This window comes from Vanellus vanellus (genome assembly GCF_965231255.1).
Source record: "Vanellus vanellus genome assembly, chromosome: 3".
Classification (NCBI taxonomy): Eukaryota; Metazoa; Chordata; class Aves; order Charadriiformes; family Charadriidae; genus Vanellus; species Vanellus vanellus.
In genome coordinates, this window is record NC_138907.1 from 29,528,965 (window position 1) to 29,601,053 (window position 72,089).

General features: G+C 40.2%; 2 long non-coding RNA genes across 2 annotated transcripts; both read left to right on the forward strand.

Moving 5' to 3' along the window:
- Window positions 1-9,523: 9,523 nt before the first annotated feature.
- LOC309670515 lies at window positions 9,524-23,599 on the forward strand. Its single transcript, XR_014269014.1, has 4 exons — window positions 9,524-9,600; window positions 9,709-9,793; window positions 19,104-19,142; window positions 23,519-23,599. It is a non-coding gene; the product is annotated as an uncharacterized lncRNA (long non-coding RNA).
- Window positions 23,600-24,535: 936 nt separating this feature from the next.
- LOC309670043 lies at window positions 24,536-43,387 on the forward strand. Its single transcript, XR_014268961.1, has 3 exons — window positions 24,536-24,732; window positions 26,390-26,540; window positions 43,269-43,387. It is a non-coding gene; the product is annotated as an uncharacterized lncRNA (long non-coding RNA).
- The last annotated feature ends 28,702 nt before the right edge of the window (window positions 43,388-72,089 follow it).

Below are 72,089 nucleotides of genomic sequence, written 5' to 3' on the forward strand. Positions count from 1 at the left end.
AGAGACATTTTGTAGTGATTTAAAAGAAATATAAGCCAATGGGAGTTTGTACCGAATCATCTTCAAATCAAAAAAAAAAAAAAAAGAGCTGTCTGGGGGTATTATCTGACATGCAGCCAAGGTGCCTGTCTGGGGAGATTTGTGTGCAGAGGAGCTATAGGTGAATGGGATGGCGACACAAGGAGAGCTTTAAAATTCATATTTAAAATTCAGATTCTCTCTCCCACTTTGCGTATCAGGTTTGGGATGAGTACTATTCCTGTTTCTCAGCAGCGAGAGCAGGTCCCCTCTGTGAGAAGCTTTGCAATCTCTGCTGGGGTACCACAGGTGTGCCTGCAGGATCCGGGCAGGAGAAGCGTATTGCCGTTCCTAACCTAAAGCTTATAAACTTGTTCCGACAGGTGCGTGGAGACTGGCCCCCTCCCTCTTTTTTTCTTTTTTTTTTTTTTTTTTTTTTTTTCCCAGAAGGAACTACTGTTTGTTTCCCGCGCAGCTGGCCGAGCCCTGCCTGACCCCAGCCCCGGGTAGCCTGGTGCCCCCAACGCGAGGGAGCGGCGATGCACTGCAGCCTGCTTACGTGCCCCAAGCGGCGCCTGTTTGCGTAACGCCGCCGCTTTCGTCTGGGGCAAAAGGGATGGAAGAAGGACTCTCGTTCCTCGTTCAACTGCTGTAGGGCATATGTCACGGGTAGCACATCTCAAGCCCTTCCGTCAGCGCCGAAGAGAGGAGTTACGTCATTCCCAGCGTGGGGTTGGGTTTGGTGCGTGCCCCTCTCGGGAGGCCACCTCTCCAGGTGGGAAGCCATGGTGTGGCAGATAGCAGCCAAGCTGCTCCACCTTCGGTACCTCGCCACAGACCTCCTGGAGCACGGTGAATCCCACCGGTTTGGTCGCGTAGTAGAACCAGAGATATTGCGACCTCTTTATTTATTTCATTATCGTCTTCATTGCACAAGTGTAATTCCATTAGAGCTGATGTAATGGAGAATCAGGCCCTTGGGCTAATGGGCTAAACTATGCCCTGGCTGTGTAAGCTGAAGACTTGCAGAGGAAGCCTCAATGCTCTCATTTTCTAGTTGTCCTTAGCAAAGCAAATGAAAATATATCATTGTTCTCAAGATTGCTGGATGAAGCAAATCCTTTTTTTAATTTTATTTCCATAACCATGAATAGTAAATTTCATCCATTCATGACCGGGTCATAAAAGAGTTTGCTAGCTAACCAGATCTGGAGAACTTTCTTTCTCAGCAAGTATTGCAATAAGAGAATTGTTTGTGTTTTTATTACTTTCTCAATATTTTTTTATTCTTTCCCAAGACACGACTAGGTTTTCCAGTCTTCTAGACATCAAAGATTTTGGAGAAGAGATTGTATAAACTGGATAGGTAACAGCTGTTACCAGATGGATTTACTGGTGGAAAGGGGAGAGGGCTAATTTGTTTTATGTGTTTCCTCCCACTGCTGGCACCTTTCACTGTGGCACACTGTTCCTGTCCTGTGACAGGGAATCTCTTTGCACAGAGGGAGCCCTTGTCCACAGGATTATACCTACCTTTGGGTTTTGCTGTTGTTTATAAGTAACTTTTCCAAATGCTTTCATTGTAGCTCTTTTAACTGGTATTCCAGTAGTTTATTAGAGAGAAAAGAATGGGAGAGCAGCTCTAACTGTGTTAATTAATAGCACTGACTGATAGATTCTCATTTCTGACCTTTTCAAGTCAGAAGTTTTGTTTGCTTCACTTCTGAATATGGCAGGGCTCTTTAATTTGGATTTATTTCTGTAAAACAAAAACTCGCACAGTGAATTCCCCAAGAAAGGTCACAGAGGACTGAGGCAGAGTTTCAGCTTGAATAAAAAGTGCAGTCTCTCTGCTGCATCCTCCCATTTAACGTGGGAATGAACATTTGCGAGAGTCCTCTTTATTTCCTCATCTGGTGTAAAATTCCCTGTGCTCGTCTTTTAAATTACTCACTGTTTAGGAAAGATCTTGGAGGGGAAATGGTGATTTGTAGTATTGCAAAGTACTAGCTGGTAAAACAGATTGCGTGCGTGTATAACATGATTTTTGCATATCACTATGCCAACAGTATCTGATACCATTCAGATAACAGTAAAGCGACCTACAAGTTTGACCAGATTCAAAGAAAGTTGCACTGCTTCTTTTCTTTCAAATTTTAGGCTTGATCTACTTGCTTTCACATTTGCATGTTGTGTTTTTAAGTATTCACATTCTTCAAGCTTCAGCAAAAGACAGCACTTGCAATATATATACTCTGCAAAAAGTATCCGATGGCCTATGACCATTGTAAGACATCCAGTATGACTTAAAAATTTAAGAAGGACTGGCATCTTCTCAATCTAGTCTCCTTCTTCCTGAGGTAGCCTACTTTTAATCCTTTCCTGCTCTGAGCAACATCTGAATCCATTGCCGTTGCTGGAGAGGGCAGTCTGGCTTCACCCAGTCTGTGAGGATCCTCAGACCTTTGCAAAAACGCTCAGATTTTTACAGAGTTTGAGGCTTTTCTGAAAGCTGGCCTGGGGGCACTGGGCACCTCATCTGGGAGAACACCACTGAAGCAGGTAGTCCGTGTCAGTGGCCACTGGGCTGCTGTTGGGAGAATGAATCCTGGCTAGAGCAGGACAGGACAGAAGCCAGGTCCAAAAAAACATCTCTAACGTGATTTTGTTGTTTTGTTTCGGGTTTTTTTTTTTTTTATTATGCTTTCAGCCTTAATTAATTTCAAACTTTTTTCTTCCATCTCCTTCATTTGTTCCCTGACTACTGCTCCATATATTTAAAGCAAATGACCACAAAAAGAGAGGAAGTCCTTTTAAAACAGCTACTGAGCTTTTGTTCTAAGCCCAGAATGTTTGGGTAGGGTTGGTTTCTTTTTTGGCACGACCAGTGGAGAAATGAGAATAGCTGTGCCAGCTCCAAGATGAAATTCTCCATCTTTAGTGAGAGTTTAGACTGCAATACAGGGGAACCTTCAAAGCCAAAGGCAAAACTACAGAGGAGGCTCCCAGGCTAAGGTGGGCAGTTTGCTGCAGGAGCAGGGAAGTAAGCCTCATCCATCGCTCCTCTTGTAGTGGGAATCTGCTATTCGGCTGGCTCCGTAAACCCAGGAAAGAGGTTTTATCACAAAGAAGTAGTCTGGAAAAGGGTCAGTTTGCAAAACTGAAGGGGCTGGGAGGATTTAAATTCCAGAAACAAAAGTGCAATAATAATCGTTTTCCCTTTTCTTCATTTTGTTTGATTAGAGTCCAGAGCCAAAACTGTTTCAGTAGCTGGCAAAGCCGGAAGCTAACCAGGTTATCACAGAGGGATGGCAAGAAATATGCTTTTCTTCTTTAGGATGTTGTTAATAGTTTTGTATTGCTTGCCATCTTATTAAAACTTTGATTTGATTTGATTTGAGCGGAGGTGGCTAATTGAGGAAGATCCTTGCTTTTCCTTTAAAGAAAACAAGTTTGTTGTGTACAATTCATACAGATAGTGAGAGAAAGAGGTGTTTGACTAATAATGAAAGGTATGGTGAAATGTAAATTGCAGTCCCTGTTTTGCACATAGCCCTTTCCATATGCCAAGTTAGGACCCATGCGGGCGACCCTAACAGCCAACTTACTCTGAAAAATTACTCCTGTTATCTCGGGTTCCCCAGGTCCTGTACTGGCACACACAGAATTAAGCACACTTAGCCCTTGTATGTCAGCAGAGATTGGTGTAGATCACAACCTTTTAATGATACATTAAATAGGACAGTCTCTCGCATCCAGAAGAGGAGATCTTGTTGATAAGCCTAAGAATCAGCAGGAGCTTGTACGAGTGGTCATACCAAATAATTGCCAACCTATGGAAGCAATAGAAAATTCAGGCGAGAAAATTGAGATTTTTGAGAAAAGCGAGATTTTTGAGCTTGTGCTCAGGCTTGTACAGGCAATGCATGTCAAGGTAAAGCTACGTGAAATATTTTTTTCGCTTCACGCTACGAGCTGTTCGCACAGGAGTTACAGACCTAAGTTATCAATGCAATATTGATAGGCATTGCAATCATTATTTTTACTACTTGTGTATCATTTATTTGGAGCTCTGCAGGGACAGTAATAAAAATTTGTTAAAAAACATTAGCTTGAGTAAGTATTTGCCCCAAAGGAATGCTTATTCATGGTGACTTCAAAATTTCACAGCAATGCTCTGAAGCGGTACAGAAACTGTGAAGTTTAATGTATGGAGCCAACAGGGGTTTAAAGCTCTGCGTCTCTGGAACTCCAGTATGAACACATAACAATATTTTTATTCTGACATAGTTGCGTCTTCATAAAATCTATTAAACTGCAGCTTGCAGAGGAAGTCTAAAGTAGAGGGCAAATTAAAGTACAGCAACTCTGAAAGGGCAAATTAATCTAACCAGAGCTGTATTACTTACAGGAAAAAGAATTGAGATTACTGATGCCTCGCTGCACAGGAACAGCATTTAATATGATGGAAAAGTGTATACCGTGGATTAGCTCTGTCAGTTTTGCACCGGCCTGTTTCTCATTTTACATCGCCAACACTTTGATCCGTGTTATAATGTAGGCACATACAATCCTGGGAAACTTGCTGCCACAAACCAAAGATGAAATAATTTAGTCGTAGGTACTTGGACAGGCATTTTTCAGACCAATTTAATTATGTTTCATTATTTACAGCCTGTGTACTCTTTCTATGAGTATTACATCTAGAGATAATTTGAGGGCACAACCTGCTTGTAGGCTTAGGTGCGGGGGATGTTTGAAAGAAAATGGAAAATTGGTTAGTTGTTACAGTTTATAACTCCAGAACATTCACGCTTGAGTACCTTTGCGTTTTCTTTTTCCGTTAAGGAACTTATTCTTTTTATGAATTTCTGTCTCTAATTTGTCATTCCTGTGACTGTAAATACATATATTATCCTGTAGTTTAGGAATGAATAATATCGCTACAGTGATTTCAGACAGATTTTGACCTCTGTTGTATTCCTATAATATCTCAGAAGTGTTGTTCCAGATTTACAGTTGTATAACACCAGCAGAATTTTATCCCTTTATATTTGCATTCAGAGCTAATGCTTTAGTCATCCAGATCCCTAAACTGGTTATCCAGTCAAGTTCTTCAGTGCTGTTTTAACTGTTGCACTCTTAACTCTTAGGAATCTCACATAACATTAGATGATGGTAAATAGGTATAAAATGAGCTTTTCAAGATGGAAACGGCTGATATTTTTTACTAATTTCTAGAACTATTATGTCGCTAGTACACTTCGGGAAAGTTCTGATTTATAAAATATGATCTCATAGTGTGTTTTATCTTGTTGGCTTCTTGCCATATTGCCAGAACGCAGTGTATTCAGGCAGAGGCAACCAAAATGCATGCTTCAGCAGCCTATGCATGCAGAGGAAGAGGGCAAAGCTGGTTTTCATTTTCTAGAAACAGATCTTAGTTACAGTATACCTCCAACTGAATGGCTTTTTATTATTGGTTCTGTGGTTTTGATTTTGATTGGGTTCTTTGGTTTTATGTTTTTGAGGCATGTGTATCATATGCTCACAAGAAAAGTCCAAGTTTCAGAAGTTTTCTTAGAGTGAATTGCATGCTTTTGAAAGCTTCACTGGAAAACATCATTCTCTTCCTGCTCACAAATACAGCACCTACAACTCTTTCTGCACTACTCAGGAAAGATCCCTTAGAAAATACGACCTATCTTTCCAGCCTTGCTCCGAAAGTGTTATTCTAGAAAAGACAAGACGGCCTGTTTGGTCCTATGCTAAGTTTCTAAGACTACCAAAAAACAAAATTTATTTAAGAAAGGTCAATGTAAGAAATAATATCTTGAAGAAGATATTAACCTAAGAAATAGTATCTTCTCACTAACCGCTGTGAAGAACTTTTGGTTTTCAAACATCTACATAGTTCAGCTGAGCTGTCAATTCCCCTCCCGTAGTAATTTAAACCCCATATTTTCCATAGAACTGTTCAGCAGTATGCAAAATGTTATTAACAGAAGGGAGGGGGAGGGGGAGGGGGAAAGAGATTCTGATTAGAAATCAGAACTGCCTCAGTAAAACCCTGGTTAAAACATGCACTGAATGGAGGTTAAGTTGCCAGTTTCATTTGTGGGCAGTTCAGGTGAGATCACTTACAATGATCTGAGCCTTCACGAAAAGCTGTGAAGATCAGCCCCTCAGCAATGTCTGTTCTTACCTTGAACGCTAATATATTTTTCTCCTTGTCATCTTTTACTCTTTTTTCATCTAGCTATATGTATAAAATTATAGACTAGCCATAGATAGATGTATATGCAATCATTTCCCTTTGTTGCAGTCCTTGGTATTTTTTGCTCTCTTTCCCTCCCTGGGCTTATTTGATTTATATTTTACCTCTGTTGAAGGAATGCAAATGCCATTATACTCACTTCTCAGATGATTTTTCAAACCAACTGTATTTTAATGGCTAGAATTTTTTTAAAAAATTGTTTTTTGTTAATCCTCTGGTGGTGTGCGCTCTTGTTTATTTGCATTTAGGATCCTGTGATAATATTCCGGTAAGATCTGAGATAGGATTTTCGTTTCGAAGAACTAAGCTAATGTGTGAAACTGGAGGTGGAATACTCAGTATGACTTCTCAGGTGATAAGACAGCACTTGGTGAAACAGCAAGGAGCATTTAACAGCTTTGCAGAAAGGATTATTTTTCTGAGAGAGTTGAACCCCGATAGAACAAGGAAGTTTAGAAATTGTGCAGAAAGTCGTGCCCTCCTGAAATCTGGTCACTGTCTAGGTCAAGAGTTAGAAGAGGTTTAGACAAAGTTCACATCCTGACGCTTTGCCGTCCATAGGTGAAGAAGCTGATATGAATTTGATCGGCTGATATGCAGCTGGTACACAGTTCATCTGTTCTTAAAATTGTTAAACGCTGCATTTTAAAAATCTTCATCTTTTTCAGCCTGAATGGTACTTCTCTGGCACCGCTTTTTATGGGGCCTTAGAGCTGTGCCCAGCAACTAGTTTTGTTCTTGTTTCTGTAGCATTTTTTGCGGTTTCTGCAGCATTTTTGTGGTTTCTGCCAGGGTATTGACATATGTGAAGAACTGTGCATTTGTTGAACTCTAGGGTTATTTCAATTTTGTAGGCTTTAGTCAATAATCATCAATTACCTAGCAAAAGTATGAGAAGTGATATTCACTGGCAGAAGCGCAGTCTTTTACAAGTGCATCTGAAGCTGAAAAGATGGTACGCAGAAATACTATACCCTTGGGAAGTTTAGTAATGTGAATTTTGGAGTTCCTTCACATACTTGCATAGGAGATGGATTACTTTATGGAACAGGTTCAATCCTCAGTCTGACCCAGGTAAATCTGGAGTGATTCTCCTGAGCACAGCTGACTCCACGGTCTGCCTCTCTGTTAATTTGCTTACAGCGCTGGGGTTATTATGCATGCTAGCCTGTGGCTTTTCATTGCAATTGCACCACATCAGCAAAGTTGTATCTGGGCCTAACATGAAGCTTGGCAGGAAGAGACTGAATTTGGCAACTTGATTTGTGTCCATCCCTCTCACTTTCGCTTAGAAAACCATTTGAAAAAAACATATCATGTCAGTTCCTATCAGTTTTGATAATGATGGTTAACCTCCTAAACAGCTTTCCTTTATTGATAATTTCTCGGTTAGAATGTAATTCACGTTTAGTACTGACGAAATGCTCATTTCATGAACTGCCTTCCTGACTGAGGAAGCTTCAGTTGTTTTTTCTTTCAAAACAGATACATACCCTTACCTCCCCAGCTGGACAAAGCCAGCGATGAATAATCAATTTTATCATCTTTCTGAAATATCAAAGTTATCTCCCCTCACGGCAGAGAATTACCAAGCCGTCCAACAAGAAAGCAGGCCATGTGAATAGCCTTGCTGAATTCCTAATTGTTTGCTCTGGCAGTTCCCAGCGAAGCAGCTGGTTGTCTTTGGAAAGCTATGCTGCTTGTTTTGGGTTTGCACATCATGTGTCTTTAATTTTCGGCACTAGCCACAGGGATAAGTATCACAAATATCTGCTTGAAGGCCTTTTGCCCTTGGGAACCCAATATGCACTTGGCAGCCTCTCTGACAGTGGGACTGAGGGGGAGAATCAAAGTTGACTCACTGCCTTGTATCCCCTCAGGAAAAAGAAAGAATAAAAAGGGCAATTGCTGCTTCCTTCAGTTGCCTGGAGCAAGTCTTTCCTGTTTTGTAGAGAATAAACTAATGCCATTTTCTAAAACAACCTGCCCTCTATACGAACAAATTATTCCATCCAGTACCACACAGCTAATTCTCGGCCTTGACTTCCTTGCATCCCAGTGTGGTCCCAGCTGGAGTTTGAAAGTCCGTACATCATCAGAAATGGACATTCACCTTTTCCATTCAACACTCACCTGCAACAGAATCCACTGTGATATTCTTCAGCTCAATGTGCAGTAAACTCGAATGAACACTCTCAGGTGGAGACAGCGTGGAGTGCGCTTTATTTGTTGTGCCCAAGCTGTTAACATATTCTGATCTCCTGTTTTACTATTAGGACCAACGTAAATGAGCATCACCGTAGGACTTTCAGTGAAGGTATGATCGTTACTCTGCCTGTGGGTCTAACTTCCCTAATATTCCCCACTTTATATGCCACACTGAAATGAAACAGCCGTTAGTGTGCTAGTAACATCATAATACGTAGGGGAAGCCCAAGCCCCAATGTATGCATTAGCTAAAGATTAAGCAGGATGCCAGATGAGCTTTGATTCGTTTTAGAAATGTTGCTAGGCAGAGCTCCAAGCTCACACCAAGTGATGCCAAGATATTTGCTCATGTCTCCATCGCTCCTTATCTCAAGTGGTGCAACTGCCAGAAATGATTTGCCTTAATAGAAAAACTTCATGCATTTTGCACGTTGCTATTCCCTATGTAGATCTCGTTAGTTTATGACTTCCTTTGGAAAATAGAATTCAAGTCCTGTATTTTAGATCTGAAAAGCATCTTTCTTTACAACAGCTTGTCTATTTTTCTCTGAAATCCATTCCTTTTATAATCAGCTCAACTCAGCACAAGAATCTTATAGAAGAAGGCAGCAATTATCCACCGAGGAAGTCCATCATTTTCTTTTTCTTTCTAAGACTTCAAGTTTTGCTGTTAGTCCTGAAATTCAGTGCTTTGCTAGGGAGTATGCTTTTGAGTTGATGAGGGTTTTGTTATACTACTCAAATACAAAAGAGAATTTTCACTGGGGAAGAAACTCTCAAAGATGAATGAATGTTATTAGCTTAGCATGAATCTGAACTTTGTCTTGCAAAACACTGCACAGGCTTTCAGTGGTATTGGAATCAGCTGTTTTGCAGCTTAAAGTTATAGGGCTCAAAAAGTTTCTAATTATTCCGGATTTGAAAGGTAAGTTGGTATGACTTTTTAGGTGCTTCATTTTAAATATGCTTGTATATTATGCAATTATCTTAATATATATATTTAATTACTCTGTCTAACACAGAGAATATGGCCTTGATCTGTAAGCAAGATCCCCTCTTTACAGCTGCAGAAGTGTATGCCTGGACCTAATTGTATGGTGAGCACTTTGTGACAGTTCTTGCTTTGTGACAAGTTACTTGAGTTATAAGTGCTTTAGGTTTCGTTACTGTATGATTCCATTAGTGTCTTTTATGTTTACTTCCAGTAATTTATTGGCATGCAAGGATCAAAGCTCCAAAATCAACATTGTGTATTTTATACAGAAGAGCCAGACAGAGCTGTGGCACAAGGTAAAGTCCATTTGTTTCTCCTTCCTTATTCCTTCTTTTAGCTCTGCTTCACGCTGAGGTATAGAAACTGTCCTGCACAGCGTTACGCAGACATAAGAAGGCACTCTGTACTTGAGCAAGAGCTGAAGCAAGAAAAACAGAACAAGTGTGATGCTTAGAGCAAAGCACAGCAGAAAAGACTTTAGGAGGATCTATAAAATGTTTAAATTGGTAAAACATGTATGTGGGTGGGTTAGAAAGAGAATAAAGCGTAATTGAGTTACTGAAGCCTCAGCAGGACTCTGAACATTGTTCAGTGTGCATGCAGTTTGCTTAAAAGAAATGTCAAGAATACCCACATCCTTAGAAAAGGGACTTTTTTTGTAGTTTAGCATTAATTTTAACAAATGCTGCCCTTTCTTGGACCTTGCATCATTCTGCTGGAGGGTACTGAGTGTATTACAGGAATGTACGAAGGCAAAAATCCCACCCTCTGCAAACTAGTCACAGAGCTGGGCTGTGCGTATTAGGCAGAGCTGAAAGCCGGGGGGGAACTCTGCCATCCCGCACTAAAAAGCGCACTGGGGCACATCCTCTTCTCCAAACTGGGCTGGGAGCTATGTCCCTGCCTCTCTGCTTTGGTGGGGATAGCCCCCTGCGGCAGACCCTGCCTGCGCACACGTACCAGGACAAGGGTGGATGGAAGAGAGGGGATAGCTTTGCCCTCTCTCTCTTTGATGTAGGGGGGAGCGGAGAAAAGAGTGCCAATCACAGAAAAGTATCCTTGCAGCTACTGGAACAGCATTTCTAATTGCTCTATAGTGTGGACAGTTTAGGTCCGATGCCCCCATGCCGTGAGTGACCCAGACACTGCCCTCTTCTCCCCCCGCCAACCCCTGCTTGCCCTTCTCTTTCCCTGGAGCTTCCTGGGGGTGACCCCGAGTGACCACCACGGTGAACAACCTACGCGACTGCTTTACAAAACTCTGTGTTGTGCCTGAGGCTGACAGAAAAAAAAAAACAAAAACCACAATCGCGAGCTTCATAAAGCTCTGCAAAGTAACACTCTGTTGAATTGTCCTGCGTCTGCAGTCATCCCAGCAGACCAGATCTCCTTAGCCCGACCATGCGAGTTCCACAGTGCACACAGCGCAATACAGGTGGGAAACTGGGAGCGAGACAAGGTTTTCGGTCCCGACTTAATAGGCAGCCTTTTGATTAAACCCTCCTTCTCACAGTCCCCAAAGTCCAAGGCTGCTGGGAGTCTGTTCTGCCCCTCGTCCAGGCCTATCTCCTCCCCAAAACATCCTTACATGAAGGCTCAGCAGGCTGCGTTGTGACGGGGGACTCCTTCACTGGCAGATTAGTGTAATGTTGTGGCTGGGAAAGTCACGTAAGGCAGCTATAATGATGAAATTATGAAGGGTAATGAGGATTTGAGCTGTTATCTACCTCATAAATACACATTTTAACGTGTAGAAAAACCACAGTGTTGACTGAAAATATTGCAATCTTCAGGGGAAAAAAAAAGATGTTAGCCAGAAGTGTTGTGTCTTTACATATGTTTCACCTAAAAAAAAAAAAAAACTGACCTTTTTAAGATGGCTGCCAGCCAACATTTCAGCAATATTTCCTTTGTGTTTCTGCTCACACAAAGTGATTTATGTCCAAGTACTCTCTAGCTGGTTCTCAAATTGCAATAATGATTTTGATTGTTTGTTTATAGTTTTATCTGAACATTGCTGCCTGCCATGTCATATATCCCGAACCAGTATAAGTGGCATTTATAGGCAACTGCTGTGCCCATGTAGAGTCAGTCCATTGTTTCTTCTGTCTTGCCTGGGACTCTTCATCTGTATCATATGTAAGTTTTTGGAGGCGAAGAAGGGGAGAAAGAGGACCATATCCTCACATTGTTGTCCAGGAAAATAATAGTTTTCAATGAAATTATTCTCACAGATGTGTAGAGAAGTCAGAATGGGGTGAGGATACTTGGACCAAGTGGCAATTTTTTTTTCCATGGGCAGAGTTAACATACTTTCCTACGAAAGAGGTGAGGCCAGAGCTGCTTGCCATCGGCCCGGGAGGTGTGAGGCAATCAGACTTCGAGGGAAGTGCAGTTGGGGCCAGCTGTAGTGAACAAGGTCATCTGCGCAGGACGCTGCATGAGGAACGTGCTGCAGGACTTCAGGGTTTGCCTACACAATGTCAGAGAGGAGATTTAGTTCAGACATTTGAGCTGAAAAGTCTGTCTACATAACAGGCAACTTGGTTTGCACAGTTGAGACCCACACGCACATTAATGGCTTGTACGTCCTTTAGGTGATTTGGCATGGAGTACAGAGGAAAGGGAAAATAGATTTATTTTTTTTTTAAATGGTGGGGGAAAAACAAGAGTAGACAGTAAAAAAACCCAGTAGACTTACCCTGGAATCAAAAGTCAAGAACATAATGCAGTTTATATCAATATAAATATCTGTATCAATATGGTAAATTAGGATGGCTGTTTCAGTGAAAGAACATTATTTTTCGTATAAATAATAAGCTCCAACAATTATTTTATTGTTTTTGAGAGAAGCTGAAAATGTCCACCACCATTATGACAAAACAAAATTGTAATGTATGTGGATTGTCTGTTGCTTTACTTTCCACCTTTTGGAAACAAAAGACAAAATGGTTAACAGACAACAAGAAGAAACTTCATTGTGCAAAGAAAAAACCCACAGTATGCAGAGGGCTTTTTTGCAGAAAGTACCTTTTCTTTAAGCGTAGGTATTTTTCAAAAGATATCAGAGAAATTAGAACTAAAAAAGACCTTGTTCTCTTATTTAGTTGGGACTCCTACGGGTTCATAGGCACTGAGGCCAACAGTCTGTTTTGATCGCTGTCTCATCTGACTCATATAAATCACCTTGTACAATTTCACTCAGTAATTCCTTTACCAAGCTTATAACAACATACTGCTAATTAAAAGGTTGTGATCTGATAGTTAGTGTTTTCACTTATACTAAGAGTCCCAATGACTTTAAAAGAACTAATCACACCCACATGAGGGATGAAAAATACCACATGAATCATACAGCGTATTGATACCAAAAGCATGATGAACCACCTCTGTTGAGCAGTCTGGTTAAGGAATCGGCAAGGGTTTGGGGCTGGAGTGGGGATCTTGGAGGTAGAGGCAGGGTCCTTTCCTTCATCCCCTTCTGCAGCTCTCTCACTACTCAGCAGGTGGTGGGATGTCCCTGGTAGCCAGCGGCTTCCACCCAGCACAGAGCTTCCTTCCCGCACTTGTGCAGTGAGAACAGCAGACCTCAACTGGTGTTTGGCTGGCAGGACCCAGGAGCACCACCAGGCTCAAGTGCTGCCTTGAAATGCTCCACCTGTGCTCTGCAGAAGACAGAAACTCCCCGTGTAGGCCCTCAGTCTGCCTACAGACAGCCCTCAGAGGATCCTCACCGGCTGTTGTGCAGAACAGTGCGATGTGGAGCACGTGGCTTGTGCCACAGGTACCATCACAGCAGTGGTGCTCTATCACTTGGGCCTATATGGGCAATTCACAAACCCTGTGGTGTAACGGCAGCATCCTTCACAAATGCACGTACACCGAGACAGTTAATCTGAATCGTATTTTGCAAGCGCCTGATATTGGGCAATTCTGTGTCTTGTACTTCTTTATAAAAGAGATGGTGTTCATGCTTCACTGTGCTTCACACCGTATTTCGTATTTTATAGTTGCAGGCCATACGCACCTACAGGTTTGCCAGCAGCAGCTATGATTGCACAAACGTGCGACAAGGAGTGTTAAGGGACACACTTTGCTCCAGAACGTCAGTTGAAGTCCTGAGAGAACATGGTAGCTACTGAATTCTCTGACTGGTGGTAGTTCAGTGAAACTTCATTTGGCACTCCCAAAAATTTGACAGGAAGAAAAAGTGGTTCCCAAAGGACCTCTCAGGAACAGCCCAAAGCTACAGGCCAGATTATTTCAGAAGACTGTTGACTGAGACCATCTATTGTTGGGTCTGCTGCAGCTTTTCTTTTATTCTTGTCAACTTAGTGTCCTCAGTTTTCTTGCAAATAATTTAACACGCATTGGAGGCACATCATGGCGGAGGAAGCAACAGGGTTTTTTCTGAACAGCTGTCATCCTTCAGCTTCCAGAAAGCTATAAATACCTTCTCTTTTGCAAAATTTCTCTGGAAAACAAACAAACAAACAAACAAACCAACAAGCCAATATCCTAATGAAGGCAGGTATGCTTACTGGTAAAGTCAGTCCCCCGGAAAGACAGGGCTCTGGTTCAATTTGTTTCACAAATAGAGCTAGGGAACCAGCGGCATCTAGGAGCAACCCAGCTAGCAGCAGTCAAACACTACATCCCATATACTAACGTTAATTTTAACAACACGGTCCCTGAACTTTTTAGAAGGCACGGAGAATACTGAGAGTGGAAAGAACCAAAGTTTTTTGATGGAGGGAAATAGCGCTCACATTTCGATAAGCTCCAAAAATGCCTTTTCCAAACAGAGGTGCTTTGTTTTACGCCATTCCTGTTGGCCATTTGGGGGTTTTTCATTAGATGTATGAACTTCTTGCCGTAGTAATAAAGGTCAGGCACTATTGTGCCTCTTTTATGATACTGACTAGCACAAGTTGTGTATACAAACCCAGGAAGTATTTATTTATGTGGAATACGTACTTAAATAGTGGACTACAAATCATTTAAAGATGCCTATGATATGAATCATACCACAATTTCATGGATAAGTGGAAACATTATGCAACTTATTGAGTTTTTAAAGCACTAACGAATTTGAACTATACAGCAGACTTGAGCTGGACCTTTTCACCCCTTCTAATATATGCTGTGGCTATTTAATATTCCTCACTAGGGAGTAATGCTGGCATACAAGTCAGCAATATATTAGGCACTGGAGCCATGAACCTAGTGAGAACATAAACTAAACTGATTTTCAATTTTGGTACATTACAAAAAGGACTATTATTGTGAGGTTAAAGATGTCAAAGTTGGTGACCTGGTATAATGAAGTATTCCCTGCTACATAGTCAAGCATGAAAAGTAATTGGAGGCGGTGTAAACTTTTAGAGGCTTAGACTTTTTTTTCCCTCCAAAATTAAATATTCTTTTGCACACACTTTTGAATTAAAAATAGTAATTTTTGTGAAGCATCATAGAAGCAGAAACGATGCTCCTGTGAAGTTTGCGGTTGATAGAGAAACATGTGTGTTTATAAATGAGGTCACATCTTAACGCTTGGGTTACTTACATAAGGCACTGATGAAAAGCAAGTTGCTACCTGCCGGCTAGGAATGACATTAAAATATTACGGCAGCATGTGACCAGCTTTAGAGCTTAAAAACTTGAAAAGACACAGACAATGTCCCCTTTGAAGAACATTCCTGAAGATCACTTTACAGTTTCTGCTAAGCTTTAAAATACGGAGTAAAATGCCCCATGTCTCAGCAGCAACGATAAAAGTTGTTACTTCTCAGCTGCAACATTTACATCTGAAAAGCCACCACTAAAGCGTGCACAGGTCTTTCGGCTTGTCCGTCAGAAAAAAGGGGTTAGCGTTTATCCTAGGGAATGGTGCATTGGTACGGTGAGTCCCGTACTCCTGGTGTTCATTATGGCTCCACATCCCGGTCTGCTGCACTGGCTTTGACCGCGTTATTCCTGCTTCCCTCTGGCACAAGCATTGTGTGAGCTGGCACAGCATCGCTCCCCAGGAACTAGACTGCAGAGGGCACTCCTATATAAGAAGGAATTGCCGTCTCCGGCATCGTTTGCGTTTAGCCTCGATGATTCATTGTTATTTTTTCTTCTTTAATAATTAATGATGCTATTATTCCACTAAAAGGAAAATCTTATTATTCTTGACAATGGGTTTTGCTATGATTATTTAATCCTCCCCCCCTCCCCCCCAATTTATACAATTACAATGTCTGTCGGTGCTCATATCACGTTCGGATCATCAGCCTCAAAAATTAAATGTACACAGAAGGGCAACCTATTAATATACCATTCCTAGGCATAACTTGAGCGAAGCAGCGCAGGGAGTACATGGATGAGGATGGGGATGGCCTTTGCTATGTGCCTGGGGAGTCAGAGAAGTGCTGCCTGAGGCAGGCCTACTGTGGAGCAATATGAAAACCACTTTCCTCTTCCTCTCATCCCCTCTCTGGAAAGGTTTGTTGGAAGCATTACTTTGGTCTGGATTTCGGCTACGACAGCGAGGAAAGACGCAGCCTCTCAAACGACAGGTCCTGAGCCTCATGGGGTGGATTCCTGTCCCCTGAACTGCTTGTTCGTTAGGAGGCAGGGCTGGACGAACAGGCTGCAGCTAAATGTGGTCAGAGATCTGCATTTTGCCGGACCCAGCGGAGGCAGGGGGGCGCAAAGCACGTGGCAGAGGCGGTGCGATAGACTGGGGACTTTCTGAACAGGCAAGAAGGAGTAAGGCTTCGTGAAAACGGGCAACAGCAGCATGTTAAGTTAGGCCATTAAAACCCTGAGACGCCTCAAGATTAGGAAGAAGCAAGCACAGTTTATGGCTGCTTTCACCTCACCCCCTCTTCTCTTTTTATGAATTAGAGGTAAAGCCTGTAGTGGCATCATCCAGCATGTCAGCCTTAAGGCTGAATAGCTTAAAGCCAACAGAATTAATTCTGGAAGTTCAGCTGGAGCCTATGCAGCTCCTACCCTGCAGTTTAAATGTGCTTCCAATATTTAGCTTTGTTTAATGAGAACAAGTCCGTACTAGCTCTGGCTTCTGCACGGGACACAGCTCATGTATCATCCAACCGACAACAGAAGGGTCATTTTGTTTCCTGTGGGTAGTGGAAAGTGATCTGCCTTTTCACACTTACTTCTGGAAACTTGTCACAGGGAAAGCGTAAGATCAGGCGAGCGCTGTGCAAAAGAGCTGACTGAGCAAGGGTGGGGGGACCTGGCTGTCGGAGCAGCAAATACACTTCCACAGCTGAGCCCTGAATCATGTTTATTTTCAAACCGAAAACCTCACATTTCAAGTGAGATATTTGCTCGCTAAAATACATGCATTTCATATTTCATTACCACCAGCTGTATATCTCATACAGTGGTTAAGAAATGAAGGAGTGTGGAAAGGACAGTTATTCAGGGGAGCTGTAACCATAAAGATTCCACTGAATAGGATTTTCCCTTGTTCCAAACTGTTATCTCACTAGATAAAAACATTGTGCTTTATGATTAAGCTAATTGTGTTGGACAAGCCAGTCTGCAACCCTAGAAGCCTGGATTTTCAAAAGTGCTGAGCACTGGCAGCTGCAACCAAAGTCAGTGGGGGCATGTAAAGTACGATTTACGATTAAACGCGAAGTTCTCTAAAAATTCAGGCCAGAGGCTGGCTGTAAAACAGGAGTAGAGATGCTACCTTGCCTCACGGGGATGCTGTGAACATTTGTGGCCCTGTCTCTCCTAAAATAGGTTAAAAATCATAACAGGTATACCACATGGACAGAATTAATGTTGTGCAAGCGTATCTAATTCTAGCATTCTCTAGAGCATTCCCCCTAAAGGGAGTGTGTGGTATTTTTTAAAATATATGTACTATATTTTTAAATATAGGTAATATGCGTAAACAGTATGTATTTGAGTAAGAAATCTTTATAGATAGTCCAGCGAAGGGAGATGAAGATGATTAAGGGACTGGCACATCTGACATGGGAGGAGAGGCTGAGAGAGGTGGGACTGTGGAGCCTGGAGGAGTGGCGCGAGAATCTCATCAATGTGTACAAATGTCTAAAGGGATGGAGTCAAGCTCTTCTCAGTAGTATCCACTGAAAGGCAATGGGCACAAATTGAAACAAAGGAGATTCCACTAAGAAAAATGTAAGAAAAAACATTTTTACTACAAGGGTGATCAAACACTAGAACAAGTTGCCCACTGAGATTGTGGAGTCTCTATCCCTGGAGGTATTCAAAACTCAACTGGCAAGATCGTGAGCCACCCGCTCTCGTTGACTCTGCGTTTTGCAGGAGATTGGACTAAACAATCTCCAGAGGTGCCTTTCAACCTCAATCATTTTGCAATAAGCGAGGCAATATTTTTTTTTTCCAGTTTCTCCTTTATTCACTTTCCTTGCAGTATTGGCAGAATAGATCAGTTTGTATCCTGTTCTGGTTTGGGGTTTCTGCTTTCTTTCTTCTCCTTTGTCAGCTCTATCTTTTCCTTTTGTGGATGCTGCTCCCTAATTTTACAGGTTATTGTAGTGTTCTGCTGGGTCCCCTGAAGATAAGACCTGTTTCTTCTTTTGTGAGTGAAGCTTCAGAGCAACATCACTGAGGGCCCCACTGAGAAATAAAAATCAAACAAACTATAGCATAGTAACAGAAACTGAAACTGTGAGTACAGTAGAAACTGAATCTATTTCAGTGTACTTTTTGAACTGGATAGGGAAACCACTTGTAATAGGTGAGGACTAATTTGCCCATAACTACCTATAAACTAAAGCAGTGACCAAGAACGAAAGCTGACATCCTAATAATAGCGGTAAAGTGAAATTACTATATAAGAACAGAAATTTGTAATTTAAATCACTTGGAGGCATGGTTCTAAGGAAATAAAAATACCAAAGTTGAATACCCATAATAACAATAATTAGAAATAGCAGTAAATACTTCCTTCCAGCCTGCTGTTACAGCTGAGAAGGTTTTGTAATGTTTTAGATGCTATGACACAGTGATTTATATGTTTCTTTTCCTAAATGTTAGAGAAAAATGATATTCTATTGCCTTAACACATTTCCTGCCTTTCCATGAAGGATTGTGACTGACTTACTCACTTTACAGTCATTTTTTGATAGGTTTTCAAATGGGTATTTAACCATATAGTGACTGACATGACAAAACTCAGCAGGGTACCTTGCCAGGGTGATGGGAACATTTTTAAATGCTGCTGTATAAAGCATGGAAACGTAGCAAACCAGTTAAACGATTAACAAAATTACTATTAGCAGGCTAGAAGTTAATAACAGAATGGTTCACAACATCTTGTTATTGTAATAGCTACTTCTATTTGGATTGTGGTAACACTGAAAAACCGTTCAGCACAACTGCAAAAAACCTGTCAAAGTCTATAAATACTTCACAGGCAACAGAGACAACACTGCGTCTCACTGGGCATGCTAATTATGGAAAATCCTCAGACCAGATATATTTTTCTTCCACACTTTCTAGTTCTTTTTCCTCTTTACCATTAGTTTTTCAACTGCTTGTTCCAGTTGGCCTCCATTGATGTTTCGTGCTTAATATTTCTTTTTGTAGAACTCTGGAAAATACAACTGACTGGTGTATTTCTATCATGTGAGTATCTAATGAGTGCTATTAGATCATCTTTTTGCTCATTCAAAATTCTAAGTAGAATGGATCTTCTGTACCTTATCTGCCCAGTTTCAGCAACGCCTCAAGCACTGAATTTTATTATAGTGATATTCAGGCTGATTTTTAGACTTGTTTTCTTGCATATTTTGTTTTACTGCTAAAGATGGGGGGGGGGGGCACAAAATATCACTTAATTTCTTCTAAAATCGAGCCTCCGTATTTGTACCTGGCTTTATTCTGCCTCTATGCTTGGATATTTTTTGTTTAGGAAGAGAGAACAGATGTGATTATAATATTGTAACATCCCTTAAGAGTGATGGGTAGTTTGCTCACCTTGTTCTTTACTTCTTTCTACTCTAAGGAGCCTGGGAGACGTGTAAGTTCTGTTAGTTATTATGTGTTTACTGGGATTTGCTCCCCTCCTGCAATATGAATAACTTCGCTTAACAGTAATAAATCTCATAATGAATCTACTGATTGGAATGCTTCATGATGTAATTGTGCCGCTTCTTATGCCTGTTGAGCAGATTAGTGTCTGTCGAATGAGATAAGAAGGGAAGGTATGAGTTCAAGGGTTTTCTTAAGAGCCTGAAAGGTGGGAGAAAAAACGGGACACTGGCAGTGGAAAGGAAAGACGAAGAGATCCCTTAAGCCCCACTGAAAAGACTGAGAAGCTTGAACTAGTATTTTTTTCCTTTGAAGGAATCTATCACTGACAGGTCTTCAAGATCTCACTTTCCCTAATAGCCTGAGCTATGGTGAAGATGGTTGGTTTTGGTTAAAGACTGTTTCACAAATGAACACTTGTAGGGATAGCTAAGGTGGTTTGCCAGCTCCTTTCTGCGTCATACACGACAACAGAAAACGGGACTAAAAAAGCCAGTTTAGAAACAGCAGTTAAAGGACCCAAAAGACAGTTTCCATCAAACATAAGTTATTTTTATGCTAAATTGGGGATGTCTGAGCTATTTATGAAATCCAGATAGAGAAATTAGCATTTCTGAATAATTGTTTCTGAATGAGTGGGATCATGCTGGGTTGTATAACATTTTCTTCTATAAAAATATTTTCCATTATATTTAGTGGGACATTTATAACCCAAAGGATTCATGCAAAAATCCAGATCATTATTGCAACAGTCTAGAGTATGATAATCTCTTAACGTGAAGTATGGATTAAAATGTAGTCAATGCCTTTGCTTGCTTCTGACTTTTGAATGAAGACATGGTAATAACAGGGGGTTCATACGGTCTCTTCTCCTAGTACTTTTTAAATTCAAATGAATTATATTCAGATTGTTAAACCAAAGAGATAGCACAGGAAGACTATATCAAAAATATTTATCCACCTAGGTGACATTGGGGGACATGTGGAGAAAAATATTTTCATCAACATCATTTGTACTGCAAACACATTGGCTGAAAGAAGGACCTCAGGCACTGTGTAATCACATAATAAAAGGTAGTTCTTGTACTAAGTTTTGTGTTTGAAGTACATACATCAGACAGCAAGGAGAGGGAGGAGGAACACCAGACTGTGAGTGGAAAGTGAGGCAAGAGAGGCTGAGCGCCTGGCTCAGTATGGCTCAGGAAGCTGCACCAGCAGCAGGAACTGCTCTCCCCAAAATCTCAGCCAACGCTTCAATAGCATTCTCTCAAGTAAAAAGGAGAACTGGAAGACAAATAAATTGGCTAACTTTTTATCTTCCCTCAGTGAGAGATTTAACTCAGTTTCAATTTGAAGTTCAGATGGAGGTTGAGTCTTGTCTTATTTTGTCTAAATGATTTCATCTGTCTCATATCATGGCTTTACTTTCTTAAGCATTTTAGCCTTCTGGTCTTTTTCATGTGAGGCAGTAAATTCTGGCTCTTTTCAACAGCTGAAATGTCAGGACATGATCATTTTGAATGTGCTAGATGAAATCTGTGAAATGCTGCATTTCTTTTTCAGTGATCTCTGGAATGAAATCACAGCTCATAGGGCTAGAGGACTGGAAGTGACGTCTGGGGTCACCCAGTCCAGTGCAGTGAGTTCAGCACAGGAATTACATTTTATAATCTCTTTCACATGCTCACAGACTTATTTTTTTTGCTTTTGGGGTTTTTTTTACAAAATTTGAATACTTCACTGCAAACAGACGCTAGATTAGGAAACAAGATTTGTTCTTCGATGGAGACTGAAGCCGAAGAGTCCGCAAACAGAAAAGATCTTGCAGGATATTTTATGTATGTGACCTGGGGTGGGGATATTGTTGCTGGATTCTGCCTCTTACGTCAGTGGGCGCGATGAGATCCTGACTCCACCGCTATCCCCCGTCTCAGGGCTGTTGCTCACCTCAGCTTTCTGCATCTCAGTTTCCCCATCTGTCCCTAAGAACAACAAATGTAAAGCGCCTTCAGATCTGCTGGTGAACAGCTTTATACAAGAGCTGCATTCAGTCTGAGGCAGGCCAGAGCAATCCAGGCATCTTCAGCTGCTGTTATTTGCGAGTACTTTACCCTAGGTTAAAAATAATCTTGAGTCTGTCTTCCTTTTTTTTTTTTTTTTTTTTTTTCACGATCAGCAGTTTAAGTTGAAAAGGTCATTCCTTTCTCTGTTAACTCAGGTTCTGTGTTTTTAAGTAGTTTCAGGATATATCATGTCATAGGACATCAGATACTACACTCCTTCACACTTTTTAAATCACTGCTTCTTTTTCTCAGAAAGTAAAATTTTATTAGAAACCCGTTCAGGTTTTCTTTCCTTTGGAAAAAATTAGGCCTTTATTTTACAAAACATTTCCTCATCCAGAGCTTATTGACATCTACCAGATCAAGTTCTAGACAAACAAGGGATTTTTAAGAGGGATTTATCATTCATTAAATTTAATCTACGGATTCTCTTTTTTGTAAGAGCTGAGAAATATTTTTCAACATCGGGCCTTTTTGGTAGACAATCAGGCTTTTTTGAACATAATGGAATAATGACTTAACCTTCATTATAACATCTCAAATGTTACAATATAATACATTTGCTTAAGTCTGGGAGAAGGAAACCAAACCAATTTATTATAGCCTGTTGATTCACACTCACATGCTGTGCAGTTCGTGCGAAGGTCCCATTTACTTTTTCACATGAACTGCCACAGCATGATTTAAATAGAGATTTCTCTAGCAGTAGTGGTAAGGGTCCTCATTAACATCATTTCTGGAGTCACTGGGCCAAATATATCCCTAGTGCAATTCCACTGATCTCAGTGGGGTTATCCTTGAGATATATTTGGTCCATTGTTTCTACAGAATCTCTTTGTTCTTTTTTGATCTCTTTAAGAATTTTGTTACTTTGAACGTTTCTCACATAGCAAGTCACCATGCTTGAAAAGTTAGCGACACTTGTAAGAATTTTCTCAGGTATTTCTGCCTATTTGTACACTGAAATAAGACATTATATCTGATAACATATCGCTATTTATTATTTTTATTTTATAATCTACGCGTATATCCTATTTTCCAGGAAAAAAATAAACATGCTATAAGATTCTCTTCTTGTTTATTTTTAAAAAAAATTCCAAATCTTGATGCGACTACCAAAAATAATCTGAGACAGACTGCAGGTGCATTCAGCATTATTTTCTGCCCAGCTCTATTGCTTGCAGGTTTTGGAAACAAATAATAATTGAATAGTGAGTGACAGTCTCAGGCGAATATATTCTCACATTGACAACTCTGAGCTTATCTGATGTTCTATATCAATACTGGATGTTTATCTTCATTAGGGTTTGGGGTTTTTTAATTTATTTCTATTAGGATAAAATGTATGCAATATTAAAAAAAAAAAAAGTTAAAATCAACCGATACACAGAATTTGGCACAAGTTAGATTTGCAGTTAGTGACCATCCTGTACTTTATGCGTATACATGTGATTTACATGACTTAGATTTTCATTCAGGAGAGTGAAAGGTCTGGTTAGGGAACACAGCATACCGAAATGAAATCATCCCTGTGATAAATGGTTGGGTAAATGGAAAACACATCTCATTCTCAAAACACCGTCCCTTATTCCTTTCTCTATATTACTGCAGTTTCGCACAGGCATTTGGTGGCCTTACTAATTGATATTAATTTTCCCAGCAAACTATTAACTCAGCACATAGACCTCTTTATTTGACTTTGCATTCAAAGATTCTGTCGCTGTCAAATATTACAAAGATAATACATAGAAATTAATTTGGTTTTCACCAAATCCATAATAGGCAGAGGAAAGCGCCTTGGACTGAGACCCCTGGTTCCCTGAGCTCATACTTATCTTGCTGTCAAGATCTTTTTGTTCTCCAAACTCTTAAAATAATTAAGTCCTAACGTGAGATTGCATTCTGCAGGGAGCGCAGCCTACAGGCTCCAGGGGAATTAAACCACTGCTGCTTGAAGAAGGAACATTTGCGTCTGACGATAACGAATGGGGATGGAAACGCAAGCATGGGAAGTTCTGCTGCCAGCATGGAGCGCGGCACACAGGCACACGCGTTCGGGAAAGTGCTGCAAGAGAAATGCACCTGTGAGTTGCGTTACTTATTCAGATACAGGGCTGTAATTTTTTTTGCAAAACTTCCAGTCCCTTTGAGTATGTTATTAACATTGAAGGCAGAAATGATACCGCGTTGAAATAAGGATGTGAAAAGCTCTCATTTAAAACAACGCAGAAGCAAAGCTTGTGTTCAAACTGCACACACAGGATCAGTTTATGTTTATAGAGATTTATATGTGAGACAGAATGGAAAAATGTAATTTAGCTTTATTTAACATCTCTCTCAAAATCCTAAAGACCTCTTTCAGATGAATTAGGTGCTGGTAAGTACAGTGACTATGTAGGCAAACATTAACAGCCAAGCTTCAGTCAGTAACAGCCCTGCATGTTATATTATGTGTTAAGAAAGCGAATGTTAGAAACCTGGGGTTGTCCCTGTGCTCTTTTCAAAAGTGCAATGTGATCATTTATCTACAAAACACTAGAGCTCAGATAAAGTGCTGAAGGTCTCGTCTGAAAGCTGGTGCCTTCAGGCAACACCTGGTACATCACTGAAGTGTTTGTGTTATTATACCGCTCCAATCTCAGTGTGTTATTCATGTCTTCCTGGTCCGCAGATCACTGAGACCGAACAGCAACCTGTTGAACCATATTTTAACTCTGATCTTTGCACGCAGGGCGGTTCACGGGCAGAAGAAAGTCAGAAAATGAGGCATTAATCTGTAGTCTTTATTTCTTGATCAGCTCCTTGAATTCCCTTGTATCAGCATCAGTCAGTTTCACAGAGAGTATGTGAAGTTATGATTTGTGTCACGTAACATCTGGTGTTGTGCAACATAGCAGAGCCTCCTGAAGCAAGAACACGAGAAACCGGACACACAGTGTGCGCTCCGTGGACAGAAATGCTCAGCTGAGCATATCATCCTCGGGATGCGCATCCTGCAAAATGCAGCAGAGACCCAGAGAGTCCAGGTGGCATTTTGACGTGCTCGGCTTCATCAGCACCATCACTGCAGGCTTTCAGAAAGCACCACAGGGCCTTCGCATCGTCACCATCCTTTGGCACAGGTGGGTAAGAGTACCCTGAAAGGCTTTTCACAGTCTAGGGTACTGATTTTTGTTTGTGCCCAAGATCTTCACTGCAAGGGCAAACCCCAAATTTTAGCTAGGAGAGACCTGCAATGCAAACGGTTTTCTCATACTGGGAGTATAAGAAAACTCTATAACATTTTTTCCCACTCTTTCTTAGCTCCAGGGCCTGCCCTCAGAGCGCAAAGCCTCAGTTGCACCAGCTTTACGAAGAGACAAAAGAACAAGGACTTAGGGTCTCAAAGTGCATAGATCTTGACTGTGTTGTAACAAACCCATTCAGGGCACTGGGTAAAATCTGGTTTCCAGCTAAATAAAACAAAATGAAATGAAAAACACCTCATCAGATTTTCTGTTTAATTTAATTTGAAAAAAAAAACAAACTCTACGTGCAGAATAAGGCATGGCCATTTTAATAACGCTGGACCCACTGCTAGTTGAAGGACACGGTTTCTTGGATGAAGTACTGGAAATTGTTTTAGCATTTTCAATAAGAATAACTAACAGTGATGAGTAACTTCCTGGATAATAAGTGCGTCGGGCAATGCACATTGTTCCTCAATGTGATAAACTCTTAGCAGGGAGCTTCCCTTCTCGGGGGCTGCTGCTCTGCCATGGGGTTTTGTCTCTTCAGAACAGGCAGCTCTGTACAATCTGGAGTTAAATGTAGAACAATCGGTACCACCAGGGCAGTGTTTTTAATGAGAAAAGCAGTTAAATAAATGGAACGTCATTAAGACACACAACTGTTTTGGAGATGATGCCAGCAGTATAACAGAAAGTTTCTTTAAAATATTACTTAATATACATTTCTTTTTAACGCATATGAAATTTTAGAAACAAACCACTTTAACTAGGTAAAGAAATGGAGACTCTTTGCACACACTATTTAAAATCCTGGTAGTATTTCAGCTTCTTGGAGTGGTCTCTTGAACTGTCAAAGAGAGATCTGGACAGTCTCTAAGTGTCTCTGACTGTTAAATCCTTAAGTCACATGAATATATGCTTAAGGAATGGGTCAACTTGCAGACAGAAATGTCCTGATCTTAAAAAAAAGAAAAAAAAAAAAAAGATTAAATAGATTGGTGATTACAATACTGCTGTGAAACTCTGCTCTCAGTTGACTGGGTTTGTTCCAAGATTCAGTGTTCACTTAAACATGGTATGAAAAAAAGTGATGTGGCCAAATATTCCTGTCACAAGCTTCAGCATTTTTTTTCGACAATGCTTTACTTTGTAACTGTTTAGTTCAATGCATTCTGCATTCTCTTCCAAACCTGCCATACCATTTGTCCTGCGGCAGTCAAAAATCTAAAGACACTTTACCCTTATAAGAGGCTGTGCCTGTGTTTTTCTTGTTTTTTGTCTATAGTGAACTTTTGGCATTCAGAAAGGCTATTTTTTTTTAATGTAATCGGGCATATGATGTGTTAAGGTCTAGTTGGCTTTAGGTTGATATTAACGACACATATAGTAACCCTGTTCTGGGTTCGGCATCCATCCTCCTCGTATACCACCTCTTTATTCTTTGTTGTGACTCTCGCGTATAATTAGTGGCTCATGTCAGAGTTACAATGTTATTAATGAACTAGACATATTTTTTTAAAATTCTAGCTGTTACTGTGTTCTTCCCCAGGTGAAACAAAGATCATCCTTTGCTCTGGAAATCAGCCTTTAACTGCTAGCAATGCACAGGCCCAAGACCAGGCTTCTGCAAAGTACTGATTAACCAGTACCAGACAGTGGGAGCTGGAAGAATCAGTGAAGAAATGGTAAAAAACTAAAAGGTGGGTTTGAATATTAATGTCCTTAGACCTGCTTCTTAGGATTTTTATTTGTTTCTCTGTTCTGAAGATGGAAAGTAATTGGGCTCCTTGGTTTTCACAGTATGAGCACCAAAACATTATTTGGTTTGCTTTCTTAGCAAATTTTGAAAATGTTTATAAACAGGGTAACATAGACAACCGGGCAGAATATGTTGTGAGTCATCACTTTCATTCTCAGTCAAAGTTCTTTATTTCTCAGCTTTGCGACATCCTAGATATATCCCCCATGGGGACCACAATGATGATATAATTATAGCTGTTTTCACCCAAGAAATTTAGCGCCTTTCTTTGAGGGGGAACTGAAACTCTTGGTAAACAGAAACTTCCCCGATATCCAAGGACAAGAGTCAAATTGCTCAAGCTGTTTGGCTTTACGCAGCTGCAAGGAAGACCAGCTTCAAGGAAGGACAATTGAAATTATTGTATGACAGGTAATTTATTATTGCATTGTAATTAAATGCAACATCATAACCTGGAAGCAACACGATAAACTAGACAGTACTGGATGAAAGAGACCGGATTGTTGTTTTCAGCCTAGATAACTAATGTTCCCCAGGTATGAGAGTCCCATGAGATGCCAAATGAAATAACATGTTAATTCATACTCATATCCTCTCTGTTCTTCCAGGAAGTTCAAAATAGCTCTACAGGGACATTTCAGAGTCAGATGGGTACAACTTCAACATTTTGCAAACACCTATAGTCCTTTTGCCTTGTCCGTATCAACAATTGTTGAAGGAAGACAGTTGTTTAGATTTCTTGCAGCCAAAGCGTCCTTTGGATACTTAGGATATCTAGCACTGAACAATTTTGCATATCAGAACATCTCCATATAAAACAACACTGTTAATATTAGCAGTATCAGCCACTGCGATGTAATCTGTTATATATATATTATTAAAATAAATAAAAAAAAAAGGATGATTCATGGATCCATCATCTTACAAGACCTGTGGGTATAAAAAAAAAAAGCGTGAAAACAATCCTCAGTGGCTTTTTACTGTGTATCCACTAAGGGTCCCCTGCCTATAGGGAAAAAAGAAGAATAATCTATTTGTAGTTTTCTAGAAAAAGTCAATCCAAATTCTCTGCCTCTGGAAAAATTCTTGCAGAAGACGGTAGTGTGGAGGCTATTTCAGCAATCAGGGAAACCCCAGGAAAGAATGTACAAGGAATGTTAATGCATTTTTTGCATACTGCATTTGAATCACCTCAAACAATGTGACTGACATGCATTGACAGGACAAAGAATTATATACAGCCATACTTCAGCTCTTGTTCCTAACTTTAGATGAAATGAGGTCCTGCAGACAGTATCTCACAGCTGCCAATCCATATGCATACTTTGCTACAGCTTTCCATGTTCTGCTACAATTGGCAGAGAGATTTATTTTTAGTTGAATATGCATTTGATAAAGAATAAGAAAATAGTCAATGAGAGGTGAAACCCACAGAAGGAACTTATAAATACCCCGATTCACCAGACGCCAGTCAGGTACCAAGGCTGTCTGGAGAGAGGTGGGCATGTAAGTATAGGCTTTGTGAAGTCTGACATAGAGCCTGGAGAGGCACCAAAGCCAGGCAACAGGAAATGTTGTGCACAAAATTCCAGGTTTCCCTAGAATTATATTGCATTCATACCCCTCACCTAGGTTGGGGAGGCACATAAAGGAGAAAACCAAGTGAAGAAGTGTGTGAACGGGACTGTAAAGTAAGGCTTACTTGGAAGGAGAATGCTATTGTCCTATCGCCTGCTTGGTTTAACATAAAATAGTGAACTATTAATCGGAGTAGTCTGAAAGATTCATCTCTCCCCTTCCAGGCAAGTTCTCCAACCTCAAGGCCAACAGCTTAACAAGCATTTATTTTTTTCATTCAAAATGGGACGGTTTCCACCGAAACATTCAGAGGCTTCTCTCATCCCAGATTTCCCCAAGGCACCCTCCAGAAATTTTTAGAGGTTTTAAGCCAGAATTCTGTTGGACAAAGGGAGGTAAAAAACCCATTTTTTTCAAGTCCCAAAGGGATGGTCTAACTGCTGAGGTGCTGGGCGAAAGCATGAGAGAAAGAACAAAAGCCAGTGTGCTAAGAACAGTCAAGAACTCCATGAATCTTCAGATCTAAATTTTGCATGAAACACATGGCGGACTGAAATATGGGGCCACGGTCCCAAAGGCTCCACTGAGACTTGTGGAACAGAATTTTGAATAGAGATTGTTTTAGCTCTACTTCCTTTTCGGGGGGTTGGGGTTTTTTTTGGTTGGTTGTTACTGTTGTTAAACCACTTTTGTTTGTAACTGTTGTTAAACTATCTCTCAGCCATCACTTTGTTTTCTTCTGAGAACTTTATTTGTTACTGCAGATGATTAATATCAGATTCACGAGTGAGGTCATCATTTCCAGAATTTCTTTTCTCCTCCTGTAATTATCTTGTCTAGTGTTTGAGTTGTTATCTACAAAATTCTCATGTTTTGCAGACGTTCTGCAAAATTTGAAAAATAGTAAAGAAATTTAGGATAAGATTTCTGAGGGCGTTCTTGCAGTCATCTTACAAAAAAGGCAGAAGCCTTACTTTGGAAACCACTAGTGGAATTGTTTATATCCAGGACATTCCCAGCAAGTACTTGTCTTAACTGCATTTTAAAAACTTCTCCTTAAAGAAACTCCACAACCTGTCCAGGAGCTTGCCAGAGTGACAGAGAGACTGGAAAATATGAATTCTTAGACGAGTCTGATTTCCAGAAGATACACGCTCCGGCTTCCATAAAAATCACAGGTTTCTTTTTTTGGCTAAGTTTGCCCTTAGCTAGCCAATGGTTTTACAGAATCATTGGTTTCCAAAATAACATCTGTAAATGAGGTCCCTGCACCAAAGAACTTGCTATTGAGTTAGATTGTGTGGGCTACAGATGAATAGAATACTCATAGGAGCAACAAGTGGCAAGCAGGTGAACTGAGGGTTTGGAGTTAGCAATCAATTCATTCATTCCCCTGATTTCTCTCTACAGTTTCTGGCTTTTGTCAGGGCCTGATGGTAGGGGTGGCACAAGTTCCTTCTTTCTGGCCCTTCTTGACCGTTCTTTTGTGGTTCTATGGGAGTGTCACAAAAGTATATTTTAAGGAAGAGGCCAAAGCAAAATTGTCAGCAAAATGAGAACAGATTAAAATATTAAGACCTGAGTGGCAGACAACAGACCTTAACTGTAATTTCCATATGGTCTCTAACATCACAGTAATAGTGTCATCTTTGTTAACCACTGTTTAACCTTACTACCAGCTATTCTCCAGCAGTAGAGCAGACACCCACCACACCAGGAGAGGGGAAGGTTAGAAGGAGAAGTGCACAGATAGTTCCCCTTAGTCCAGCAGGGAGGCATGCTTGGGGCTCACCACCCTGGCCAGAGAGGAAAGGGAACTACTCCAAGAATGGGTGCCCTGCTGGTTTTAGGTGAAAAAAGGAGAATTTCTGGGAGCACGACATTACCCTGGGACTGGAAAGCTGCTCCAGGTTTATGAAGAGAGAAAAAGGACTGAGAATTGGCTGCTTTGCAAATGTAAAGAATATAAAATCAGTAACTTAAAGTAGCTGGGCACATAGGAAGCATGTAGAAAAGGTGGAAAGGGACTATGAGGTCTTACAAACCACAGGGGGCTGAAAAAATTTAAAGCAGTATTGTGAGCTTCTGTGTGTTGTATCGGCATGTATTACATAAAAGAAAAGACCTGCGTCTAATGCAGAAGTTAAAAAGATGCATAGAGAAGGATTTCTAGGGCGGCTGATTTGAATAATGAGGAAGGTAATGATCTCTGGGTATCAGTTTAGGTGGTCTGGTGGTGCCTCTGCTGTTACACACAGGATGATCAGCAAAGATGCTCCCACATGACAATGCAGAGGTCTAGTGCTTTTGCATGAGCCATTTTCATCCTGGGTAATTTCTTATTCAGATATCAAAAATCTCAGGGGAGTTACCTCAGGTATTCTTGTTTCTCTCCATAGAGTACAACAGCCAACAAAACAAGCTACTGTAAGTTGTGGGTTCGAAGCCAAAGTTTCAATAGCTTCTTTTTTTCTTTTTTTTTTTTCTTTTCACATTGTCATGTGGCATCTTCCAATACATGTAAAGTGCTACAGACTGTTGTCCAGCTGAAAAGTCACTCTTCTCAGCCAAAATAAAACAGCTAAGCTACATGGCGGCACCAGGAATGAGTGTCTGTGAATTTCATGGGCTGGTGACTGGGGCATCTTGCCAGGTGCAAACAGCTTGTGAAGGAAGAACGTTATCTGTAGGAAGTCTAATGTAAACTCTTTACTGTTGCTTATGACCTTATTTTTTGAGGGGAAAAACTTGCTAACGTTGAATTTGGTTCTGTGGTTCAGGGCAGCACCTGTTACCTCTTTTGTGGTATTGGAAGAGAGATAGGTAAATAAAATGTAATGCTTTTGTGTAACGTTTATTTCATTGACAGGTACTGAAGTTGGAGAAGGTGAGTCAACTGGAGTTTATTTGTAATAGTTCGAAAGTTGCTTTCTCAAGGTCTGAACTACCTGAAAAAGATCCAAGCAGTTTAAATTGTTAACACTGTTAAATAACATCATGTTCCTAATATTCAAAACCAGACTTTCCAGATAAAAAGGAATGTTGGACAAAGGAAAACAACAAATTTCCTGACAACTCTCTAAAATTGTACCAGAAAAGCCATTTTGGGTTGCCTAAACAATTGTAGGAACCAAATAGTCTGGAAAATTTCATCTCATGTCTGACAAGGTTAGACAAAAGTTCCTGTGATCCAAAGTGCTAAATCTTCAAAAATGGCTTTTTTATATGTCAGAATTACAAATGAAGAAGATTTCTAAATGAAAAATTGTTTCCTACACACACACCCCCCACACCCAAAAAGAAGAAAAGGACAAAATATTTTTATCTGGTTAATATTTGTTTTTTGTATTAACAATAGAGCAAACCAGAAATGGACTCCTGAAATGCTTCACTTGACTAGTCTTCACATTTATTCTCGGGAAAAAAAAAAACAGCTAAAAATGTTTTTCTGGATTTACGGAAGAGTACAGACTGTCAGATCCAGCAGATTGCTTGATCATATATTTAATTTGAAACATGTCAGAGGGCCTATTTTCATTGGCCTTTGCAATTAATCAGGAGTGATTCTTAAAGCTACCGCTTCATACAAAACTAAACTTGCCTACTGAATATGCATTTCAGATACATTAATTCCTTTTTCCTCTCTAAAAAGAAAAAACAAAAAACTATCTTCTTTACTATACTTGTAAGGTACTCTTTTCTTCAGAAAATAAAACTGTGAGTTTAAAATTGAAGTTTGTTTAAAAAAAAAAAAGGAAAAAAAAAAAAAAAACAAAAAACTTTTGCTAAAGAAACATCTCGAACTTGTAATCCAAGACTGTGGCATTGTAAATAACTTTAAAGTAATTTTTCTTGGGTGAGCTCAAATGAGCAATTCCCAGTGGGTTCTCTGAGCATGACTTGTTTTATTTGAAGCCTTTTTAATTTTAGAATTTCTTGTCCCCAGTAAACTGTGTAAATGACTTTTTCTTGAAACGTGTTTTTCAAAATAGTACGGTTAAATACAGACCAGCCAGTTCCCTTCTCAGTCCTTCACATCTTTCTTGCTAGCTACAAGCAGTAGTTTCTTGGGTGCACAAAACACGAAGTCTGTTGCAATCTTTCTTGAGCAACACGAGCCTTACTTAAACGTACTAAATATACTAACAGCACTAAAATTAAAAAAAAAAAAATAATAGAAAGAAACCAATCATTTATCAGTACCTTAAATCTTAATCCAGCTGCCCAGTGGATAGAAAAAGAATTGTTTTTACAGTAAAATTAGTAGCTTCAAATATTTTATGGCTCAAAAAGGAACAAGAAGAAATGTATGTATAAAGGTATTCTCTTTTGTCATTGTTTAGCTTCATCTGCTTCTGACCTCCATGGCATAATATATTCCAGGAAAACGGCTGTTTTCACTCTTTCCACTTGCTCCAATATTCCCATACTTCTGATATTTTGTTTCCACTGATGCAAGAAAGAAAAAAAAAAAAAAAAAAAAGAAAGCAAAGGAGGAAAAAAACAATTACATCTAAAATTATACAGGCAAGGAGCTAACAGTTGACCAAGAACATGCACAGCCTCAGTTGTCCAGCATCAAACCCTTACCTTCAGGCTGCAGGGCCGTTTATAGGAAGGAAAAGGAAAGCCTCTTGCACCCCTCTCGGAATACCAAGAGGAAAATAGTTGGGTTGACACATGCACTGCAAATTCCTCCGATCCACCGAACACTACCCAGACTGTCAGTCAGGCTGTGTCTCCTCTTAGGGTCTCACCCCAGCCTTTTCTTTAGGACTGCCATGAGCACTACCAGGAAGGAGTTCCTTTGGGTCTGTCTTTGGCTCAGATAGATCACTGCATGCTGACCTTAACAGCTGCTGCCGTTTGGAGACCAGTTGCCCTTTATTTCAGTTACAATGAAATCAGGGTAGCCCTGATTTCACTTCTAGTGGGAAGGTTAGCAAAAGCTTGTTGTCAGCCTCAAAGAATAAAAAAATAAAGAATAAAAAGTAAAAGCCTGAGTTAATTCCTGTACCTCTGCCTTCTCTACAGAAAAAAATAACACTGAAGAAAGAAACTGGCTAAAAACCGTAAGAATCTGAAACATAAAGAGGACGAAAGTATTTTGACTCCTGGATTATGCAGTTTAAAGGAGCATTCCACGTTTTCAGAATGTTTCCCGCAGTCACAGAAGCTAGAAATTTGCTTTGCCATATTAAGGAAAATTGAGATCTTGACCGTTATCTCCTAAAAGCACCATCATGAGACTCAGGTGAAGTAGAACCAGAGTCACATGCATGATAAATCACCATTCCTCAGACAAATGGAAATTCCCAAGATCCCCACTAGCGGAGAGACGCAGAAGTCCATGTGAGCTGTGGTCTGACTGGGGAATTTGGGACACAAGTAGCGTGTCCTATACTTACACAGGAGCCAATCAGAAGCCTGTCTGGGAATTTGTAGCTTGAAAAACTAATTCATGAAACATTCAGCTTAAAATGCTTTTATGAGAGCAGGACAGAAAGAGAAAGCTATACATCTGCTCTCAGGGAACATCACATTCCTGGGCTGATTACTAAAACACGCTAAACTGGGGTGTTCGCTTTTAGGTTAGCTTAGAGTTTTACTTGAGGAACGGAAAGATCAAAGTACTCTCTCTGAAGATATTTGGCTTTCTAAAGCCTGCGCTGACATGTGGCACACCTGGAACAAGGTTGCAGTTACATGTTCAAGTAGCCTCCTTGGATGTAGAGGTATTTCGGTACGTAATCCAGCGCTTGGGGAATTTTCCTCCGTGGACAGGGGATTGGGGCGTGCGTCCTGGTGTACTCACAAGTTCAGTGCAGACATTTATCCTTCCCAAACGGGACTGATTGTTCTTGAAATAAGGCAGCACCATACCTCCATGGCTGTACAAGTGTAATTATTTCAGCTGAAAAAGAAAATTAAATCGATCTCCTATGCTAGAGTTACACAGACAAAGCCGTTTTTCATAGATCGGCCTTTACTCAAAGGAAGCAGGGCTGACAACATTTTACAAACCAGAAATCTTTTATTTGGAATTTTTTTCTTGGATTGATTTTTGTTTTGGAACTTCTCTAAACACTATTTAACTTCAAAAATATTCTGACCAAGCTGTACCATATGACATGCTATAAACACAGAATCTACAAGAGCTGCTTTCATTCTCTTCTAAAAGTCAGGCGCTTTTATTTAGCGGGGAAGGCTTACAGATGTTCTGGTGGATCTAATGCTAAGAAAAAAACATTTAACAATGTGAGCCATGGTAGACTCTAAATAGGCTTTCTGTATGCACCACTAATACATAAAGCCTTGAGTTCTCACACGGCATTGAGGTATTGCTCTGATAACAGAAAGTAAACTCTGGTTTATAAACTGCACAGAATTGTGAGCTAAATCAGTGGGTGTCCCCTGAGGGTGTAAAAAAAAAAAATTTACGAAGCAGTAACTAATCATAGAACAGAATTAAAACAAGGATCTATTTTCCATGAAGCCCCCAAGGAATTTTTACAGTCTCATCAGTTTGCGTGGTGTCAAACAGGGCAGCTCTGTTGTGGTTAGCAAACATTAGCGCGTCCTCTTCATAATCCCCTCCATGCCTAAAGTAAAAGGGGCCCTATGTCCAAAATCTTCCACATAATGCCTCTGCTGACTCTGCAGATGTGGGTTTGCTCAGTTCTGAGGTGCTGGCACCCTCTTAACCTGCTTGCAGGGCAGCAGTACCAAAATCCAAATGGTCTTTGTCCAAACTGTGTCCCAAGGTACAATCTCAACTCCAGAAGCTAAGCAGTGAGTGGGAAACTCACCCAGCCCCCTTTCCCCTTGGAAGCCTTTTCTTTCGTGAGGACTTGTGCTGTGTTCCTTGAGTCTTTTTTTTCCCACGAGGCATGTATGGGAGCACCTTCAGCCCAGTCAGCAGCCTCCCCGGGTGACAGCACAGGGATAAAGAGCTGCAGAGCATCTGCTACATTTACTTGAACCAGAGCTATTTACGGAGCCGAGATAGTTTCTGAAAACAATAAGCCCCATGGAAAACCTTACTTTTCTGCCCCTTGCGAAATATTTCCATAGTTAGTGTCTATCAATCATACGTCAGTTCTATCTAGAGGTTAAAAAGGGTGATTGGGTAGGCGGTCTTACGCTGTTTGGTTTTCTGGTGTTGTAAGGTTTTCATCATGAATCCACAGTGACTATGCTTATAATTTTAAAGCGGTGTAAAAATCGTGTCAGATTACTGTTTTCTTCAGCATTTTGCTCCTGTCACCTAGGAATCTTCTAAGGTAAAGCCATTTGCGTTTTGGTCCTAATCCTTCTTGCAGACCATTTGGGCTATTGTTGCCATACCTTACTGTTACTTATTCTACACACCTTCCCTTTTTTGGGGAAGGTAGGGTTATCACACATAAGAAATTCCAATGGCCAGTTCCTCAGGAACCCCCATAGTCTCAGATCTGTAATTAAAAGTAGAATAAATTCTCAGGAGTATTTCTGAGTGCTGTTGAATTCTCCAAAATCAGTCACGTATCAGGATGTTCCATTGAAAACCATTGGATATAAAGCTCCTTCCAAATTCTGAACGACCAACTCTGATCCTGAAAAAACAACTCCTGCCAACTTTGCCACACCATACAGATAACAATATCTGTTGCTGTATTTTTGAAGTACTGAAATACCGCAAATGAAGTCCTGGGATACTTTGGCCAGTAGAAATTTGGCTATTTCTTCTGCAGCTGTTAAAGCACCAAATTTAATGTCAAAAGATTTTTTTAAAAAGAGTTATTATTTTGTAAACAGCAGTTGTATTAAGAAGCAGTGACAAATTTTTACCACTTCTGGTTTCACTCTCCCATGTGTTTCCCGCTCAATGACAGACTATCCAGTTACCAAAGCTTTAAGCATAAACCAAACCTTTCTGAAACTGGGACATCTCAGGATTTTACTTGACTTCACTGACTGATAATGAAGTCGTCTTTTTAATACAGTAAAATGGGTTTTGTTAAAGAAAAAATTCCATTCAACAGTGCTCAGATAAAAGAAAATACATGTTTTCTTATCCACAGCTAGTTAGATAAATACAACAAGATAAATTGCATGCTTGCACAATATCTTGATTGCAGGGAGCGGGTTTTCTAAACAGCTCTATTAAAAAACATAAGAAGTGAGAAAAGGACTTGGTCTGGGATAACTGGTATCACCTATTGCTCTTTAAGAGCAAAGATTGTTTACAGGGAAGTCTTGAAGTCTTTCCTGTTTGCTTTAGTGGAAAGCTCATGAAGAAAATTTTGTCTTCCTAAATAATGTCTTCTGGGGAGAAAAAACCTCATAGAAAATAGAATTAATGACTCTGTCCTATTTGTATTAACACTTAATAAGGTCCGACACAAACTCATATGAAATATTTGGCGACTTGATATAGAATATATGCTTTGCATAGTTTCTTTTTAAAGGTTCCTGCATGCCATACACCAACCATATCCTTATCTATTAAATTCTATAGGATGGTTCAAAACCTCTGTATTGTATTTTCTATTGAGTGCTATAGAATCTTTATCTACAAAGCTATTGATTTACATAATAAATGCCCAGTTCTATAGAATTCTTTTTTTTTAAGTGAATTCCTTCCACTTCCAATAGCTGTAGATTTACGCGCTTATTAAACACCCTTGGTAGTGCTGAATAATTGCAACCCCATCTGAATTAATTGGATAAGTAGGTAGGATTGGCTCCAACAAGAGTCCCACGTATAATGCCATGTGAGGCACAGATGCAAAATCCACCTTTTATATAGATCTGGTGTGATTAAGTTCGTGGCAATTAATATGCTATTACTGGTTTTGCCTTTAGAACTAGCTGTATTTCTGGTGTTACATAAAAACGTTGCTGGCTCTTATTGGGAATGATCATATTACTTGTGCCTTAAAGATGCAAGTAACAGAAAAATAAGTAAATGCAAAATAGAACCATACGTCCAACCATCATTCAGTTGCAAGTACAATGTTTCTTAGGAATGCGGGGGAAATAATTGTAAAACTTTTTAGCATATTTTAAACCATTTGCTTAGTAGTGCTGTTTTGTCTCTCTGCAACTGGATAACCAGTTTACCCCAAGTGGAAAATGCCAGACAACTGGAAGAAAATAAAGATCTTAATGAAAAAATCTTAAATTTTTGCTACTGCGTCTCTACAGGAGTTTAAACTCCTCTGTTGCATGTACATACATTTATCCTCTGTAACAGCATTCTATAGACAGATATAAAAACATAAGATGTCAACCATTGTTCTGAAAATTGTGTTGCAGGGCATGTCTGAGTTGTACAGGGTACCATGATATAGAAGTATTTGAACTAGCTAGTTCCACACCTAGAAACAGTTTGGCTGTACTAAAGCTAATTATACCATTTTAAAAGCTGCAAGAGCTTTTTCCCTCTTCAAGGGAGATGTGCGCGAGGAACTCAACCAGAAAGAAGCAGCCTTCAATAAGTATAAAACCTTCGGCTTTGAGAAGGACGTCCACGTTCACACAACCTCCTTATATGCCATACCTATGGATGATCTTATTTTACTCCCAGATGACTCCCAAAGATATAATCCTAGCTGTATTAAAAATCGTGGAAATTATGTGGGTGGAAAATGGAGCAAACAGGACCAATGGAGTGCCTTGTCACTTACTGACTCAAACAGTACCCTGTCATCGCTTCTCCTCACATATAAATTTAATTTAAATTCCACTGACTGCAGTGTTACAATAAAGATTCAATGTCATCCCACAGAATTTTCATAAGCATATAAACAAAAATCTCTGAGAAAAGAAAAAGTCAAAAGTAGATTTTATGTACCAGTTTTTCACTTTGAAGTATAATGTTTCGCTCTTTTTTCAGGCAGAAATTATTCCCATATTTCTTTAGAATCTGGAGTCCCAGATCATGAGTGTGAATAATCTTTTATCATCTGGGGTTAAGATGGTTTATCAGCTACTCGATCTGCCACTTCTTCAGTCACCTTTTCAAGGACCAGTTACTGATCCTACATCACATCAGTGGAATTTATGGAAGGAGGAGCAAAGAAAAGAATAATGCCATATATTTAAGGAAAGAAGACGACAATTGTCTGAAAGACTGGCTTTATTTTTGAAATGGCAGCTGTTTGGAACTGTTGACAGATTGGGAGTGTTGGAAATTTTCCCAGGCCAGATGGATTAGTGATCTTGGTTCAGGCGAAGTGGTCAAAGGTGCTTTATAAATGCCATTTCGCACATAGCTATGACCACTACATAGTAGTATAGGTAACAGTTATAGGTAACAGTTATTTTTATAACACGTAATTGAGTTATTTTGGATAAGTCCCACATAGGTCAGGGTTATGTGCTTTTACATCATCTTCCTCTCCTTTTGCTGCAGCAATTGCAGTAATTTGAGAAATTCCTACTACTATTCCTAATCGAATTAGGATGGGCTGAAGGCAAGATATCTGGGGAGGGGTGGTAGAGAAATAGCTCTTTTAGTCAACAAATCACTTTCAGTCTTTTTCTCTCTGTTATTTCCTATGACCTGAATAGATTGATCAATTCATGGTCATGTTGTAAGGAATTTTCCAAGGAACAGAAATGAATCAACCAACCAAGAACCGGAAAGGGGGAAACCAAAGAGTTTCATCTATTCATGAGGATTTGATAATTTCACTTCTCGTGCTTTATTCTGCTGCATTTTATTTATATTATCATGTATGTTTCCAGAGAACAAGTAAATTTTAATTTAATTTTAAATGGAAATAACAGAAAATGGAAAAAGCTTTCTCCTCCATGCATATATAACATGAAATATATGATTTAGGCAACTGAATATAGTATAGAAATAAAAATAATTGAAGACAGATTTTTGACAGTCTTCTTGGTTTGAACCAATACCCTCAACTATCTTGTGTTATAACTGCAAAATCATGTTTTTTTTCCTACAGCATCCCTCTACTCCCTGATGGTCTGATGTACATCTCAGAAGTACAGGTCAGAGCCCATCTGGCTTATTAGCCTCCACTTGTGCCAAAATCCTTGGAAATGCTTGACAGAAAGCTCTGTCAAGTATTGTCCTTCGCTACACAGGTAACAGAATAGTTGTGAATAGTTGCCCATGTAAATTTAAATTTGTTAATGCCAGGTTTCTACTAATAAAACTTACTTGTTAAGATCCATGGGAAAAGTGAAGACAAAAGGTGAGGAAGCTTCTGACAGGAGGCCAGAACTCTATGTTAAGTTATGATCCAGATCCCTCTCTGGTTCGATACTGAACACAGCAGTTAATTTATTCACAAGTGATTAGTGAAGATTCCCCTCACTGGTCCTAAACTACCAGTTGGCAAAACGCAGTAGTTTTCCCAGTAAAGCTCTACCTAACTCCAGTGTGCTTAAGAGAAAAATGACACCAGTCAAAGGTGAGTGGCACAACGCAGAGCAAATCAAAAGGTTTCTATACATTTTTTTTGCGTCAGACCACTTTGAAGTCATCCATTTATAATGTAAGAATGTTCCAGGAAGAGCTCATACAGCTGCTGTTAAACTGAGAACTGTATTTTCACACAGCCGTAAAGAACAGCTTAGAAAACTTAATTATATGCATTCGATTCTTTCTTTCCATAAGTTTGTTTTTTGTTTTTTTTTAGCTCAGTTTGAAAATAGTGCAGAAAATCTTCTGTCTGTCACTCCAGAATTCAGTTTCAAACCATGTGTCAGTAGGAAAGCTGTAGTTTTCATGTTTTCAGGATGCAGTTTTCATGTTTTCAGGAATATGCCCTCCCCTGCCTTTACTACACAGGTGACAAAAATGTTTAAAGCCTCAACCATTTTTATTCTGAATCATTAGAGTACGCCAAATAATCTGTGATGTAACAATTGCTATAGCAACTATTCACTTTGGTTCAAAAACTGAAATAAACCGTTGACACATTGTATTTCACATGCTAGACAAGGCTCTTTTGGCATAATGTAGTAATATTAATACATTCTATGGAAACTGAGCAATATTAAAACTGGTACAGATGACATAGACTAGTTTAGGCTGAGAATAATTTTCAGAATAGGATATTTAAAGTGTATTAGTTAGCCTCTGTTTAACTGTAATTAAATACTATACATAATTAAGCTGAATTAATCTAATTAGACTTCCAACTGACAAGGGTTTCCAGTTGGCTGAAGTTTTGCAGGGCCCATTTTGTACATGCCAGTAAACATTAACCTTTTCTTTGAGCAGCTGACCCTTAAAAAGATGCCCCACTAAGAGACCATATCATATACAGTATAGTCTAACCATAATCCTGACCGCTGAAAGGTCAAGAATTTCCATCATCTTTCAATGTTACTAATACCTTAGGGAGATTTTTCTTCGTGTTTCTCAAGCAAAACCATGTTTGGTGAGCTTCCTCTTCTTTGTTTCTATGTTCTGAATCTTGAATTATTAATTGCATATACAGTAAAGCTGAAGGAGGTCCAAGAAGATACTCTGCACTGCAGACAGGATTTAACTTCTTCCATACAGAATGGTATTCTCAAGCAGAGCCACGTTCTGTGCTATTCAGTGGGAATATAGTTCAGTTATGAACAGAAGAATTTGCTCATGTATACACATCTATATAATATAGAAACACATCTATATGTATGTGTAAGTATACAGTCTATATTGTAAAAGTCTGTGTGAAAAACCATTCTAAAGAGCTGTTTAGAAATTGAAATCACCAGTTATTTTGTTTACCATCAGGCCACTCAAAATTCTCTCATAAACAGATTTTTACTATTTTTTATGGTTAAACTCTCAAACTGCTTTTTAAGTCACATAGTGCTTGTGTTTCTCATTGGAAAAGGCACATCAATGGGTCCAAGGGTACTATGAAGCCCTTTTCTCAAGGCACAACATTATAGCTTGCCTAATTGCATGGAAGGGTAGACTTCGTCTAAGCAGAGGTTTTGGGAATTTATGTATCTCAAACACCAAAACATATCTAGGTAAGGAAATATGATATATAAGGCATGCTGGGCACTGAGCAGGGTGCCAGAAATGTGGGAGTGTCTTGCTGGCTCTATTTCTGTTTTTTTGTTTTGTTTTGTTTTGTTTTGTTTTGTTTTGTTTTGTTTTGTTTTGTTTTGTTTTGTTTTGTTTTGTTTTTATCTGAGGCAGGTCATCTTGCTCTTCTGTACCTGAATTTCCTAATTAATTTTTAATCTTCCTTGTTTACTGAGGATGTCTTTCTTTCAGGGTAAAGATTGTATTTAATTATTTGTTTGAACAGTATGCAGAGCTTATATCCCAGTGAATACCTCTGAGCATTCTGATAGCGATACTCTAAAATTCTTTGACAATTGTTTCTTCTGCCTCTCATTTTAACCTTTGGTGTTGTATCATATTTGGTCTTCACAGAATAAAACATGAGTGTTCTTGCATTTCCTTAACAAATAGCCCAAGAAAACTGCCTTCCAAATACGCAATAGCTACAAGGTGATGATCTGCTTGGCAACCAGGCAAATGGGAACATGTTCAAAAGCCCTTAACAGGAATCAAGTGCTAATTAAAAGAAAAAGCGGAAAGCAATGAATGCTGCAATGATTTTACCCATAGACTTGAGAAACTGTATTTATCAGGGCTACTACAAGCAGAAAAAAAGGCAATACGTATTTAGCCATCTTCTCAGGTGGGTGCTTGAAAATAACAGCCTCTTAACTCTGCTCCCAAGACTGTTTTAAAAGTTATATAGTATGCACACATATTAGGGAGAAATGTCTGGCATCTCTGGGTTCTTTTTCCCTTTCTAACCAAATGTTGGAACTTCAAGCTAGAGTCAGGTTTCTTCTTGGCTGTACTCCTTCTGGCCCATGATGCTAGCATTGCTGGCTGCACTTCAAGAGAAAGGGTGGAGAACAAGTTAACCAGAATACCTCATGGCCCGAGCACTTCGCTAACATGTGAAAGATATGGATTCAAACATTCCTCGCTTGAAGAAAGCACAACACTCCCTATTGCTGGATGAGTTAGTGGAGCGTTATGAAAAAGGATGGATACTGAAGCATCCGCATGCTTATATATTATCACATCCAACTTCATAGAAGATTAAGATGGAATTTTTATGGCACTCTGCTTAAACCTGGACTACAACAGAGTACTATGCAGGACACAGTACAGGGTTGATGCTCAAGACCGGGCACTTTCAGTCATGCAGGGAACTTCCAGGCTAAGTACAAAGTTAAGATATATATATCAGACTGTGTTAATCTTGTCCATGTGTAAAAAAATATTAATCATGGAAGACATTAAAACAATGATGGCCTATAATTGGTTATGGTCATTTCAGAGGATATAGTAGGATGAGACGTTTTGTTGTTGTTCTAACATTTTCAAAATAATGGAACAATACTTCAGAAAAAGCAGGGATTTGGATAAGTTAAATGTTAAAAGAATATGACTTTCTCGTGATTGATTGTCTTTACAGCTCACTTTCAACTATTTCAGAAGTATTTTACCTCTACAAAATCTACTAAATGTATCACTGTATGACCTTCTATAGACAAATAAACCAAAACAAAGTATTTGTACAAATGCAATCGTTTTTCCTAGAATTATTTTCTATCTGTAGTCATGCTCAGTATAAGATTAAACTTCTTTCGTGATCAGATGGATCCAACACCAAGGACCCAGTTCTGCTACCTTTACATAGAGCAACGGTTTAGTTTGGGAGCAGCATACCAGAGTGTCATGGTACTATCACTATATTTAAGTCAAGCACATGTTCAATTGAATCAGACCCCTTAGATGTGAAGGTGAGAGGTGCCACAGATACTTTTGCATTTGCAACAGCTAATTTAGCTATGTTCCTGTGGTCTTAATGTCCTGAAGCCATAACAGAAATAAAAGACTGCTGGCAGGCTCCACTGGAAATATGAGAAGGGTGTCCAAAGGCTTACTATTTATTTACACACCTAAACATAAATAATCCCCTCATGTACCACTTTTACCCATAGGCTAAAACACATAGTTTTACAGTAAGGTCATACTTGTCCTCATGTTTTGGAAACTTAATCTGTCTTTTAAGGTTTGCAATTCATTTTGTTCCAGCTGTGGATTTATAAATCCCTCCACTTTCGAAGAATTCAAAAGCTTCTTAAGACTGAAGATTGTTTTCATTTGGATGGAGCAAGTATTAAGTCTGATCTAAAACTCCACTACAGAATCTACATGTACAGGTAGAAACACACACACATTTCTCATGAATATTTGAGAAAGTATAACTTGGTATTCCAAAGGCCAAGGTAACACAAAAAGTGGCAAACAAAAACCTTTTATGAACACAGATGAAAGGTACATCACCTTTACATGCACCACTGCACTAATATTAAAAGCTATGTTGAAATTCAGTATCAGAACTCATTAATGTTTGAAATAGATTAGAACATTCAGTTTAAATCTCTTCCTTTTTCATATTCCTCTTCCAGTCCAACACCAGAATGCTGCAGGAAGTGCAAATTTGATTTCTAAATGATTTCTAAGGTCAAGAAGCTGAGGTGCTGTGGACAAGATCTGGGTAAGCATTCAAATTGCTTTATTTAATCTATATAGGGATCTGATCCTAGCCTATGCTGTATATCTTCTGCTTTTCTTCAGGCTGCAAGGGTCACAAGGCTGATTTCAAGAGAAAACTTTGGGGCTTTTCTTTGGGTGGAGAATTACCCAAACATAGTGGTGTTGGCTCAGCACAACGCCCTTCTGCAGCAGTGGTGTTATGGTTTAGGGAAGTGAGTTGTCTTGGGATGACATCTGCTCTATTAATTTCTGGCTGATCTAAAAATCTACTTGGACCATAGCAACTGAGACACCCAACCAGTCTAATTCTACTGTCATATCAGTCCAAAAGCAAGAAAATTCTGCTCCGTCAAGGGCCCCAAAAGCCCTGATCAAGAGTATCAGGCCATTTGTTACTAAATAAATGTCATATTTGAAATATCAATCTTGTTTTGGAACCCCCTCCTGAACTTCAAGCCGTTACTTGCTTGGCAAAATCAACACTGGGCAGAGTTAAATCATTTTAATGGACTTTTGTTATGGTATCCCTGCAAAACAGAAGTGTACCATAGTGTTTGGATCTTTCATGATGCTGAAACCAAGAAACTAAGCCCCAGGCTCAAGCAGTATCACTTTTGGACAAAGGGTGCAGTGAAGTCTCAAGAGCTGTCACTGTTTCACTCCCTCTGTGACCTACCCCACCTCCTTGGTACTGCCGAAGGGGAAGCTGAGGCATATCCATAGGGATCTCCTCCTCTGCGTGAAGGCTGCAGTAAAGCTTGCAGGGCAACGTGGTCTAGAGAAGGCTATTTAAATCCATATTCATACTTGTTGAAAATCTCACTGAACAATCTAAAAAAAAAGGTAAAGAATAGCGCTTAATTTGAAAAGATATTCCCATAAAAATATTACATTTACTAGATAAACGTCAGCCTGACAGGAAACTACTATTTAGAGGAAAGATTCAACTCAGGGCAAAAATATTTTCATTCTTCGAGTTATTGTAGTAAATGGAGTGCTACAGTCTAGAATATCCCGGTCTAAAGCTAAGCACAAACCTCAGATGATCCTGACATTCAGGGACTCTAGCCTAATGCTTTACTTTCTGCTGGCTCATGACCTAAGTACAGAATTGAACTTTTCCAAATTTATCCTGTGTGAAAGCAGAACTGAGCCCAGAGATCATTTGTTCCCTATTCTTCCACAGACTTCCTGTATGAATTTCGTAAGTTGTTTGAAGTTTATTTCTATGTTTGAGGCCTTCACCAGATCAAATGTCTAAGTTTTCCAGTGCCCTGTCTGGTTTGGACTGCAGACTCTCTGGACTGTGGACTGCCTTTTCTGACAAATTTCTATACAGCATGTAGCACAACGGAGTGTGATGACTTGTCTGGAGCTCTTAATATAAAAGAATCAAACATAATAGAAATATTAGGAGGCATAATACCATGTAATATCATATCAATGACTGGAGACAAACAGAGTCACCCTACAGCAAACTGCATGGAGAGCCTGCAGAGACCCTGCAATGGCGAGGGAATAAAGAAATGCAAAGTAGCCTTAGGTTTTCCAGAGCTACAGGTTTATTCCTTCTCCTTAAACAGCCAGTAAGCAGGATGAAGAGGATGAAGGCCATAAAACATAAATGCCCTTTTTAATTGGAAAACATGCAGTAAACTGGCTACCCCTTTAGGATCAAAGACGCTATTAAAAATGAAAGATATTATTACTGTTATTGTAAGTTTTTATTAGTAGCATTTACCAATAGCCCTCCTCTCAGGGGAAATTGCTGTAAATACCCAGCTGACTTACAAGCAACTGTATTGTTCATAACATCACATGGCTAACCAAGTATTACCTTCTGCTACTCTTTTTATCTCTTCTATTTTATGCCACTGAAGCTAGGCTGTAGAATTTTTTCAAACAAGGATGTAGTGTGTCCTCTGATATATGGCTGAGGTAACAGCAAAGCTGCTAATATTAGGGAACATTTACCTCTGTAAAAACTTCAGATGCCATTTACTCATTCCTCTCTCTGTTTACTTTCAAGGGCTAAATAACTCTGAAACTCTGCCTCCAGAAAGTCTGAGATATAGAAACATGCTGCATATCTTTCTCCAATCCCATCAGGACGCTATATTTGGTAGAGTTATGCCAGATACCTCTGGGTTTGCTAGTCATTCTGCAAAACTGAGAGACAAATTAACGGAAAACTGTTAGACAGCATAGTCCCAGGGATGGCCTGAAATTAAAATAAAGCAGTATGTTAAAATAAATTGCAGTTTGGAACCTTTCAAATTTTCTTTATAGGAAAGACAAATTTGGTGTCACCAAGGTGTTAATATGCAAATGTCTAAGGAAGAAATACTTTCCTAATGACTATTCGCACCTTCCTAGGGTGAAAAGCGGGAGCTAGCTTTTGCTTCTACCCATTTCCCTTTTGCTAGTGTGGGGACTGTGGCCGAACCTCCCTGTGCTCCTGGGACCTTCTCTGTACTGCCATGTTTTGGGTTGACAGCTGTTTTGTAAGGAGATTGTCTTGTGTGCTTACCTAGCTGGGCAACTCATTTCTGCACTTTTTCTTTTCAGGTGCAGAGGTTAGGAGGCAGAATTGTGGAATGAGGCTGCATTTCTTCTGGATCTGAACTCTCTTCTTTCTCTTTTCAGGCTTTGTCTTTCTGTCCCTCCTAATCATAGGACTAGAGGATAATTAAAGTTGGAAGGGACCTCAGGAGGTCTCTAGTCCAACCTCCTTCTCAGAGTAGGCTCAGCTTTGAGGTCAGATCAGGTTATTTAAGGCTTTATTCAGACAGGTATTCAAAACTTCCAGGGACAAAGACTGCATCTATTCCATATTGGGGAGGGGCAAAACTGCAGTTAGTATTTAGTTGTGGTCCAACAAGTGCCAAGTGAAGGACTTCTTTCACTTCCCTTGGTCTACTGTCTGTGATCCTAGTGATACAGCCCAGAATGTTATTGGTCTCCTACGCTGCCAGGGGACACTACTAGCTTATGTCCACCTTGCTACCAAGACCCGCAAGACTTCTCCTGCAGAGACGCTCCTCAGCTAGTCAGCCTCTAGCCTGTATTGCTGTAGGAGTTCATTTGTTTCCAGATGCAGGACTTGGCTTTTGTCCTTGCTGAGTTTCAGAATGTTCCTGTCAGTCCATTCCTCCATTTGTCTAGGTCTCTCTGGATGGCAGCTCTGCCCTCGACTTTATTGACGGGTCCTCTCAGTTTTGCATCGTATGCAAACTCAGTAAGCATGTATTCCGTCATCTGTGGTAAATTCTTGATAAAGATGCAAAACAGGTCAGGTCCAGAACAGACCCCCTGCTGTACTCATCATCAGCCTCCAGGCAGGGAGGCTTCCTTCAAGGCCTGATTAATTTTTTACTCATCTACTCATCCACCTATCAAGACTGTATTTTCCTTGTTCAGTCTTTTACTACTAATGTAATGGTAAAGGCTGCTCTTGTTTCCCTTTGGCATACCTTTGACATCTCCATTTGAGTTTTGGCTCCTTTTTGCATTGGAGCTTCTTCATGAGTTTTCTGCTAGGACAAGCTGGTCTCCTGATACATCTGCTTGCCTTCCTGTGTATTGGGATGGATTATTGCTGCATTTGGAGGATACTGTCATTAAAGATCTGCAAACTTTTCTGAGTTACTTTGGTCTTTGAAGCTCCTTCCTATGGGATCCCGTCTACCGATTTCCAAAATAAGCTTATATCTGATCTCCTGAAGTTTGGCATTTTTAATCTGCTATTCTCCTTCCTCTGGATCTTGGACTCCTATTCCATGGTCACTACAGCCAAGGCTATCACTGACTATTACACATCATCCAGTTCTGCCTTGTTAGTGAATAGCAGATGCAGCTGTGTGTCATCCCTGGTTGGCTCATCTAGCACCTGTATCTGTTTCCATCCTGCCTTCTTGCCCTTCCAGCAGATAACAGGGACAGCAAAGAATCCTGTAAAAAACGGGGTCTGTGATGCAGAGAATTCCTGAGTTGTTTAAACAAGGCTTCATCTATTTCCTCATCCTAAGGAGGTAGTCTGCAACACAAGTCCACCACAGCATCACCTTTGCGGCCTCTCCTTTGACCTTGACTCATAAGCTCTCAACCAGATTGTCATCTGACTCGTAGAGGAGCTCCATGTATCCAAGTTCCTACCTCACTTAAAGGGTGACACCCCCATTGTCTTCCCTGTCTCTGTGTATTGAATATTGTATATCCATCCATCATGACCTTTCAGATGTGTGAGCTGTCCCACCAGTTATACCAATGATGATGTAATTTGGTGACCACGAGTGGAGCGCTAGTTCCTCCCACCTTTTTTCCTGGCTGTGGACATTTCATAGAATGAATCATAGAATGGTTTAGGTTGGAAAGGACCTTGAAGATCATCAAGTTCCAACCTCCCTGCCATAGGGGATCCCTCTCACTAGACCAGGTTGCCCAAGGCCGCGTCCAGCCTGGCCTTGAACACCTCCAGAGATGGGGCCTCAACAGCGTCTCTGGGCAACCTGTTCCAGTGCCTCACCACCCTTAAAGTGAAAAACTTCTTCCTAATGTTCAATCTGAACCTGCACTCTTCTAGTTTAAAGCCTTTCCCCCTCGTCCTATCGTTACATGCCCTAGTAAAAAGTCCTTCCCCAGCTCTCCTGCAGGCCCCTTTTAGGTACTGGAAGGCTGCAATAAGATCACTCCGGAGCCTTCTCTTCTCCAGGCTGAACAGCCCCAACACTTTCAGCCTCTCCTCATAGGAGAGTTGCTCCAGCCCTCGGATCATCCTCGTGGCTCTCTTTTGGACACGCTCCAGCAGGTCTGTGTCCTTATTATGTTGGGGACTTCAGAGCTGGACGCAGTACTCCAGGTGGGGTCTCACGAGAGTGGAGTAGAGGGGCAGGATCACCTCCTCCATTTATGAACACACCCTGGCGATGGGCCTCCTTTTGCCCTGTTTCATCACTCCTAAGGTCTGTCTTGTACACATCACCCTGGTATCACCCTAATGAGTCAGCTCACCGGCAAAACTAAGCAAGGTGGCTAAAGGAAAGCTAAGATAGGTTAGATACAGATACAAATACAAATACAGATAGATATTGATGTTACAGACTTAGATATCTCTGTGTGTAGTGCGGATTAACACCTTCTGAAGACAAATGCAGTAGTACGTCAAAGGCTAACATGGCTGAGTACCCTCTGAACGTGCAGATACTGCGGAACAGGCTGAGGACAGAAAATGGAAAACTGCACTGCAAAACACATAAAAGGAGGCTGATACCTTCGTGTACTGTTCCCCAATTAGCAGATGGTTTTTGAATAATACTAATCTCTACGCTCCCTAAATAAATTCCCCTGTTAGACAGTCTGGTTGATGTGACACAGGGTACTCTCTTTCTAATTATAAATACAAAGCAGACTTCTTCATGATATTTGAGTTTTCCACTGCAGAATTTTTTTGTTACTTTCCTTTTTCCTACCACGCAAACTCTGCAAAGGCCACTGACAGCTTTTTCTTTCCTAATTAAAAAGCTAGGTAATCCAATGCCATTAGCTACGACAGTTTTTTCCATGTTTTAAAATATGACTAAAATCAGTGTTGTTAAAAATGCATAGTCACTAATGCATTGTAATTATTGTTTTCTAAAAATAATCTACTAAAATAAATCTCTCAAATGTTATCATGCATGTAACTGTACCTGGTTGGTCAATATCCTTAGCTTTACATTTAATAATGTATGTATGTGACTTTATGTATGTACTTCTTTCACAGGCACTTGTAGTTGGTTTCAGTTGGCTAACGATAGGCTTGTGTGCAAGACTTGGCACGGTAGGTATAATTTGCTCTATTAACAGTTTTACCTTAAAATATTTTAAAGGATGTGCTTATCTCATGAGGCAAGAAGAGAAGGCAGCTCCTGGCACTTAGATCAAAAGTGTCATTAACAAGTTAGTGACCAGCTAAATTTAGTTATTCTGCACTTGGGACAGAGGATTGGAATTGAAATGGCAGAAAACAGGGTACTAATAGGTGATATTTTTGAGGTTGTACTGTCCTCCTGGTTTTATAAAGTGCAAATAGTGGGCATTCATCAGAAATGATAATATAGTGGCAGCTCTTTTTGGTTTGAGAGTGTAACCTGTCTTTTCTGCAGTAAAATCACAGGACGATCGAACATGAAAATTTTGCAGGCAGCGATATGGTTTGTAATCTTCTATTTGCAGCACTGGATTTGCTAACTTTCCTTGCTTTAAATTTTACATTGCCTTTCAGGGCTAAACATGCTGAAATTATTCTGTCTTTTGTCTATCTGTCCTTACTGTTCTCACAATGAAGTCACTAACCATGAAATTAAGTCTACAAGTAAAGTTCCCAAGCAGAGGGTGTGAGCAATATGAATAATGTATTGCTCATAACTTAACTGAGTCAAATGCACTGTCTACAGATATCATTGCAGAAAAAGTGCAGTAAGAATAAGAAATTCTCACAGTGGCCAAGTTTGCTATTAATGGAATTAAAACTGTCATCAGGCATGGTAGATTCATTATTGTATTTCTGAGTTATTCCATTCCAGAATAATGACTGCAAACTGAACATTAAGCATTATTGAAGCATTTATCCCTTTCATGAGAATGAACAGTATTCAGTATTACTGCAGACTGGTATGAATGCCAAATGCTTTTAATGTTTTCTACATAATTTGTAACTAATCCTCCACTAAATTGATGGCTATCCCTGTTCAGTCTCATCATCTCAGCTACTGAAGAAAGAGCAAAAGAATTCCTCAGCCTACCCAGGAAATAGGTGCCAATGGCAAGGGGTCAGTCGCCTCTGCTATTATGCTGCATTTGAGGGCATTTGGACTACTGAAATGTTTATACTCCACCTCAGTGATGTTATCAAATACACAGGAACCACACTGTGAACACGTTTATATTGGTATGTGAGAGTTAATAATTAGCTCGTGTTTATCCACAAAACTTTCATGGATATTTTCTGATTGGTAAAAACATTACTATTTTCTCTAATTGTCAATCAATTGCTTTTGGTTTTACAAAAAGAGTATTCAGAAATGCTGGAATTTGAAGTATTTATTGCGCATCTTAAATATAAATTTAAGCTATCTCACATAGTTTATCCTGTGCTTAAGCCAAGGCTACTAATCAAGGTGGTTCAGATAGCTCAGTTTACCATAGACGTTCAGATCCACCTCTTCTCCTTGTGAACATACACTGTCTGCTGGCCATAAGCACAGCCCAATCAGACCCTGCAGACAAAACTTTCTTCAGCTCAGAGTTTGACTCCTTCAAGGTTTCGTCCTCCCTTTGCATAAGCTAGCAGTATAACATTCCCTCATCTCTTTCACATTTTTTTATTTCATATGAGAAATGCAAGACTTCAGACATGAAACCCTGGAGCTCTCTTAAATGACAAGGAAAAAGCGATCATGATCAAGAAAAGGGACGGCAAGTGGTTTTATATATTAAAAAAACAAATAATAGAGTCACAAAAACAAAGAAGGTTACAAGAAAATACTGCAGCTGATTACCATTTGTCAATAATAAGGGATATCAGAAAAATCTGAGAGAACAGACAACTGGTGGCACCATAGGCATCAGCTTGGATATAAAACCAAGCATAGGAAATTGTTTAGACACAGCTCAGGTGAAGCAAGGCAAATAATACAAAAAGGAAAAAGATATCCTCAGGTATATATGAATATTAAGGTTCTTGCCTACAATGCAAAACACACAGGAAATTAGTTAGAATCAAAAAGCTTTTTTTAAAATTATCAAGATAGGGTGATTACTGAAACTTTTCAGGGCCCATTCCAACCACGGAACAGGGTTCCTGGAACAAAAAGTGTGTCGTCTCATATAACTGTCAGCCCAGTCAGGTACCATTCCTGACCATTGTGCATGATTACAGTGTAAATAGGTAAGGATAAAAATGGTAACAGTAATAGTTAGGAGCCAATTCTGAAATTCTTTCCACTTTTATTTTGTAAACTAGGACCTCTGGACATGCAATGTAGAAGTGGGAAACAGCAAAAAAATCTTGGTATCTTGCCATTAATATCTTCTCTGTTTATCATAAGTGAATTATATAGAAATCCTTCCTGATTGCAGACCACACGTGTTGTATTCTGATCTGGCTATGATTCATTACTTTATTCCAAATAAGGAAGATTGCTTTGGGTGTTCAGTTGCTGAAATCCATTTTAAAATGCCCATATCCAATATTCATGCTGCCTAGCTGAGTTTCTTTTCTTACTAATCGGTAGAACACTATCTTTCATATCTTTAAGTATCTTATGTTAAACAATCTTAGCCTTTTTGGAAATGCCGGTTAAAAGATGAATAGAAGTGGAGTCTGATTTAAAACTCATACCTGTGTTCTAATACTGAGCTCATACTTGTGCTGTCTCCCTAGTGCTTTTTCATGTCCCAGTGTCTTTTCGACTTGAAAGGGATGTTAGTATTATACCACTAATATGATTGTCATTCTCCATTTGCCACGTATCTTTGATATTATGCTGTCATTCATAAGGTCTTTGATTTAGGGACCATCCTGGGAGTATTTCCAAGTGGCAATAATCCACAAAGCTGCAAAGCATACCCTCTGGTTGAAGGCCAAAGGCTTAAGTCAGAAAATGGTATATTGCTGTTTGTCTACCGGTAACTCCAGTAACAATTTTTCTTTGATGACTTTTTATTTTTCATTACCTTTAGACTGAGTTTAGACTGAACGTAGAAGACCCCACCACAAAACTGGTACCAAAAAAACATATTCTTCAATGAAATACTGTAAAATATACAGAAATAGAATTTATTAGGAAAGGTAAAACAGCCTTTGTTCCCCAAATACTGTCTGTATTTCCAATTACAGCACTTCACCTTGTTCTAAACCTTTTTGTAACACAAAATTAAACACTTTTCAGGCAGCCTCTGCCTGACCCCCAGACGGATGCTTTTTAGCACGGATGTGGTACCTTTTCAATATGCAGCTTGAAAAGCTTTTAACAAACATTGTAATTACAAAGCTATGTAAATGTGAACTGGGATTACTAGTAATAATACAGTAAGGTCTTAATTCATCTTTTTTTAATAGTCTTTTCAGGGAAAAAGGAACTTGATAGGCTGTCTTATACAAAAACAAATGGGAAGCAACTAAGAGATTGACTGCTGTTCCTTATCTGAAGATTGAGTTTCAAGTGCTCAATAGATTGAAGCTTAGAAGAAAGGTTTGAGAATAAAGCAGAATTTAGATTTTCCTTCTGTCTTCCAATTTGATCCCAAATTTCTAGTCTTTTAGATGATTTGAAATAAGAAAATCAAAGCCTAATACCATGGTATTTGCCTGGATAATAAAATAATCCAAATAGGGTAAAGAAAAGCAAGGCATTCAGGGAAATGCGGCTTATCTCAGCGCACACTTTAGAAGTTTCTGTCTCCTACTGGAACTTGACGCATAAAAAAGAGGAGTCTTGAGCATGAAGATGGTTCCTTTCCTTTTGAAAAAAAAAAAAAAAAAGAAAAAAAGGAGTTAATATGGTCTGGGCTGAAAGAATAGAAACTTTCATGCTGTGATTTTAGTATTTTTACATTGTAATTAGTAGGAGATAAAATAAATAGATTATAATAACCCATAATAATATGGATTCCCAGACTTTTTTATGTTTTTTATATTGTCCTAGTAAAACAAATTAGTTAATTGTTTCTGGCATTAAACCTGTCTCTCATACATTCTGCCTCTCAAGCATTTTAAAATATGAGCTGATGAGACATTGGTTGATCTGCGGAGTTGATAAGTTCATAGCATTTAAGCACAAGAAAGTACATGTCCTTCAAACTACTCCATGTTGTATGTGTGCATGACCATGTAGATGTGAAGCCAGTAGCCAGTCTCTGCAGAATATAATATTACAGGGACACCTAACAGATACATAGTGTTCCCAGCCCATGTTTTGAACTTTGTGAAAAACAACCTTGAAAAACTGCTTCTTCCATTTCTGCCTCCTGGGAATTTTGCCATTAGCAGCTTTATGAATCTTTGACAAGGAAAAGCTGGTCCCTTAGTGGTCTTGTTTAAATGTTAAAAAAAAAAAAAAAAAAAGAGGTAGAAAGTACATATACATCTCTTCCTTATCTCCCTAGCATTAAACAGGAATATGTGTGGATGATGTGGAACAAGTGTAGTAATTTGGGAATGAGGCATGAAATGAAAATGCATGTCCAGTGCACAGAAAAGTGGGCCTTCCACTGATCTGTGTGTGTAGAAATCAAATTGCCATTAAGTATCTTGCCTGAAAAAAAACTGTCCTCCAGCAGAATAAGTATTTAAATGAGGCTTAGCATTATTAATATTTCTCATTGCCCATCAGTGATTCAGTAAATGCCTTTCTACTGTTAAAAATCAATCCATAATTTTAATGAGACAGAAAAGTTGGTTCACTGAATTCCAGCTGTGTTTTTTCTTGAGTCCGTGTAGCATTGCTGAATAGAAGAGAAAGTATAGTTTCTCTGCAGGTGAGCTGTCTTTTTTTTTCCCAATGAATTGCTCCCCCTCTTCCTTCTCTCTCCCTCGTGACAGAAGACAGTATGCCTATCAACGCCTGCCAAAGCAGCAGAGAAAATGTTGCTGGCAATGGCAGATGCAAAGAGAACCACAAATCTACAGCACTCTCAATATGCACACCTAGCAGTGGGGGTAGTATCACGACTCCAATCAATGGTTCCTTCCTATAACACCCCCTCCACCTTCCTTTTTTTCCCCCTGTGTTGTTCTCAGGCCAGTGGCTACATGTAAACAGGATGTGGGAGCTGCACTGAAATGTATTCAAGTCCCGTACACCTCCGTCCTCACCTCTGGCAGCAGTGTGCATCCTGCCTGGAACATCTGCTTCAGATAAATATAGGGAGAGTTCAAGCTGTGCAGAGAAGGGCACAGCCTGGAGTTCTTCAGCCAGTTTTCACTTGTCGCCTTTTTTTTTTTAACATTTAAAAAGTATGGAAAAAGCATTTTACTTCTAACTGGAGAGCAGGTTTCCTAAAAAATCACTGTTGAATATTTGTAAATAACATACTGGCATATATTTAATAATTGAAAGATATTCTAAGCCCAATAAAAATAACATAGCTTTGTTTGTTTACTTATTACTTCTAGTGATGGTAACCTGAAGATGCGCATTCATATGCTGTTGATTTCCTTGATGTAACTTGAGACGGATTTTCACGGTTGGCAGCGCAGTTTTAAAAAAACTGCCTCTGGTAATTCAGCTAAAATGGATCATAGGGCTTTATAGCGCATTCACACAAAAAGGATTTCATTACAGCTTGGAAACTGAAAGCCAGAACCCTGGAAATATTTGCTGCTTTTCAGTAGACTCCACTTCAGACAGTCTGGGAGATCCATACCAGTTGCCATGCAGGCACTCTCAATTCTCTGCACTATCATCTGCCCAAACTGCTCTGCTCTCTGGAGAGCGGGGCAGCTCTGGCAGGAGAGGTCGGGGAGTATTTATGTGACTGCCAGCTCGGAATGGGACATCTCTGAACACGAGAGCAAATCTATATTTAGTCATCCTGGGAACTCTGTGGTCTAAAATGGCAACTTAGGAGTATCTTTGACCAGGTAGCCCCGAGTAATGTGCAGCCAGTGCATCTCTCCTTGGCAGAATTTAGATGTGTCGATCAATGGCAATCATCACGGGCATCTAAGTAGACAGTCTGATTTTTAATGTTAAATCTTCTGATACATAAAAAAATGAATGTTAAAATAATTCAATCTTAAAAGAGGTATAATATCCTTACTTATTCCAAGAGTAACAGAGAGGGCAATATGTTCGGACTTGTAGAAATACCTGTATGGCCATACTCACAGAGCCCATGGACATGCACATTCAGCAGACGGGCTCCAGTCCCAGTAAGAGTAGTCGTCAGGCTGTTGCTGCCACTGAGGAAGGCATAAAGGTGCACCTGTACTGACACCTGAGAAAGGAAAGGGGAACCCCTTTCCCTTTGCTACTTCTGTTCCCCTTCTGTTCTGGCCTGACCTCTAACCCTTCTTGCTGCTCCATCCATGGAGCATAAGAAATCAATTCTGTCCACACTCCTGAGGAGGCTTTGAGCCAGTACTGCCTGTACATACATGTACACACACACACGTGCACACAAATGACCTAAACAGGAAGAGGGCTCTGCACATAAGGGAGACAAAAATGCACGATTAGGAAACAAGTAGTGAGTAACAAACACTAACAAATCCCCATTTCTGCATTGACTGACTTAAGGATAGATATTTTCAGAGATAATAAAGGATGACTAGAGACTTTAATAGGCTTTTGAATCAAGCCTCAATTTAACTTAGTACACATCTCTTGGGCATTTGTCATCTGAAGCTCCTGTACAAGTATTTTGGTCAATTCACCCGATCAAACAGAGCCATCTGCAATGTCTCTGTCTACATCTGGATTAACTATCTATTCTGCTTTTATAGTGAATGAAGAGAAATAGCACTTCTGGGGTACCATTCATCTCCTGTTAAAGTAGGTCTCTAATAAGTCCAATGAATATCCACTTAAATAAGTCTGGCCACAAGGTGCCTTTTTTCTCCAGGAACAGAAGCCAGAGCCAGGTAGCTACATAGGAAGCCTTTTAAAATCTCTGAGATGGCTTTTACACTTTGTGACATTAATTTAATCAAAATTTTGAGGAAAGCAAAGATTCTTAAATGAGTGAAATAAACTTGAAATATTGTAAATTAAATTAAAAGTACCTTTTTATATACCCTGGACTCACAAGCAATCTTGCAGGTGATTTTTGTAATTTTTTTTTACTATCATTATATAAGGGGGTTTTGGGGGGTTGTTTTTTTTTCCCTCTTCTGGTAAAAGAGAAACACTGAATAAAGCATCCAATGTTAGTTAGACTTTAAATTCAAAATGACATTGGTCCTATTCATTCGAATGTTTTCTGTAATATGTAGCAATCATAAAGGTCACACCTTTTCTCCATGAGAAAGGCAAAACATCAGTGGAAGCAAGACATTTCAATTAATACCATCGTAAGCTGGACTGTGACTTAGGTACACTTATTCACCTGAACTTCCTGAGAAAGCATGGGTGATAAGTCAAGACTGTGATACAGAGCATAATCTCTTCTGCAAAAGCATAAGACCTGATAGCTGAAGAACTGCTAACCATATACATTGGACCTGTGTTATGGGAATATTTCTTCCCTGCAGAGAAAGTAAGTGTAGAAACTCAGAACAGTTTCCACTTTTGTACAGCTTTCGAAATATTATTTTAATGGACTGTGTCTTTGTTTCCCCTAACTTATCCTGTTCCAACTTGCCTCGCCTCTAAAGATCCGCACAGTATAGCTATACTACATACATGCTTAGGTATTTTCCCTGTGAGGTCCTCTACAGAAATTCTTGCTTTCCCTGTGCCAGCTACTTTCTGCCACTGCTTTACTAGTACCTTGATCATGCTGATCCAACTACCTATGACTTCAAGCTGTAAATGCATATACTACTGCAACAGTTTTATGATGGATGTGACTGACCTAAGGCTCTCAGCAGAAACCCAGAATGACTGATGTGCTGCTAAAATATGTCAAGAAGAATAGCCATGTCCTTCAGTAAGGCACCGTGATCTGCTAAAATGGCAGGACCCGGGAAAGGGTTAATAATCTGCTTAAAACTATTTTTACTGTTTTTAACCAAAATGAGAGCAGGACTCATTTCACAGGGTGCTATAGAAAGGCTTCCAGCACATTGCAAGTTAAACAAATAAACAAAAAATCAAAGGGAAAACAGAGCTGCAGCAATGTGAAGTGAGTTGCTCAAGGTCACTCAGCGGGTTAGTAGCAGGACTGGAAATTGAGCATTTGAGGCCCCCCTAGAATGCCTTATCTGCAAACCATCCTCAATTTCTACTATCATACAAGCCTTTTAAATCAGTGCTTCACGCTCATCATCCCCAAGGTGATTAAGTGATGTCTTCTTTTAAAAACAAGAAGTGCTTAATCCTTGCAGGGAGAGCAGGAAGGCTCTTGAGAGTGTGATATTTCAATGCAAATAGGCTGTAGCTATAAGGGTGTAAAAGATAGACTCCTCAGCGTAAGCAACAAGAGGTCAGCACACTGTGCGATGGGAGTCGGGATTATAATTTCCTGTGTACACGTGAAAAAACTAACACAGATGTGATTCCTTTTAATGTGATCAGGCCTGGGCCTGGGCTAGAACAGGTCAGTTCTTGTCAGCCCCTGCTTAGGCTCAGTACAAGGAGGAACTTTTTTACTGGATCCAGGATGCTCTACTTTTCTTACTCTTCAAATTTTTAAGGGTAATTTCAGCCTTTCCTGGCTCTCTCAGATCCCTTTTGGAAAGCGCATATTTAAAAGGACTTGAAATTCAGTAGGCCGAAACAGAAAATCGACAGAAATGGCAAAACAGTGTGTTATCGTATTTTCCCTCATCACTCTTCATTCTCAAGTAGCAGCAATTGTAAATGCTATTGCCTTTCTTGCCAGCTTCTCTGCAACCACCCCAGCAGCACTAACTCGGAGCCCACTTTCTGTTAAGCTCACGTGCAGCTCTCCAGAAAGTATGTACAGCTTCATAAACATGATTACTCCTACTTCCAGTACAGAATCCTCGTTAGTCTCATCAACTACACGCATCTTCCAGGCAGAAGGTAAGGCAACCTGTAGTGGCCACTGCTGTCCAAGCCAATGGGAAAAGGACAATGTTGTTTTCTTTACATTTCTGACATGACACATCACAAAGAAATGCCAGATCAGGGTCAAGTTACACTAAGCTGCACTGTGCTTTTTGGTCTTGTGATGTGACGTAACCTCTTACAAAGCAATGAAAGAATTGTAATGCAAAGAAAGCCTTTTCAAAAATCTGCTAGAAGGAAATAATTGTTGAGCATGGGAAGAAGCTAAGTGGCTGGTGTTACTCAAGCACTAAGTGCTGGCTCCAAGCAGTGCTCCAGGGTTGTGCCCTGCTGGAAGGAGCAGACATGTCCCATGTCAGCATCAGAGGCCACCCAATGCCACTGGAGAGTGTCAAGTGGCTGAAGGGGACCCTGTTCCCCAGCTCTGTGGGGGAAGCTGCAGTTCAGAGCCCGTGCAGCCCGGACTGTCCTCTGCCCCCCTGACTCCGCTTTGCTCCTCCTTTGGGTGACTCAACACAGCCCTATTCCGTGCTTTTTGTTTGCTGACAGATTGTATCTAGTCACTCAGCTGGGGTCAGCCAAGGTATTCATCAGGCACGGACAAACAGGAGAGAGGCAACAAAACTGAGATGCTACTGGCATAGCAGGATGATAAGGAATGAAATGGAGACCCTGCATCCTACAGGTGTTCCTGTCCCACCATTACATAGTTTTCCCATCTCTACTTTCAAAGCCAACTGCCAGACCCTCTGTCTTCTGGACACTATTAGAGCTGCAGTGGCTCAGGAGGATTACGAGACAAGGAAAGATGTAAAGGAATCAGAGAAAAGGCAGATGAAAGAGAAGAGAAAAACAGAACTAGGGCTGGGAAAAGTGCAGGAAACAACAACAAAAAAGTGAAGGTAGGGAGAAAAATCACAGAAAAAAGAAGGAAGAAGGGACAGGACACAGCATCCATAGTAAAGGCTTAAAAAGTTGTAGGAAATTTACACTAATTTCATGCAACTAGAGAGATAAGGTAAGAACCTAATGTGACACTGGTAACTTCAACCAAGCATAACTGTTATGGTGCAGTCCTGGATTTAGAAGGGCTGCTCTCGAGTCTCAAATAATGTCTTTCCTCCTCTGCAATACATACAATGTTTTCCTTTATTTTTGTAAGCACTCTATAAACTTCACCAGTTACAGGAGACACTTTTTTAAAGCAGGGCTCAATGCACAATGGATTGTAGCCCAGTCCTACAAGAGAACTGTATACCCAGTTCTGGAGATGATGATGGCTATAGCAGCCTTACTAGGACTTGAGGTGTGAAAGCAGAAGTTGAGAGAGAGACATGCTTGGACAAGCATCAGAAAGTCAGCCTGGACAGAAATAGTTGCAAAATATAATTGCAAGGTCTTTCTGACTAGATTTGTTAGTACAGACTCAGTCAAGAATAAGACTTATGAAATGATAAACCCATTCCTTGTACTAGTCAGTGTCTACTACGGTACACTTATTCCTCTGGGATTTCAAGAAGGAAGTAATCCCAATACACCCCATGCACACTGGGTCAGTGGCAATGATTATGACTGGAAGAATATGCAAGATAGAGGTTTCGTCTTCTATTTTCACCTGCCATAATCCTTAGAGTGGCAAATTCATATTTGGAAGCCTGTTGGGTCAGCTTTATTTAGAGTTGCTTCATCTTTTGCAAACACTGCTCTCTTTCACAGAAAAAAAAAAAAAAACCAACCATACTTCCTTCTTGTATTTTTAGATTTAGTTTGTTTTGCTCTTTGTATTTTAAAACAGAAGTGTTTATTCTGAGCATTCAAGAGGCCATTAGAAATGTATCATGTGATATCATCCTGCAACTCTACAGTATGACGGATTAACTAACAGTAAACACTTCTGTTCTCTAAAGTTGCCATTTTATAGATCATTTCACTTTTCCATTAAATCATGACTTTCAAACTTGCTGATATGAAATGTGGGTTTGTCATCATGTTCACACGTTCATACTTTTTTCTTTTGAATAACTACAAGGTTTCATTAAAATTACTGTAAAAATGAGAACATAATTGAAAGCTAGCCAGCAAAAAGCTGTGTGTTATCGCATACAGCAGTTTTACTGTTCAAACTTCTTCCCTAACCAGGTAAGACATCCGAGATATTTGTTGAGTGACTTTTTTTTTGAAGTTATATGAATATAGTGGAATACAACTTTGTTACAGATTCACAGGATGCGATTCACAGGATTTTGGATGTCATTAGGTGTTAGGCACTAGAAAAAATTGCATTTTTGCAGTAGTGCTTATAGCGTTTTTGTTGTTTCTTTCTCAGAACCAAACAATGATACCACATTTGCAGGTTATAACGTGTGACAGGCCCTATTATTCCACTGTGCTTGAGGAATAGCCCACAAATTGTAGACCAAATGAAATATGGAATAGAATGAAAGTATTGCCTCTTCTGAGTAACGTGGCTCTTATGAGTTCTGATTTATCCATAAACCCAACCATAATACCTTTTATGGCTTACCTTCTCGGTTTTTTGAGACTAATTCACAACAACTGTCTGAAAAGTTCCTTCTCCTGTCTTCACTTTTCACAGAATCACAGAATTTTCAGAATTGGAAGGGACCTCTAGAGATCATCTAGTCCAACTCCCCTGCTAAAGCAGGATTGCCCAGAGCACATTACTCAGGACTGCATCCAGGCGGGTCTTGAAAATCTCCAGGGAAGGGGACTCCACAACCTCCCTGGGCAGCCTGTGCCAGTGCTCTGTCACCCTCACCGTAAAGAAGTTTTTCCGTGTATTTGAACGGAACTTCCTGTGTTCTAACTTGTGCCCATTACCCCTCGTCCTGTCACTGGGAACCATTGAAAAGAGCCTGGCTCCATCCTCCTTCAACCCACCCTTTAGATACTTGTACGCCATAATAAGGTCTCCCCTCAGCCTTCTCTTCTCCAGGCTAAAGAGTCCCAGCTCTCTCAGCCTTTCCTCATAAGGCAGATGCTCCAAGCCCTTAATCATCTTAGTTGCCCTTCGCTGGACTCGCTCCAGCAGTTCCCTGTCCCTCTTGAACTGGGGAGCTCAAAACTGGACACAGTATTCCAGTTGTGGCCTCACCAGTGCAGAGTAGAGGGGGAGAATGACCTCCCTCGACCTACTGGCCACATTCTTCCCTATGCAGCCCAGGATTTTCCTCACAAATGTTCGGAGGGGCAGCTTCTGAAGAAAGCATCACAATACATTTCCTGAGAAGCCACAGGGCTGCCATCTCGTGCTCCCCTTTATAGGCCAGGCCCCATTCTGCCGGCTGCCTTGGATGGCAAGCAGCCCTTGCCCCGCAGCTGGGCCTGTCAAGCCAGCAGGATGGCAGGCAGGCAAAGGAGGGCCAGTTCCCCAGGGATGGCACACAGGGCTGCTGGACCAGCTGGCCACACACAGGACCTGGCCGGCACCCCAGCAAGGTGGAAGCAGGCATGATGGCCAACGGGTTCTTCCCAGATGCTCTCTTCCGTGCCCCGTCCCTGCCAGCCTCAGCCATGTTACGGGCTCTGCCGGCTGATTTCTTGAAGCGCCCTGTTCCCCAATTTGCACAGGCAGAGAGGAGGCTTGAAGCTGCCTTCCCCTGAGTTGGTTCTGAGGGCCTACGGCCAGCCTGCCATCTTGTCCCTGCCTGCCTGGTCTCCTCGTGAGGAGACGGGAAAAACACAGCGCGCCAGCGCTCTGCTATGTCCCGCATCCCGACAAACGGTTTCATTCCCGCCCACACAGCCAGATCAAACAGTGTTCAGGAAACAATCTGGGATCCATATTAGCACTTGGTGCCGTCGCCGCCAGGGCAGTTTAACAGGGTGGAGGGGGCACTGTTTCTAGCACATTCCAATTGACAACAGCTGGGACGGCTCCACTCCGAGCAGCTGCCTTCACTGCGGCCCCACTGCATCGCCTTTCTGTGTGGAAAGCTTTGTTTTGGCTAGGGACGGGTTTGTTGAGCTTTCTTGCGCTGAAGTGTCACACAGAGACTTTCCCTTTGCCCATGGCATGTGACCCTGCCAACTTATGGGCTTGCATCCCCAATAAGAAAAACAACATTAAAGAAAAAAAAAAAGAGAGAAAAAAAAACCTTAAAGGTTAATTAACCTCAGGTCTGTTCTCAGCAAAGCAAGGCTGCCATGGATAAGTAATAAAAATAGCTTCTCAATGGTCCTTGTGTCTGTCAGAGACTCGCTCTGTGATCTTTCAGTCAAAACCATGAAAGCAGGAGGGGGAGGAGAGGCTGATTCGCTACTGTCCTTTTCTTGTGCGTGTGTTCCCAAGGCTGCCCGGCTCTGTCCTTCAAATCATCTCCACCAGTAAATCATTTAGCTCAACCTGTCACTCTCAGCCATTGTGAGGAGACAAAAGCTACCCATTTAACCCCAACCATGGCTGATTCACGCGGCAGGGAAGGCAGGCTCACAAAAGGAGGCTAGCAGGGAAGGTGGCAGTTGGGTTGGATTTCATGTAGTCTGGTGCTGGTTTTCCCTCTCTTTTTTTTTTTTCCTCCTTTTTTTTCTTCCCCCTCCCCCTCTGTTATTTTAAATTAGCAGCACCTCTCATACTGGGATTGTTTTTTGAAGACCACGTTTGTCAACAGAGCTGTTCTGCTTGAGTAATTTGACCCCCGCCTGGTTTCAAAGGTTTGAAAGGGCAAGAAACACACATCCCCATATCAGCATACATCTATTACCCCTTTCACCTGGAAAGCTTTTTGGACCATTTTTGTTGCTTTTTTTTTAAAAAAAAAAAAAAAGTGGAAACAAAACATCCAATTAGTCACAGGGAACCAGAGCTATTCCAGTCAACCTGCTATTTGGGGAAATCTGCACTGCAATTATCGGGTTCATTTCACCTGAAGTATTGCTCTACATCATCAGCTAAAACTCTGCTACCTTGAACCATAACCTCTGCCCCAAGTCTGCACCTCAAAGGGGACATCTCCTGTGGTACAATGGGTTGTTCTCTCTGCCAAGAACTCACTCAGCCCCAGTATTTTAAAATTAAAAGTTAGTCCTTTGGCATAGAAATCAGCTGTTAAGTTTAAGACTTCTTTTCCATAATTGCCCTGGCCAAAATTTAATCTTCATGTAACACCTCCCACCACCAAACAACCAAAATCCCGAAAAAGTAAACAGACCGTTGGAGAGCAACAAATTCACATGGTGCTGACAGTAAAGTGAAATGCATAGAGAAACCAACGCTGCAGATATAGTCTCACAATTTATTCCTTTCCCACACCAAATTCCAGGATATCCCCAGTGAGCACAGAATCTGCCAGAAAGCAAACTGTAACATATATAAAATATACTTGCAAATATCCAGTTTTGATTTCTAATGATACTGTCATTAATCCACAGGAGAATTCTTCAGTAATTACCAACCCAGTGTAGTGCCATGTTTTAAGAACCAAGCACTGAAGTTGACAAAGACCCGCAAGCACAAAATAACACCACATCTGCGCTTCTCCAGGGACAACCCTGATTTTTGTTATGAGTGTGAGATCCAAGTAATGGCTATGTACTATACATTTTTTGTAATCTTTTTAATGTGCCTTTTAACAATAAGCAGTTCAGGATGTGGTTATTGCTTAGTGTGTTAGACATGTTTACTCTCCTGTTGGGCATTTAAAATGCCTTAAGTCCTCTTTTCACTATGAATTGTGTGTCAAAATGTTGGTTTGGATATCAAATTCTCTCCTAACCCTGTCATTAGGAAGAGACTTTGTCTGCCTGAGTCACTCTTTTGATTCTTTTGTTTTGTTTTTTGTGTTCCTCTGACAGGTCTATCCTACACCTTTCTATAGCTAGCAGAGTAAAGCAGAGTTGGGAAAACATGTTTTGCATTACTGAGTTCGCAGTCTCCCTGTAAGCTTTCTTCTCACAGATTCATCTTCAATGAAGGGCGGAGGGGTGGGGGAGAAAACATGCTTTTCCCTGAGACTGCGGAGTATGTGAATTGCCTTCTCTTTCAACCTATGGGGCAGCCTTCACAGATTTCAGCACAAATGGAAAAAATATCTGATTTCCCATTCCATCTGGATTCAGTTTCTTTCTTCCTCTTTGTATAGTTTCTTAGAGACATTATGGAGCTCACTGGAGGGGCCGCTTACACATGACTATGGCGGCACTGGGCATACTGCCAGAATTTCACTCCAGGAGGCTGCAACAGGAATCTTTAATTAACTTGAACCAAAACACTGAATGGCAAAGAACAAAAGAGTGCGGGTGGAGAAGGAGAAGAGGAAGGGAGGGAGCAGAAAATAATGTTTCCCATACTAGAAACTCCATTTTTGGTCAGGGTATGACCATAATGTCGTCCCTTAGATGTATTTAATACAGCATAGGTAATAATTCCTAACTCCTGTCTTATTCGGCAAATTTTGCCTTTCTGTCTGCTCATGGAATGAATATCTGTGGTTGCCATTTGTACAACGTAGTGATCAGTATTCTCTCGACTCTTATATTAACATATAGATTGATTACACATATCCTCTACAATTTACAAGATTCTAAATATGAGATGACTGAGTCTCCAGCATCTTCAACATTGCATAAATACACTGTAACACTGTGAGAGTGCACACGAGTTCCAGACACTGAACAAGTTCCTACTCTGCTCTGCATAATACCAATATGGTATGTCCCTGTTCTCAAAAGTTTACATTCTAAGCATAAGCAAGAATTAGATACAGACTGATGAATAACATCATAACTACTTACTGAAACAGCGTTATTCTTTGTTGTGAAACGTTTTCAAAACAGAATGGATAACATTTCACACTCATTTTGCAGGAACATACAAGATGCAAAGCAGTAGAAAATCAGGCCTGAAATACTTTTCTCAGTTGAGCTCACGGGACCGAGTCGTGGCTTCTTTGCTGTCCATTTCCCGATTAAATATGTGTGCAGAATAATTACTCTAAAGGCAAAACTAATGGTGATTTCATGCATATTCATTCAGGTGACTTTGTGATCAAGGTTCTGATACTGTTCTAGCTAATGAAGCTCAGTTGCTCAAATATTTGTGAAAATAAACATAGCAAGGACTTGTACATGCTCAACGTGAACTTATTTACACATTCAAAGGAATATTCAAGTGCGAATTGATTTGCCAGTTGGTGGTTTGGAGTGTATTATGTTTGCATCTTTTGGCTTAATGACATCCTAAAACAATCCAGTTTGTGCTCTCTCTGATGTGAACCAACCCACGGCAGCCGGGGACAAGCGAGAGCTTCACTGTAAAAGCACAGGCCCGACCCATACTGAAATGTTAATCCAGATGTACCCAAATGCCAAAGAATTATTTCATCCTCAGAAGCGTATATACTTTTTCCTACCCTAAATTTCCAAAACAAATTAAATCGAAAAAGTATCCTTAATTTCCTGTTTTAAACTGATGTTTGGTGTTGCTGCCTAAACATTTATGGCAAAGAAATCACATTTCACTGCTCTGCAAAGCAATCATGTACTTACTGAGTATAGTGTGAAAACCTGACATAGAGATAAGTTCCAGAATCCCCTCAAAAGAGAAAGGTTTCCACAGAGGCCTGAGGTTATGTCTTCCTCAAGTTTCGTTGAGAGCAGATGCAAAAGAATTTAAGAATCTTTAAACTGAATGTGACATTTTTGATAAGACCTGCTCAGGTTTACAGAGATCGGGGGCCTGAGGTCAAAGAATCACTGAATGTGCCTTAGAGAGGTCTCTGGAATTTTTTTGCTGCTGCCTTCATTGGAAGCCATAATACATGTCAGAGAGCAGACTTGAAGATATATCTATAACATATCTCTCTAAATTATATAGGTATATGTTATGCATTTATATATATATATAAATTTTTCATGAGCCGGTTTGATTCACCTCACAAAAAGAATTATGCATGAGCTGTACGAGAAGTGCATTCAGAGTGAGAATTCAGTTTATATAACAATGTTTCTGTCTGCTAAAATAAACTCTGCTCTGAGTTAGGCTAGTGTAACTACAGAATAACTCTGTTTAATTCAGAGGCATTCAATTAGATTTAATGGCATGAGACGAAGAATTTCTTTTCCAAGTTTTCTCTCTCTCTATTTATATACACTTATGTGTGCACATGCACGTGCACGCATAGATAGATGCATAGATGGATAGATACATAGATAGATATCTGCTACATTACCAAAATAAACTCAATGAGGAACCGAGCATGGTTATTGGAACCTGTGAAGAATAAGCATGATACAACAGTTGTTCTCCACCTAATCGTAAGTATGCTGGCTTATTCTGCACTAGAATATCTTTTAAACATTTGAAGATGTTACTTACATATATCTACACTGAAGACAGCATTATTTGTTTCTGGCCTTACTCTGGCAGGTGGACTAATCTTAGCAGTACAAACCAATCTCCGACACATTATATATAGTCCAACTTAGAGGTTTCTCTGAAATCTTCTGTTGTTGTTATTTATTTCCCTAAAAAATATCAAAATGAAAAAATGGTTTCAAATTCAAAGTGACAGCAGAATAAAACCTTTTGAAATCCCTAATCAGCATTCATTCCTCATGTAATTAATTCCACAGAAGACAGTAGAGATAGAGAGTTAACTCTCATTATTTTCATGTGACAAATAACCCTGATTCTTTTGTACTGGCTGATTTTTAACTGTGTCAAGTGTTCACAATTCGAAGTAAAATTATTGATGTGTATATTAACAACCTTTCACGGCAAAGACAAATATGGGCTATCCTGTTCCATTTTCTTTCTCATCAACTTCCTGTCGGAATTTAGCAATTCCCTTTTCTAGTGAAAATGAGTCCATTTTCAATGACAAATGGCTGTTAGAAATTCGGAATACACGTAGTCCCAATAAAAATAAAGTTATCATCATTAGAAACATTAAAGTCATAAAATCTCTCGAGTCAAAAGAGATCATTTTACGGGAACAGGCTTTTTTTCACTAGCTGGCGTATCCCCAAACTCAGCGAGCTTCCGTTCCATGGGAGCTACTTACTGGTGTGCCAGTATTGCGTTCCAGTTTGCTCCATGATTACAATTCCCACTAGTTTCGAGTCATTCCTAAATAATACCCAACACTTCTCTGCATTAAGATTCTGCCTTACATCAGACTTCAGCAATTTTCACTTTAAAAAAAAAAATGAGGAGGATATCTGAGAATTCTCTTAGATCAGAATTTAAATTAAATCTCCTTATTAATGATGTATGGATTTCTTTCATTGTTTAGGAGGCCTGTGAGCAGTTGAAAGAAACAAGAAGGCTTTTAGTAATGGGCACTAACAGCACCATTGTGCTTGCATGGAAGCTCTTGGCCATTCAGTGTCACAGGGTCACAAACAATCCAAGCTCCCACACCAAAGCAGTCTGTAGAAGGCCACACAGACCTCACAACACCGAGTCTTTAGAGCTTGGGTGGGTTTCAGTGAGTGATGTGTTAAGTTCAGCATTGGGAGGTAGAGAGGAAATTAATTTTTATTAAAGTTTACACTCACTCAAACTTCCCAAGTCCATTTTTGATTTTCTGAGTTAGGTTGGAAATCTGATGGGAACGAGCTAAAGCATGAATTAGAATTATTATGAAACAGCCGCCTTTTTGAATGCTTTTACTTCTGGTTGTCTGGCACATCTCTCTGTCAAGCACTGGGCATAGTGTTAGTGCCTTGCAAATAACAGTGCTAGAAATCATAGAGGTATACAAAGCAGGGGGAGGGGGGAGAGGAAACAGGACTAGCAAAGGAATTTATTTGACTTCATGAACCTAATGAACTGTTGTATTTAATTGCTAAGAAAATATTTGAGTCCCTTTTTATCTGGTCCTCCTCTCCTTTTCCTAGCTTTTGCAATGTGGGACCTGGATGGTGCTTTAAGTTGCAGATGGCAGTCAAAGAAGCCTTATGTACTTCAGTGGGAAAATCACTGCATATCCCTGCATAACCACTAATAAACAGTAAATTCTGCATTTTGCTGTATATTACCAGACACAGGTTACAGATGTATAAGGATTGTACCTATACAACTCCACAGTATGTACAAGTTCTAAAGCATGAAATTGTTGGGCTGTTACAAAGCACATAAGTTGTTGTGTCAGTGAAAAGAATTTGATAACCTGAAAGCCCCAAATGTTGCCAAAATACCAATACGTTATTAAAACTTCTTTTCTTTTCAAAAAAGTGTGCTATCCCATTCTCACTGGTGTCAGGGGAATGTAATAGGATGGGAGAAATAAAAAGCTTTTCGTACCCACAATACACATCAACATTCCTATTCTGAACGCATGTGGAGCACGGTGCTTTTTTTCTGAGGTTTGCGTTCTCACTCACGAAGAAGTTTTGCTTCTCTCCTGACTTCACAACTCTGGCAAGATTTTCTTTTCAGTCTGTACTATTACCCTATTGCGATCTGCACCGCATGAGTTTCAGAGAGTATTTTTGTTTCCTGGGAGTTCAGAGGTATTACTTTAAAACCAATTTTGTTTCAGTCTCACATCAGAACCCTGCAGGGGGCATTCGGAAGCACAAGGAGCAAAGTTGGTAACTGAGGACTTCTATTTTTGACCAATGTTTTAAAGCAAAGAATGTTTACCTTGTGTTTAGAGTGAAACTGATGGTAAACCACAGCAGATCTGTTGGTGTTTTGTACAGTGATGTTCCTAGATTAGAAGCAAAATTTCTTTGTGAGGGGGCTAACAATACTGCAGGGGGCCATCTTGCTTCACTGAACTGGAACATCCAGTCTTTTGAGAGCGCTCACACATTAGGTCGTAAGATTACTCTCACTATAGCAACCCTCTCCACTACAATCCTTTCTTTTTTTTCTGGTTTTGTTTTGTTTTGTTTTGTTTTTAATAAGAAGACGCTTTACAAATTAGCTCTGCCACTACCTATTATCTTCCTCAACACCTTCTATCCTTTCTCTTCCTAAACTTCCTCCGCTACCCCAGCCAGTTTCAGTTCAGTTTTATTCAATGTTCCGCTTCTGCACTTGGTTTTTTACCGAACTGAGCAAGGACAAGAACGTGGTGCTCTTTATCCAGCAAGGTCAGTAAAATGTTGAATTAGAAAATTCAGGGCTGCTTTTGATCACTTTGATACTCAGTTTCTCTGAAAACTAAACTTTGTCTGTGTGACCCTCTAGTCGAGTGACGGGGCAGTTGTGAACGAAAAGTAGATACTCTGTGAAATGGTTTGAATCTCATATATCTGATGAAACTGCTGTACTGGTGAAGGTGTCAGAGTAAATTTAATCAGCTGGTTGGTATCAGAGAAGAAAAAACCCGAAAATCCATGAACAGCTGTCTTCCAAATAAGAACACCTTAAACAGCAGCATGACTGAAGTCTAGGGAGGAAAAAAAGGTAGATCTTTAAAAGTCTTTGAAAGGCCAAAGCAAGCTGTTTGAGCCTGACCAGATGCAGGGGAGCTTCAAGGCTCATGGATCCGGCACTTGTATCCAAATCCAGCTGCCTGATGAGTGGGGAAGAGGAGCCTGACCTGTGATCTTGCATGAAGTATGTCGGTGACCAGATCCACAGGGGCAATGAGCAATACCTGTCCTGAATATACCTGTTCCTGAATATTACTGATCCTTTGGTCTGTAGAGATTCTTCAAAGGCAGGAAACAGTACTGAGAACACAATTTAGAGCCCTGTTTCTATTTTTGACACAGACTCAGACACACAAGAAGCCTACAAGCACAGATTTATAGCAAAACACATGAGATATAGGTATAGTGTGAGAAAAACATAAACTGGTTATTACAAAAGGTGAGCTCCACTGTAAGTATCTAGCGCGGTACAGCTTATCCAAATAAAGATTTATCTTTTCTCCAACCTTTTGACAGCTAGCTGGCAAGTCAAATCCTGTTCAGGAAACTGTATCAAAAGAACAAGCCAGACATGTTGGGAGCAGTGTTTGTTTTAACTGAAATGTATGCTACATGCCTAACCCAAGCATGGAAAGCAAAAAATCTAGATTATGCAATGCACCTAAGAAGAGGGTTTCTAGACCTCAATCACTGAAGGAAGGGAGGGCCCTTATCTTAGCAAGGAGGTCTGCTTTTGTCTCTGGAGAAATAAAAAAAACGAGCTAGCCAACTACCTATGAGCCGTGTTTAGGTTGCCGACCCTTGATTGGGTGTTGACAGAAGCAGGGAAAAGGAGGAGGCAGATTTTTTGGCTTGAATCTCACGTTCTGCCAAAGCTATTTTGAAACTAAGTTGGAAATTTCCTTGCAACACCACATGTGATAACAAAAGTGACCTTATAGACAAAATATTTAACTTGCTGCCTCAGGAACCCAGGCGGCTGTTCATATAGATCAGCATAAAAAGCAAAAGAAAGAAGAGAGCGTATGGCACTCTGCTGAGCTGCATAATGCTATGAAGACTCAAAAATATTTAGTCATCCATCACCAATATCCAGTATTACAGGCACCTTGGAAAAAAATTCTCGTGTTATTCTTCACTTCAGTCTTCCTTTATGTGATCTTTTTACGTTATCTTCCATCAAAGGACTGACACAATAGAATTGGCCCTTTTCATAGAATCATAGAATGGTTTAGGTTGGAAAGGACCTTGAAGATCATCGAGTTCCAACCCCCCTGCCGTAGGCAGGGACACCTCCCACTAGACCAGGTTGCCCAAGGCCACGTCCAGCCTGGCCTTGAACACCTCCAGGGATGGGGCCTCAACAGCCTCTCTGGGCAACCTGTGCCAGTGCCTTACCACCCTCAAAGTGAAAAACTTCTTCCTAATGTTCAATCTTTTAGCAAGAGCAATACGGTCTAATTTAGGGCCAGTACTATTAGCTAAAAAGTGTCCTTTACAGCAATAATTTTTAAGTTGCTCTGTATGTGCAGGGAGTGTTTTCTTCACTACAGCTTTATCTGGCTTCACGTACGGATATGGCTGATCAGGCCATCGCTGTTTCTTTTCCACAAGAACAGCGCCCTGAAATGAGATGTCTGGTGCAGACGGCTCAGTAACTGAACTGCCCTCAACCAGCACAGTGCAGTGTGGCAGGAGTGGGATAAGTAGGAGCACTTGTCACTTGACAGAGGAGCTACCATTGACCGATCCAGCTCTCCCCCTTTCCCATCCATACGGGAGCTCCATCAGTCCCTGATACAGGCCACAGATTTCAAATCATAGTAGAGCTGGGGCTGGCAGATGCTTGTCACTTCCACGTGAAGAAGAGTTTGGTGATCTCAAGCCATTTCCTAAAATGGAAGCCACACAGAGCAGAGTGATACCTAATTGGGCAGTCTAAGGGCAGAGTCTAGGCTGTTTATGACTGTACAGAGTGATTTATCTATTAACCCCAGGGATGGGCCATGGCAGATGACACCACAGTGGTTAGAAAAGCAGCGTGAGAAAGCCTGCTGCCCTGCACCAGGGCCTGTTTGGTACTGGTTCTGCGGCTGAACAGAGGCACCAGTGTCAATGGTTTCTCATTTCAGAGAAAGAAATGTCAGAGCTCCAGTTAATAAAGGCTGCTTATGTCGGAGTCAGCTAACTTTGGTCAAGCAATAAACTTGGAAGTCTTTTCCCCCAAGGGCTTCCTTTTTTGTCTCTAAAACAAAGGAAAGTGAAATGAAAACAAGAAGTCCAGACTATATAGCAGAGCGTTATGTGACTAAGCCAGCTGTTGCTCTGATAC